Source organism: Chenopodium album, chromosome 12 (genome assembly GCF_948465745.1).
Source record: "Chenopodium album chromosome 12, dcCheAlbu1.1, whole genome shotgun sequence".
Classification (NCBI taxonomy): domain Eukaryota; kingdom Viridiplantae; phylum Streptophyta; class Magnoliopsida; order Caryophyllales; family Amaranthaceae; genus Chenopodium; species Chenopodium album.
Genome location: NC_137845.1, coordinates 51762635 through 51834723, shown reverse-complemented (window position 1 = coordinate 51834723; position 72089 = coordinate 51762635). Strand labels below are relative to the sequence as shown.

Below are 72089 nucleotides of genomic sequence, written 5' to 3'. Positions count from 1 at the left end.
TGTGTCTAGAACTAATGTATGTGGAATTTTGTATGAGGGAAGGTTTAGAAAAAGAAGAGAGAGAGAAAGCTTCTAGCTTTAGAGAAAGAATAGAGATGATGGTGAATTATTGATGATTGATGATGGAAAATGGGGAGATACGACCCCTATTTATAGAAAAATAGTTCGGAAACAAATCAAGTCCTATTCGGAATAAAACTGGCATTCGGAATAAAACTGGCATTCGGAATAAAACTGGCATTCGGAATAAAACTGGCATATGTTGCCAGGCGACAGGCATCAGCGCCAGGCGACAGGATTAGTGCCAGGCGACAAACTCTGTCGCTTGGCGCTAATTAAAAGACAAAACGCACTTTGTACACAGAATCCTCTTCTTAATATGATTAAGCAGCAAAATTCCGTGTTTATCAAATTAAAATCAAGTTTATCATAAAACACTTATTTTATTCCAAATAAAACTCTTTAAAGTAAAATTATCAATCCTAATACTATTAGAATTAAAAAGAACCTTCTAAATAGTCTAGAAGATTAAAATCAATCCTAATAACTTTAGGAATAATAATTAATAGGCCCTGCTCTAGATCATTGGGCCGCATATAAAAATCATTTCGAGCCCAATTTAGTATTTAGGCCATTACTTCCTCATTATTCATCGGAATTGGGCTTATAATATATCGTTGGAAAGCTCTTTTTGAGCCCAATCCAACTACACTATTATTGGACCCTAATCATGGACCAAACTAAATTGGACTGGCTACTTTCATAAATAGAGCATAAAAAGGAATATTTTCAAAAACAGAAAGAGATATATTTTAATAAAAACATCCACATCACTAGACTTTTCACACTTTCACTTCGTTCGATAATCAAGTGACGTGAAAGGTATTCATCACTGGGTTTGGTTTTGGGGAGATACATTTGGGTGTCTACAAATACTAAACCAAAATCAATTGTTGTTTCAGTTGGTGTAAAAGCTGCTATATATTCTGAACCTGGCACAGGACCATCAGAAACTGTGGTTGATTCAGTTGGTGGGGAAGGTGTTCTTGGTTCTAAAACTATTGTTGGTTCTGAACTTGTGACAGGACCATTAGAAACTTCAACATCACCTCCAAGAACACCAAAGAAAGCCAAAGGACTCAATGAATTTATTCTGCTGGTTTGAATAGGAATCAAGCTAGGGTTGTGCAAGAAGGGAGGAGTTTTAGTTAGAAATTAGATTACATTTATCAGGAATAAGAATATTTTAGTCAGGTATTAGATTATTTTAGGCAGGAATTAAGTTATTTTTGTCAGGAAATAAATTATCTCAATCAGGAATAAAATTGTTCTAGTCATAAATTAGACTAATTTTATCAGAAATAAGAATATTTTAGTCAGGAATTATAGGATTTTAGTCAGAAATTAACTTATTTTGTTAGTAAATACATTTTCAATTAGGAATAAGATTGTTTCATTCAGATATTAGATTACTTTTGTCAGGAAAAGAACTTTGCAATCAGGAATTAGAATATTTAATTCAGGATTCATATTATATTAGTATAGATTATTATTGTCAGAAATTAGATTACTTTTGTTTGATATTATATTTTTTTTTCTTGTAGGAAGTAGAAGCTCAGCCTAGAGATACAAGTGCAGTTTTAGATTTATTAAGGAATAAAGATGTTCCAAAGGAATCTGTTGCAAATGAATCTCCTACTGCTCCTAATGCTGACATAATTCTAATAGATAAAACTCCTACTGCTCCTATTGTTGCTGATTCGTCTCATGATGAGCTTATGGTATCAGGAAATCAGCCTCCTAAAACACACATTGAGTTAATTGATATAGATAAAAGTACTACTGCTCCAAATGTTCCTGCTGAAACTACTTTTATTTATGCTGATATATATTCTGAAAAAAGGGCTGAGAGATTGCAATATTTAAAACAAAGGCAGCAGTTAACATTGCAGGCTAATTTGGAAGCAACTGGTGATCCAGATTGGGTAGAACCCCCTATTAATAAGATTCCGATTCGAAATCGAGGAATTCTTGTCTCTAGGAGTTTGCAAGAAAATAAGCCCTTGTATCTGAAAAATTTGACTAAACAGCAAAGATATATGTGTGACTTCCTCTTTTATATGCAAATTGAAGAGGAGAAGGAGTTAGATCCTACGTCAGAAGATGAGGGAATTAAGACGCATAACAACAGTCTGTACGTACGAGATACTGGTTCCGTTGTCTGTCAGTTTCCTAGCGAAGATATTTCACAAAGTGATATTATTTTGTTAGAGAGGAGTTTTGTTCGCTGCGTCCCTCTGTTTGGATTAACAGTGCTATTCATGATGCTTGGACTTCTGTGCTGAATATTGAAGAGAGAAAAATAACCGATAGAGGCGTTTTTCAGTATAAAAGATTTGTTTTTCATACTGAAGTTGCTGTAAGTTTTTTCTTTTTCTTTACTTATCTTTTTTGGAATTTTTATTTATATAACATAATATACTTTTATTTATGTTTGTAGGAAGTTATAGAGAGATACTTAAGAAAGAGAAAAATCTATCGAGAAGAAGTTAAATTCATTAAAGAACAGGAGAAAATTTTGAAGACTTTGAAAGATAATCCAGAAGAATTTGAAAAGTTTAAGGAACAGTTGAAAAAAGGGAGCTTGCATTGCGGTTGAAAAAACATGATCCTGAGGATGTTTATAATATGATTGATAAGTGGGTTAAGAGTTTTCCATTGCTTATCATAGCTGAAGCAGAGTAGGTAAGTTTTTAACTTTATTTCTTCTTTTAGTCAGGTAATATATTTTTATAGTCAGGTATTAGCTTGTTATAGTCAAGTATTAACCTAATATAGTAAGATATTAACTTTTTTAAGTCAGGTATTAACTTCTTATTGTCCGGTAATAATTCATTTTATTCAGGTAATATATTTTTATAGTCAGGTATTAGCTTCTTTTAATGAGGTGTTAGGTTCTTTTAGTAGTTATTAGATTTATATTTAGTCAGGTATTAGTTTGTTATATTCAGGTATTAGCCTAATCTAGTCAGATATTAGCCACTTTTAGTCCCGTATCAGCTTCTTATAGTCAGCTAATAATTCATTATATTCAGATAATAGTTTATTTTAGTTAGATATTATTGTTTTATAGTCGAGTATTATTTTCTTTTAGTCACTCATTATATTAATTCACATATTTTTATTATTTTGTATTGTAATAGTTTTTAACTTATTATGTATTTTATTTTGCAGATTATCTTTCCTATTTGGTACAAAAATCATTATACTCTAATGGTTTTGAATTTCATTTATGGTAAAACTCCACGTACAGATTGGATAAATAACAAAATTGATATTTATCAAAAATTTGAATGGTACGACGAAATAGATAAATATTTGGTAAGATTTTTTAAACTAATTCTCTAAGTCTCTTTATTAAGAATTATACTTTTAGATGCTTATATATATTTATATTTACAGGTTAAAGCTGCTTATGTGTATTTACTCAAGTATGATCATCCAAAAGTTGATATTATTAGGGCTATGGATTGGCATGTTCCTTCTTTTTCATGGAAGACAAGCACAGAAAATTTTGATTGTGGTCTTTTTGCGTTAATTTGTATGCAAAAATACACTGGATTAGATGCAGGACTTGTTGACTTGAGACTTGTAAGTTTTTTTTCTCTTTTGTTTTTGGACTTATACTAATTATTTTTTAGTGTTCTTATTTTTGTATAAATTTGCAGAAGCAAAATTTGAAACTGTATAGATGCAAAATTGCTTTTGAATTGATGAATAGAGAAGAAATTTTTTTGCGCAAGCAACTGTGGAATGAATGCATTGCATTTTCTACTAAGAAGCATAAAATTTTAAGTGCTCAGCCTGCAAGGAGAAAGCTTGAGAGTAAATATAAGCAGGAAAAGGCTGCCATACAGAAAGAAAAAGAGAGGAAATTCTTGTTGGAGCAACAGAAAAACAAAAAAATTAAAGAATACATCCAGCAAAATAGAGGCAAATAGGATTTAGTTAAATTTTGAAAGTTAGATAATTTTATTTTTACGATTATTCATATGTATGTATATTTTCTTTTTGTAGTCAGATATTAGGTTTCTTTTGTTTGATAATATTTAAGTATAGTTACAAATAAATTTTGTTTCTGTTAGTTATTTTTACGATTATTTATATGTATATATTTTCTTTTTATAGTCAGATATTAAGTTTCTTTTGTTTGATAATATCAGTCAAGTATAAGATTGTTTATGTCAGAAATTAGATTACTTTCATTACGAATAAGAAAATGACAGTCAGGAATTAGATTATTTTGTCCAGGAAATAAGTCATTTTTGTCAGGAAATAAATTATATCAATCAGGAATAAGATTGTTTTATTCAAAAATTAGATTACTTTTGTCAGGAATAAGAAAAAAAATATCAAAAATTAATTTATATTAAAAAGTAAAAATATCAAAATCAAAACATCAGAACATAGTATTATTTACAATTATTTTGAATAAAAAAAATTATTTGATGAATGACCCTATATTAAATGTGTTGTGGATTTGGAGTTTTTGTACCAAACTCATTTGGATCTCTAGTTGTTGTTCTTCTTCTTTCAAAATGTCCTCTAATTCTTTTGTTCTTCTTTGGCCTTCCTTTTGTTTTTGGTCGTTTTGGATCTTTTAATGTATTCTTTCTCTCTTCTTCTTCATCAAGTTCACGAATTTTTTCTTCATTTGTTTGGAACACTTTTCTTATAGATTTGTACATTTGTTCCAAAGCATCATCACATATTTTTAATGCATCTTCGTTTCCTTGACATATTGTTACAAGGTTGTAGAAATTCTTTGTTATTGACTGCCTCCAAGGAGTGTTTATTAAAGAATGATCAGTTGTTGGATTTCCTAACAAAAAATAAATAAAATTACTATATTTTTGTCAGGAATAAGAATATATATATCAGGAATAAAATTATAATTATCAGTAATAACAATATAAATATCAAGAATAAGATTATGTTTGTTAGAAATAAGATAAACTGAAAATGGTATTAATGTATAAGTTTTATTATTAAGATTATGTTTATAAGAAATAAGTTTTTTTTATCAGAAATAATAATATTTGTATCAAGAATAAGTTTATATTAATCAGGTATAAGATTATGTTTGTCAGAAATAAGTTGTTTTATCAGAAATAACAATATTTTTATCAGGAAAAAGACTATATTTGTCAGGAATAAGAGTATGTTTGTCAGGAATACGTTCTTTTTAATCAGGAATAATAATATTTTTATTTTATATTTAATTAACAAATAATAAATAATAAATTTTAAAATAAAAAAAAGTATGTACGTACCTGATTCATTTTCATCCCATATCATTGATTTTGCAAGCTTTGTCCAACGTTTCAGAACGTATCTCTCCGGTATAGCATGTATGTTGTACATTTGCATTATCTTGAGGATGTGAAAGCACAGCAATCCGGTCTCTGTGAAGCACATACAAGAACACACAAACTCATGGTTTTGACTGTGATATATGACTTGATAGGTGTGCTTTTAATCTTCATCAAGAGAAACATTAAAGAATTTGACATATTGCATTGAAGTGACCTTTTCTCTTGCATATGCTCCTAGACTTGTATCAAATTCCAACTTAAAATCCTTGTATAAGTTTAGAGTATAAACTTCAGCTGCATGTTTTAATATTTTTGTTGTTGTTTTTGGTTTCTCAGTAGTACATCTGAAGTTGTCACTCTTTTCAGTGCTTCTCCCTCTTCTCACAATAGCTTCAAATATGTGAAAGAACTTCAAAAGCTTAGTGGTTCTGTTAGCCTTAAATGATATTGTTCTGTTTGTTACTTCTACTCTTTGAGATGAAAGAATTCTAGTTGAGAAAATGTCCTTGTTCAATGTTGTGCACCATTTTTCTCGTAGCCCGAATAACCTATCAAACCATTCTTTTTTTTTTTTTTTCTAATCCATGTTTTTGAACCATTTTGTTCCAGCATTCTTCAAATTCTGATTCTGAGTCATAACCACTTAAACATTTGTGAAACATATTCTTGAATTCAGGATTGCTTTTTAGAGTTCCAAAGTGTGACACAAAATTCTTTTGTAAATGCCATAGACACAGTCTATGTCTTGAATTTGGATAAACGTGCAACAATGATAAGAAGAATTAGATTATTTTACTCATGATTTAACAATTTTAAGTCAGAAATTTGTATAATATAATCAGGAATTAGATTATATTAGTCAGGAATTAGTTTATGTTTTAGTCAGGAATTTTTTTTAAAGTTATAAGTTTATTTTTCTCAGGAATTAGCATGTTTTAGTCAGGAATTAGATAATTTATGTCAGGTATTGGTGTATTTTTGACAGGCATTACAATATCTTAGTTAGGAATTAAACTTTTTTTGAAAGTTATAAGTTAATTTTTCTCAGAAATTTGCATGTTTTAGTCAGGAATTAGATAATTTATGTCAAGTATTGGCCTATTTTTATCAGGCATAACAATATTTTAGTCAAGAATTAAATAGTTTTTGGGTTTAGGGTTTTAGAATAAAGATATTTATCTAGAGTTTTTGGATAAAGACAATAAAAATGTAATAATAAAAAATAGAAAAATAATTAAAATAGTCTTTTTTATTATTTTTTATTTGCCTATAAAACCATTATTTTCTCACACATTTCACATGTTTGTTGTCTTCTATATTCTCTCTCCTAAAATAAACCTTTTTTCTTTATTTCTCAAATATGGAAAACAATTCGCAGTCTTCTACTTCATCAAACGATCCAGAAGAAAATGTTATTGACAACTTTGAAAAAAGATTAAATGATCTATTCGAAAGAAGAGATAGAGTGAAGGACAGACTGATGAAGTTCTATGAAAAAGTGGAAAAGAATGAAATCGAAGAACTGAGGAAGAGAAAGAGGGCACAGGAGAAATTCCAGGAAGCACAAAACAAGAAAAAGAAAGAAGAAGATCAACAAAAGAAGGAACCGAAAGAAGAAAAAGAAGATCAAAAGAAGAAACAAGTTTAAAATCTCAAAAAGAACAAGAAGAAGATTAAGATTCTAGGTTTTTTTTTTTTTTTTTTGCTGTTAAGTTCTATGTTTAATGAAAAAATTTCGTTATCTATGACATATCATTAGAAAAAAAGAATATTATGATATATAATAATTAAAATTTTCGAATATATGATATTTCTTGATATATTTCTTCATTTTGCTGATGTGTTTATCAAATATAGATGAAATATGTAAGCCTATATACTATTAATTTAGTATCATACTATAATTCTATTGGCTGATATGATTTTTTTTTATTTTGTTTTGTTGGTTTACATCTTTTTAAACTAGCTTATAAGATAATATTAGTCAGAAATTAGATAATATTAGTCAGCAATCGATATGTTTTATTCAGGAATTATTATTTTAGTCAGGTATTGGTTTATTTATTTCAGGAATTAGAGTATGTTAGTCAGACTTAAATAGTTTTTAGTCAGGAATTAATATATTTTAAAAGGAATTAGATTATATTTGTCAGATATTGGTTTATTTTTGTCAGAAATTAGATTATATAAATTACTTATACTAGATTATTTTAGATTAGGGGTAAGTTTAACACGTGGACAAATTAAAAGCAAGGAAATGATGAATTGATTGAGAATTAGATTACTTGGGGAAGCTTGCAAAAATGACTGATTTAAGTTTGGCGCCCTTTCATTTCCCAAAATCATTTTTCCCAAAAAATCTTAGCGCCCTTTCATTTCCCCTCCCCTGTACTTTAATAAAACCATCCATTTCTAGAGCATCAACAAAGGTGATTTCAGCAGTTCCTTATTCGTTTTCAACTCGAATTAAACTAATTTTCTTCTGTTTTTCCTTAAAATTAACAATGGCAAAAGCTTCTTCCTCTAATGACAAAGAAATTTGCGGAGATAATCATAAGCTAAGGGAGATAGTCAAATTTTTTGTTCATTTAATTCAAGTTGTTTATTGTTGGCTTCGATCAGAAGATGAGTATCGAAACATGGTGGAGAATTAAATAGACATTAAGAAGAGGATACAAGAAAGCAAGGATGATAAGGAAGCAAAGAAGAAATTGTTGGCGGAGTGTGAATGGTATGTACTATATCTTCAGCAAATTTGATATGGGATGCAGGACATGTTAAGTGATATTTTAAGCAAGAAGGATAAGCTTGATCAAATACTCAAAGAAGAAGACTTAAAGGAGAAGATGGCAGAAAGCGTGAAACAAAGGGAGTAGGAGGAAAGAAATAGAAAGAAGAGGGCAAAACAGAAGGAAATTTCACGGAGGATGAAGGAAAAAGCTAGGAGAATTGAGCAATGGTATGAGCCCGACTCTACTGTTCAATTGTCTGAAGAATCGAATTATGATTCTGATAATGATAAACATTCTATTGATCATTTGGAGAGGATCTGTGATGCAAATATATAAGTTTAATTATATTTAATTTTGTATATGATGGATGTTTGTTTTTTAATATGTATTAATTTAAATCCTTCTTTAGAATATATAAGTTTTTGAACACTTTTGCACTGCAATGTTTGTGATTGCATATGATAATGTGAGTGGAAGTTGTAACACATTGTTATATCAACCACAACACTTTTGTAAGCAATGAAACTGATTTTATATATGAATATTCATTTATATCCTTATTCTCTTTGATTATCTATGTTGTTCTCTGTAATTTGTGCTGTTTTTTAATTGTGTGCATTAATGTTATTAATCTCATATTGACTATGGAATTGAATGCTTGTTTGGTTGTACATTAAGTCGGAAATTTTTATGTTAGTGAGGATTAAATAGTTTTAAGTCAGGAATTAATATATTTTAGTCTGGAATTAGATAATATTTGTCAAGAATTAGTTTGTTTTTCTCAGGAATTAGATTATTTTAGTCAGGTATTGGTTTATATTTCTCAGGAATTAGATTCTGTTAGTTAGGATTAAATAGTTTTAGGTCAGGAATTAATATATTTTAGTCAGGTATAAGATAATAATAGTCAGGAATTAGATAATATTAGTAAGGAATTATTATGTTTTATTCAGGAATTATATTATTTTAGTCAGTTATTGGTTTATATTTCTCAGGAATTAGATTCTGTTATTCAGGATTAAATAGTTTTAAGTCAAGAATTAATATATTTTAGTCAGGTATAAGATAATATTAGTCCGGAATTAGATAATATTTGTTAGGATTTAGTTTGTTTTTTGGTATGTTTTAGTTAGGAATTAGATTATTTTAGTCAGGTATTGCATTATTTTTCTCAGGAATTAAATTATTTTTGTCAAGAATTAGACTATATTAAATTACTTATACTAATCAGATATTAAATTATAGAGAATATATATTATAAAGCTAAAACTGCTTAACTCTGGCAAGATCTTGATCAGTGAAGATTGATTTTTGTTCAATTCCACACATTGACTTTTTGAAAATTGAAAGCAACCAAACAAATGTTTCAGTCTTTTCATCAGTTATGAAGGCACATCCAAACATTGTTGTTCTCCAATGATTGTTTATACCAACAAATGGTGCACATATCAACCCATATTGGTTTATTCTATATGTTGTATCAAAGATTAAAACATCACCATAAGCTTTGAAATCTCCAAGCATTTGAGAGTCACGCCAAAAATAGCTCACCACATTATTTTCTTCTCCAAATTTCAGTCTATAAAAGAATGAAGGATCTTTATCTGCTCTTTCTTGAAGGGTATCTAATACATTCTACATGTCTCCACCTTCAACCATACTCATTTTCACCCTTGATACATAATTAAGGTGGTCTCTCTTAGTATAACCTACGCATTCTTCTCCTCCAGCTTCATTACTTATATAATTGTAAGCATCCATTGGTTTAATACCACTTTCAAACATGCTCTCAATTAGCTCACCCATTGGAGCTGATATTTGTCTTTCTGATCCTAGATGATGTCGTTGAACTGTTATTACCAATTCATGATTATGTTCCAACTCATGTGTAAGAACAACAAATTTACCTTTTGCATTTTTCTTGAAACGAATATGAGCTTTGCATCCAATTCTTGTGTCATTTACTTCCCTTTCTTTTCTCTTTCTTTCATCAGTTTTACCCAATGTTGGTATTTCAACTGAATTTTGTTCACCTGCAATCTTCATTTTACCCTTCGTCTGTCCTTCAATTCCTTAGAGCATCTAAAATAAAACTCATACACTATATCATTGTTATCTCTTCCTTTTGTTGATTTTCTAACGCTGAAACCAACAGATCTTGAATGAGCTTTGTATAAAAAATATCCATCATTGTAGTCTGATACTATATAACCTGCTAGACATCTACTTATGTTTTCATCCTTGTCATATTTGTAATAATCTGCAACAAAATTAAATATAAATCATACTGTCAAAATTATTTAAGGCAGCAATTAAATAATTTTTGGCAATATATCAATTCAGTCAGGAATTACGTATTTTGTCAACAACTCCATTATTTTTGTCAGGAATTAGATTTTTTATGTCAGGTATTACATTTTTTATGTCAGGAATTAGATTATTACATACAAGAATTAGATTATTTTAGCCAGTGAGGAATTAGATTAATACAGTCAAGAATTGAACTAGAAATTAATTGTCATCAATTACATCATTATAATTACAGAGCACCTAATTACAGTCAGGAATTAGATTTATACTGTCAGGAATTGGACTAGAAATTAATTGTCATCAATTACATCACTATAATTACAGAGCATTTAATTATCACTGTATTATACTTCTGATTTTTATAATTTTCAAACAAACATACCTATTACATTTGCATCATCTTCATCTCTTTCTTGATTGGTGTTCTCTTCTATAATTAGATTATCTGCTGTATTCATCATTAATATTAGTATATTTGAATTTCACAGCTTAAAATTATCAATAAATTGGAATCAAATTTAAATTAATTTACTGTGACACCTTATATATACAATCTGAAATTAAATTAGCTATGCATGCAAATTATAAGTCAAAATTAAGTCGAAATTAAATACGATCTGAAATTAAATTAGCCTTCCATTCAAATTTTAAGTCGAAATTGATTGCATGCAAATTCAAATCGCATGCAAAATTGAATTAATGCTTTTGCGAAAACTTATAAGCTCGATATTGATTGTACAAATTCAAATTATAACTCAAAAGTAAGTCGAAATTAAATACGATCTAAAATTAAATTAGCCTTCCATTCAAATTATAAGTCGAAATTGATTGCATGCAAATTCAAATCGCATGCAAAACTGAATTAATGATTTTGCGAAAACTTATAAACTCGAAATTGATTGTACAAATTTCATACGATCTGTAATTAAATAGGATCTGAAATTAAATACGATCTAAAATTATGAAACAAATTATAACTTTTTCAACAGTAATTGAACTCGAATTAATTCTATAGGTGAATCAGATTCTTCTTCAATTATCATCGTGTTATTTGATTTCTCCATTTTTGTGATTTGAATGCTGTGAAATTTGAAGATTTGAATGGTGTGAAATTTGAGGAAATGAAAGCGTTTGGAATTTGAGGAAATGAAGGCGTTCAAAATTTGAGGAAATGACGGCGCTCAAAATTTGAGGAAATGACGGCGCTCGAAATTTGAGGAAAATGATGAAAATGAAAAAATTCAGGCATTTTATAAAATGGCGCGCGGGCTTTGGTCGGGTTTATCAGGCCCGTGCCTTTTTTATTATGAGCCCGGTCTCACGTGAATCCAGTCTCACACAAAACGTTTTGTTAATAAAATAGCGAGTATCAACCAAGCTACTTAAAATGGTAATCAATCTCACAATGATATTTATTTTTATAAGGATGATTTTAACCATTTTATAAAATTAGCTTCGATTTTTAATTTATAAAAAAAATTGATGAGATTGGGCCGTCTTAAACATTTTTGAGGCCTCGTTCCAATCTTAAAAATAAGAACTTTATTTTTTTTTTTTAAAAAAAAAAAAAAGCAATTATAATTAATTAAAATAAACTCAATTGTTTTTCAACTTTTTATATTCTAGTTCCCGTACAAAAAAAATAAAAAATAAAAAACTATTTCTATTCTTTTTTTTTGGTGAAAAAAAACTTTTATATTCTAGGTAATTTTATTTTCTTTTGAGGGAATAATTCATACTCCGTATTTTTCGAATTCTCAAAGGTATATTTAAAAAAAATAAGAAATAAAAAATAAAAAAACTCACTCCATAAAGATCCATATTAACCTGGTTGTTGAAAATGGAAGATAGTTCATTTTTGTGCATGTGGAAATTGAGATAAAAAATAATTTTCATCCTTCATAACAATTAAACATTTAACCCAACTTTAAAAAAAGCTTAAAATTCTAACTTAAATTGTAAAACAACTACTGAAACTCTATAAAAATGAAAAAATAGAGCAAAAAATAAAAATAAAAATTACACATACAATTACTCGATTTAGCATACATTGTGAGCAATCCACAAGCAATGCAAGAGTTTAGTTAATCTTAATCTTTTACCTTTCAAGATCAAATTGTTGACTGATATTATTGTTTCTGTAGAAATATAGAGATTTGATGGAGATATGTTAGGCGCTAATAATTTTCCCAGTGATTAATTTGGGGGAACATTATTCATTTTTCTGGTAAGAAGTATTTTACTCCATAACATTTGGCAAAGAAGGGTAAAAGTTTTAAAGGGTTAAATGGTTTATGGAAATTTTGGGTTATTAGTAATAAATGACATATATAAGTTTTGACAATTTATGGAATTGCAATGCATTAATGATGGCAATTAAGAATTCAATAAATTTGGTATCATTGCATATTATATTTTATTTTATTTTTTTAATAATGGTATCATTGCTTTATTTAGCTCTCATGCGTGAGAATAATAAGAAAGGAAGTCAGAGAAAATGGATTTTTTTTTTTTTTTTTTAACAATTGGACTTCAAAAATGTTGGGCCGTTGATATTATGGGGCCCAATGCTAAGGGTCTGTTTGCACAGGCCCTTAGGCGGGATGAAATCAAGCTTTATTTTTTTATTTGATAGAAAATATAATTTGTTTATTATAAAAAGGCACATGATACAACATCTACAAAAGAAATTGAATTTAAAAAATACATAACCAATTGAATACAGTATCTTTCATCTAAACAACGATCATTTGCTAGTTCTTGTACTATGGAATATCTTTAAAAAAATATGGTCTTGCAATTTGTTATAGTCGTGACTCGTGAGGATAGATTTGTTAAGGATAAAAAAAAAAGTCATTAAAGTTGTACTACCTCCGTTTCATATTATTTGCAGCGATCATATCATATAACTAATATATAAAGCTAAACTTTTAGCCACGTCACGAGGCAGCGACACTTGGCGTTCCAACTTTTCGCCAAGTGTCACGCCACGTTGGGTAGATTTAATAAACTTCATAAGATGAAAAAATTAGTTTAGAACTCTATTTTGATAGAATTTCAGGATAAAATTGTTAGTTTATAGTTTTATTTTCGATAAAATACCAATATTTCAGATGTACAAATTGAATTATAATTTTATTCAAAAAATTATTAGATTATAATTCTAAAAAAATATCATACAAATTTATTTTTTATATCATAATATTTTTTGGAGCGAAGGAAGTAATTCAAAGCGTAAAACATCTATTTATATTATATACTAATCGGTTAAAATAATATACTTCACAATCTAATAGAATTTTATTACTTCATAAACCTGTAAATTAGGCTCGGGTCATGAGTCATCTCGGATTTGATCACTTAAGGTTACGAGTCAAGAAATATTACAACCCTTGCCCAAAATTTTGGGTTCAGATTAACCCATCGGGCTTTGAACATTTATTTTATTTAATTTATTTTTTTGCTAATTTTTTTTTATTTTTTTAATGTATTAAATCAAACATTTCCACCAACATTATTATTAGTCATTACATGATTACTATATAGTAAATCATCACAAAAGTACATCAATTCTTAACTAATTTTGTATCAATAATACATTTTAAAATTTGACATATGGATTAAAAATTTATCTTAAAATTCAATAAACAACCCGAGCATCGCACGGGACACAAAACTAGTAACTAATATATAAAGCTAAACTTTTAGTTAGGTCACAAGGCAGCGACACTTAGCGTTTCAACTTTTCGCCAAGTGTCGCGCCACGTTGGATAGATTTAAATAAACTTCATAAGATAAAAAAAAACTTAGTTTAGAATTCGATTTGGATAGAATTTTAGGATAAAATTGTTAGTTTAGATTTTTATTTTCAATAAAATACCAATATTTCAAATGTACAAATTGCAAATAAAATAGTTCAAAAAGCACAACATACATTTATAATATATCCTAATCGATTTAAATACAAAACTTCACAATCTAATATGATTTTATTACTTTATGTAGAACTATCAATCGGGTCGAATCACGGGTCATTTCGAGTCGAGTCACTTCAGGTCACATGTCAAAAAATGTTCATACTAGCACAAAGTTTCAGGTTCGAGTCAACTGAACAGGCTTTAAAAAATCTTTTGATTTGCTTTATTTTTGGCTAATTTTTAAAAATTTCTAATATTTCAAATTTACTTTGCTATTATATATATTTTTTTAATTTTTTAAATCAGGCATTTTTACCAATATTATCATTAGTCATTATATGCCTATTGCATAATTTAAATCGTCACAAAATTACATCAAATCCTAACTAATTTTGTATTAAAAATGATAAATTTTAAAACTTGGTATATAGATAAAAAGTTTATGTTATAAATTTATTAAACAATCCGGGTGTCGAACGGGGCACCAAACTAGTTTGACATAAAGTAGAAAGAAAAAATGTCTAATCGTTGCAAATAATATGAAACAGATGTAGTATTTTGGATAAATTTTTAAAATAAAATCCATTTATAATTTAACATTACAGATAAAACTTTTATCTAAAAATTCAATAAACAAAAAAAACTAGTTCAAACATAATTCCTAACAAAAAAATCAAATCAAAGGAATTTTTTTTTAACAAAGATGATCGTGTACAAAGGCATACTTAGGCAAAATTAGAAATCTAATACGAGTAATAAAAAAATAAAGAAAACAAGTTAATAGGTTGTTCGACAGTTCGAGTTTGGCTCGGTCAACGCTTGGTGAAAGCTTGGCTCATAAAGTTTTGAAGGGCTTGCCCGATTAGCAATGGATAAGTACTTTCACTATTATTCAAACATAATTCTTAAAAAAAATTAGATCAATTTTGTTTTTTTCTCAAGCAAGATAATCTAGTAAAGTATGTAACATAGCTAAAATTATTCACAATTCACCTCTTCATGGAGAAAGAAACCACCAACTTAGGCTGAAACCGGGGCGGTCCGACGAACAGAACAAAAGAAACACAGTTGATGAGTGTAAGCATGTCGAAAAATCGAAAGAGTAACAACATCACCAACTGTTAATTCATGATCTTTACAGAAATTGCACCATTGATAACCACTAAAAGCAGGTAAATTGTACTTTTTCCACGTTTTATAATACATCTCATATCCTTTTCCTCGACTGTCATAAACTGTTACCTTAATCTTACCAAGTTTTGCATAAATCAGTTCTTCTTCCTTTGAGAAAAACGACTCGAAATTCGATTTTGTCTTTTCTTTGTTTAAATACAAGCATTGAAGATCACTGTTTAAGTCTCTTTCTGTAAGATCTTTTTTTACTGATCCACTTTGTTGTCCTACTATGTCTTGCAGTTGCAGACTTTCCACCATTGAAGATGCAGGAAGATGGTGTTCTTGTTTTTGCTCTCGTTGTCGATTTCGTTGATGATGATTTGGAGCACGAAGAAACCGGTTTTGTCGAGGTGGGATTTGATGATCAGGGATGGATATTGGTGGATGAGGTCTTGGAGTATGGTGTGCAAGGGTGGATCTTTTCATTGATTCGAGTTGGAAGGCGATCTCGGGGTCGAGTTTTGTGTGCTTGAGAGATAGAAGAATCAATGCAGCATCAGTCATTTCTTTGAGTTCGTCTGTGTTTTTGGAAGTGGAGGCTGCGTTTTGATCCATTGTTGGTGAAAACAGGGGATTTTTTTTGGGAAGTGTATTTATAACAGAAAAAACGGTATTGTAAATTATGGAGAGAAAAATTCATCAAAATTATTTAGAAAGAAACTAACGTGGAATTATATCAATTGATAGTATTTTGGAAACCTTGGAAAAATCCGATCAAAAAGACATCCTGTTCTTTTAATGCTAAAAAGAATGTTTTTTGTCTTCAAAAGAGAAAAAAAAAAAAAAAAAAAATTTCCCTTTTTGTTTCTGGGATGTAAATTGGGAAACCTTACAATTTACATAGGTGATATCATCATATCAGTATTCATATGTGTCCGTTATACGTGATAGATACGAGACATGCCTATTTCGAAGACTTATGTAGTACATTACTTATGTCTAGGCTAGCTTGAGTCCTAGAGATTGATTCATACTGTATGAGTTTCATATTCAAGGAATTTAAGGGTCAAAACTGAATAAGATAGGACACATTGTCACATTAGTATAGAGTAGAAATATGACAAGAAATTTCACCTTCTGAATATATTTTAATTATGTATCAATCTTATAAACTGTGTTAAAAATAGACAAATTCATCAAACTCTGGCGATTTCAACAGATGTCTTGAGAGCTGCAAGAAGGCTCTTCATGATTCTGGGCTCACCAAGCGGCACCTTGTTTTTGAGGGCACCTTTTCTAGTAGCTCTGAAAGTTAAAGGGCCAGAGTCGTTGCTGCCTGTTATTACTTGACAATCAATGTACACTCGAACTTGTGTCTTCCCATCGTCGATTTCCACAAAGCCTAGCCTTACCCCTCCTTCAATCTTGTCAACCTGTTATAAACATACCATATTAGACAGACAAGAAATTTGAAGAACTAGCTCCTATATCATTCCCTCTGCCAGGACATTACACTCTATAGGATGAAATTTGCACGTGTTTCATGAATGTTTGTGGCTAGTGCATATATCTCACACTCACAGCAGGAGAATGGCACATGCCTGTGAATGCATAACACTCTGCATCAGGGTAAGGGCTTTCATTTTCTCCTACCAATGGCAAGTATTTCACCTTTGTGGAAACGATGCTTTATGGACTCAATTTGTTCATTCTCTACCAATACTGAAATGATGGCTAATAAAAAGAAGTCTGTGTTTATCCCTAGTGGTATGAACCAGCGTGTACTTGACTAAATTGCTGAGATGTCTAGTTTTGGGATTGGAGCACTTGCATTTAAGAATTCAGGTGTTCTGGTCAGTGTCTAAAAATTAACTGCTAATGATTGTGGTTGTATAAATGTATAATCAAGAAGATGATAGAAAGATTCAAGGTATGGAGTTCAAGGAATCTTCCCTTCGCTGGTCACTAGAGTTTTAGCGTATTTTGTGTTTCTGAGTTATGAGCATCAACTTCTATTGGGGGCGCCGGTCTTTATTCTCTCAAGGCTATCTTAAAGAGAATAAAAACCATTTGTAGATCCTTGTGGTCTGGACAAAATGACAGTAATAATCCGGGATCTATTGCCTGGAACAGTTTGTTTTGCTCTAAGTGTCATGGTTGGAGTATTGGAAACATATTAGTGCTAGGACATTGCTAGAAAGGCTGACAAATTGTGGGTGAGATGGGTACATGCCATCTATATAAAAGGGGATTGGAAGGAATACCAAGCTACAAGTAGTGCTAGTTGAGCCATACTAGGTAGATTGCAAGCAAGGCAAAGGGCTAAAGGCTATTCAAATTGAAGACATGTGGAACTGAAAAATGCGCCATAAGGTAATTGAATCCCACAATCACTTATTTATAATTGCGAGTTCAGTAACCAGTGCATACAGAGGTGCCAAAATTACTGATATGCACATGCTTCTAAGATGGATTGACAGAACTAAGAAATCTCAGTTAATCAGTTTAGAAAGAGGGTCAAGATAGCAGCAGTGGCAGCTGGTAGTGTACAAGAACAGGGTGGGAAAGAAGTGAAGTTCTCGTGAACATGAAAGTGCCTACCATTTCTTCGGTTATCAGGAAGAAAGCATCCCAGCTTAATAGAGATAGGCTGGAGGAGGAATAATTCTGTTTTCAAAGCCTATTTCCAAATCTTGTTGTGTGATTTACAAAAGGTGCATTTTTCAATTACATAGTTTCATACTCCAAAAGTTATGTATGCTGAACAATATGGGGGAGACAGGACAGGTACCCACCTAGAGGTTCTGGACTTGGGGGTAATGCAGTAATATGTTATACGAAGGTGAAGCAGTGAAAACTGCTCGTAACCAGTAAATCGTTTGTGCACTCCTACATTCGATTTTGGCAATCCACCTTGTGAGTGTGGTTCATAGATTTGGATGATTGGCCTCTCACAGGAAATGTTCAGACCACCCTTTGTATTATACTCCCTCCGTCCTTAAATTAAAAGTCTCTATCTCTTTATTATGTGAGTAATAAATGCTAGAAAGAGGCTTTGTATTAAGAAACGAAGGGAGTATAAACCAGACCACCACATTATGTATGACTTTATGTACACCGTAATAGTATTACACTATCACAACATGGCATAATATTTCTGTTATGCGCAACACCCTTAATATATTGTCGTGCCAAGTGATCATTACACCTCTATATCACTGTGATTTCAAACACTTCAAAGGTGAAAGAAGATTCAATTATAAAACTAACGAATAAATAATATAAGTGATAGAGTATATAATATATTCCTGGGCCTCAACTATCAGATTAAGTTTTTGGTTGAGTTGGTCCTCTAACATGGTATAGAGGTCACGATATATTCTTGGGCCTCAACCATCAGCTTAAGCTTTTGGTTGAGTTGGTCCTCTAACAATAAGTTTAAATTCAGGACACTAGGAATGGATAATTTTCCAACTATTCCAAAATAAATAATAATACAAGGAATAAAAAGAGGAACTAACATGACTAACCTTTAGCGGAACAGGAAGTGGCAATTGAGCTCCTTGGTTCAGACTGTTTGCCCACTGTTTATTAATCCAATAAATGCCCTCAATAAGTCCAAACTTCTACTTTTAACAAGATATATTGAACGAATTTAACAGGACCTCCAATATCTACATTTGTCCGAGAGAGAATGTGCGAATAATAGTGGATTAAGTCAAAACGTTGTAATTAAAAAAGAACGGAAAGAGGATTACCTGAAAGAGTAAAGTCTCAAACCTGGGAACATCAGTGTCTGAAGGCAACCTCATGGTTCCAAGAGAAACACCCTCTTCATCATCACCGCCGACACCGCCATTTTTCCCAGATGACGATTTCACCACAACCGGCATATGCCGGTGGCCGGAGAAAAACAAGGAAGAATTAGGAGAGAGAATGTGATTGGCATTAGAATTACAAGTGAAAGAAAGTGAAGTTGAAATGGGGTGATGACCTGAAAACAGACAGTTATTTGACTGTAAAATCTGTGGGTTGAGTACTTGTCTAGCAGTTGCTGAAGCCATTGGCCTCTTCACTGAATTCAATATTTTATTTCTTTTTATAAATTGGATGGAAACTTTTATGGGAGGATGAGAAGTTGATGGCTAAGAGGATAGGATTTTGGTGGACAGTTGGACAGTTACGAACAGAATTAGATTTTAAGGCCTTGCCTGGAAAAGGTATACTCCGTAATAACTAATACTATCTCCGCTTTATATTATTTGCAACGATTTGACATAAACTAGAGAGAAAAAGTATCTAATCATTGCAAATAATATGAAACAGAGGTAGTAATAATTATAATTATACAAGTAAATATTAGAGGTGATACAAAAATGATTTTTGTATATGGGTAACTAATACCATCCCAACTAATCCGGTTGCACACGGTCTACTGTGCACCAAAGCCACCAACTCCGATTGTCCCCACCACTAGCCTCTACCACCTTCACTGCTTGCAATAGTTGCAACCACGAATGGTGGTGAACGGATGGCTGATGAAGAGAAATTGTTACCTTCGAGGGCAGGGGGTGGAGGTTAACCCCATTCCAAGCATATGATATATGCACAACAATTGCCTCTTTAATTATTTAATTAAAATGTAAAAATGGTTGTGCAGATTCTTAATAGTTTTGCCTCAACAAATATTTAGAGAGATCCACTTATTGAAAAGTGTAAAGGTCAAAAACCTTTGGTTTTTGTACCTTTATAGTGTATAAGTTTATGTTATTAGACTCTCTCTAATGATGAAACTTGAGTGAGTTTTTTTTAGAAGAGTTTTTTGCAAAGGATATCAATAAGTTGGTATTTAAACTTAGCAATTCCAAAATAAAGTTGCTAAGTTTAGATACTCAACTTTGAGTCTTAATTGGCAAAAAGTATAGGCCCTTATCAATATTATAATATGTTTTGTAATTTATTTAAGTTTTAATTTTATTTTTTTAAAAAAAAATAAAAATAAAAAACTTAAAATATGATTTGGTGAGCCATAAAGTGACATTAGTATACTTTAGAAAGTCTCACCATTAGGAAATTAGACTTCACATGAGTTGCTAAATTGAGAAGTGGGTTGGGTATCACCATTGGAGGCAAAAAAACAACTCATTTTGTATTTCAATACTCAAAGTTGAGTGAGTCTCGCCATTGGAAATGGTCTTACTTTATGATCATTTTGGATAATTTCAGTTACCCAACCAGTCCATAAATAAAGGTCTTATTTGTCTTTTACACGTGTTTTTAATTAAAATAAACCGTCCAATCTTGATACAGTAGAATAATAAAGGTGAAACAGAGACACAAAGTACTAGAATATAATGTGCACATGTTGCAGAGGAGCATTTAATTTGAAGTGTATAGCCTGATGTTAACTTATAAACAAGGTTTCAGCTTATCACTGAAGCACCAATCGAACCACTACACAGTTTTCACAAATGTTCTTATAGATACAAATAAAAGTGAATTTATCCTCTTTATGTGCACAATATTACACATACTCCAATGTTCCCAACTTTCGCAACTCATCTGAGTGTTTTACAAGTTAAGACTTGAGATTTTCCAGATAATCTGTGATGTTGCTTCAACAGAGGAACAAAGTTTACCCCTAACAAAAATCAGAAAATCCTTTACAAGAGAAACAGATGCTCTTGGCATTCCTGCGGACCACCCACCCCATTCCTTTTGGGCTCTGTTCTTACCTTTTGCCTCGATAATCAAGAAGAACAAGCTTCAAGCTTTGGAAGCAAGCCTCTCCAGGCTCCAGCAATGCTGTTGGCCAAGTGTGCTTGTCCTTTGGCAAATTCATGAAATGCTACCCCCATATCTGCTGTTTTCTGTTCTTGAAAGCGAACCATCTCTTCATTCATTAATCGAACAATAGTCTCAAACCTTCTGGTTGCTTCCTCACTTTCTGCTTTTAGCTGCAGTGACAAAAAGCACTCTGGAGATACTGGGGATGTTACAGAGAAATTCAATCAACACCAAATTTACGCAAAATTTACCTCCCGATATTCAGCCTCAGCATCTCCATACTTGTCTGACCTTGTGAGCATGAGCTTATCTCTGGAGGTTAATCAAAACATTAGTGGGATTTAAGCAATGGCTCCATTATCAAACAGCAACTCCAGTTAAGACATAGTAATATGTGATTCAATAAGTAAGACAGAAATTTGCATTGCAAGCAATATGCAAGGATCCCAAGTCTGGACTTCAAAAGTAAAAGTAACATATTTCTTATAGTAAACAAAATAAAGGGTGACTGGTGTATGATGCTTATAATCTTAAAAAAAAGGATTCAAGAATCATACAGATTTATTTCCTTCAGTTTCACTGTTTCAGACAGCTCACAATGTTGCTTAAAGGAGGTAGCTCTCTCTGCTATAGTGGCCTGTTCAGTAAGTGCCAGAAGTTATTTGCAATGTTTCCAACAAATAAATGCGAACATTCAAGAATCAAGATGATATTTCATGTTTTTTATAAGAAATATAAAATTTTTCAAAAAAAAAAAAAATAGCGTTTTATGATTTAAATGAGCCAAAAGAAACCTTGATAGACTGCACAGCACGAACATAATCTTTCAGAGGTTCTTCAAAATTCATTAGTAGATGGTGGGCCTGCAAATGAATGAATAGCTTACTCAGATCCCCAACTAGTTAGCCACCGGAAAATAAATTAGCTTATGACTAAAAGCCCCATATAGTGGGTACATTAATTAATGTTGTAATGAGAAAACCCTGCCTCTGCTTGTAGCTTGATTGATAACTCTTCTGATTTTGTGCCAAGCTCAGCAAATGCCTTTCCAAGAGAGTCTCCCTCACAGGTACCTAAGAGCTTGACTGCCTTTCCAAAATCTGACAGTGATTGTCCCAGCTCTGGAATTGAACATCAGATATGGTTTATAATGTCACTGATTGCTATAGACTAACAGGTGTAGTAAAAGATACAGTGAGATTATAAAAAGGCCTCCTCTCACCTCTGTGCCTCTTAACAAGGCGAAAGGCATGCTTCTGTGCTTCCCCCAAGTGTTCTTCAAGCTCAAAGATATAACGTTTCATCTTCTCATACTCGGGAGTTGATTCTTCAACAGGCTTCTCCTTCCCTAAAACTACATCACTTACTTTGGATTGCATGTCCTGTAGAAATCAATCAATCAATCAATCAATCAATCAAAGCCTTAATCCCAAAAGTGGGGTCGGCTAACATGAACCAAATTTGATTATTCCGTGTAGTCATCAACATAAATCTTTCTCCTCCATCCCTTACGATCCAAAACTTCATCCTCACGTAAATCCATGCACTTCATATCCTTCCTCACTCCTTCCAACCAAGTCATCTTTGGTCTCCCTCTTCCTCGTTTAATCCCTCCATGGTCCCACTCTTCCACTCTTCGCACCGGTGCCCCCTCGGGTCTCCGTCTTACATGTCCAAACCAACGCAGACGATTTTCCCTTAATTTATCTACAATGCCCGCCACACCTACTTTCTTGCGAATAACCTCATTTCTGATTCTATCTCTTAAAGTGTTTCCACACATCCACCTTAACATGCGCATTTCCGTAACCTCCATCTTTTTAATATGCTCTTTCTTAGAAGCCCAACATTCTGTACCATAGAGCAACACTGGTCTTATGGCAGTCCTGTAGAATTTTCCCTTCAACTTTAAGGGAATGCTGCGGTCGCATAGCACTCCCGTGGCCGCTCTCCATTTAAGCCACCCTGACTTAATCCTGTGGGTCACGTCTTGATCAATGTCACCATTCTTCTGGATGATCGACCCTAGGTACTTAAAACATTCACTCATGGTCAAATCCTTTCCATCCAAACTCACCACTTCATTGCTTGTCCCCCTCTGAGTGCCAAAACGACATACCAAATATTCAGTCTTACTCCGACTTAGCTTAAACCCTCTAGATTCCAACCTTTGCCTCCATTGCTCCAACTTGACATTAACCCCATCCTTAGTCTCATCCACCAAAACGATATCATCTGCGAACAGCATACACCATGGAACCTCATCTTGAATTGGTCTAGTTAATTCGTCTAGAACCGTTGCAAAAAGAAAAGGGCTTAATGCAGACCCTTGATGCAATCCGATTGTAATAGGGAAATCTTTTGTCAACCCTCCGCATGTCCTCACATTTGTTGACACATCCCGATACATATCCTTAACTAGGTCTACATACCTTCGTGGGATACCTTTCTTCAACATTGCCCACCAAAGTATCTCTCTTGGCACCTTGTCATATGCCTTCTCTAAATCAATAAAGACCATATGAAGATCTTTCTTCTTTACCCTATAAAACTCCATCATTTGTCTTATCAAATGGATTGCCTCCATAGTAGATCTCCCAGGCATAAAACCAAATTGGTTATCTGAAATGCTTGTGCATGCCCTCAACCTTTGTTCAATCACCCTTTCCCACAACTTCATAGTATGGCTCATAAGCTTAATTCCTCGATAGTTAGAACAATCTTGAGCGTCTCCTTTGTTTTTATAAACCGGGACCAAGGTGCTCTTCCTCCAATCTTGTGGGATCCTTGTAGCCGTCCATATCTTGTTGAAAAGGTTTGTTAACCAATCAATACCAATCTTACCCAAACACCTCCACACCTCTATCGGTACCCCATCAGGGCCAACCGCCTTCTTAGGTTTCATCTTCCTCAGTGCAATCTCCACCTCTACTCTCCTAATCCTTCGCACATACTCCATGTTGATTTCTTCATCACTCATAGAGGATTGTACATAGCAGTTACAGGATTAAAGGTATACAAAATTTGACCAATATCTTTCTCTCAATCAAATAATATTCAGCCAATAAGCATTATATGGACTTGATTTAAACATTGGATTTCCATATTACCAAGGCCATAAATGCATTCATTTAATTAAGCTGTTTTTGACAAGGAGGCTTTGTTATGTTGATTGACCATACCTTGAAGATTTGCATTAGATCAGAAGGCTTCTTGAAAATACCAAGGTCTTGAGCCCTCACTCTCTCCATTGTCTGACAAATAGGAAACCCAACAGGATCATATATCAGTTTTCAGGATTACATGTAGCACAGTTGTCAGATTATAGTAGCGGTATACAATCCCAGACAGCAGTTGCAGGTCTTTACAGGCATAGCATAGTTCAAAGAAACAAGAATCTGCCATCAGTACATATTATAAACAACTTATTTCTTAACCAATCCTCTGAATATCTGAAGTCTTAACAATCAGCCTTGAAACATAAGAATGATAAATCCGCACAAGGACGAAAAGGCAATATAACATGTTACTATACATATGAAGCCTCATTCAGCAGCAATAATGTCAATAACTACAATCTCCAACCAGTGTACTCCCTAATTGGCCATGCAAAGGATACTACTCTTTCTAGTGAATGTTAACGACCCAGGCATAAGGCATTTGGTAATCACCCATGAAGCATGGAAACCATCTACACCCTTTATTTTGATATCCTAGAAACAAGAATCAATTCAAAACGCTGAGAAACGAGTACAAGTCCAGAAACGGGCAAGAATAACAAAAGTATCCTGCCCCAAACATATATAATCCAAATAAAGGGAAAATAACTGAATGACTTATCATTCAAACTTCTAACTGCAGTAAACTAAGGTCTGTTATATCTCTTTCACTCTGCTCTTGACAGGTGACTCTGATCTCACATTCTCAATCTCTTAGAACTCTCACTTAGTCACTCAGACCCACATCAACCTTCACAGGGTTGGTCTGCAGTCAACTCAAGTTTACTAGCCAGTGCATTTTGTAAGATCCTATCTCTCAGTTTTCACACGCTCAGCCTCCCACAAAATCAATGGAGGCTCACCAAAGAGACCACATGAAGCTAACTGCTTTCCCCCAACCCTTGAAGCTTTACCACCATTTTTCTTTCACTGTCTGGGTCAAACCTCTCAGCCAAATTAGAAGAGAAGCTCTCCGGCTCTAGCTCTATCTCCTGCATTAAATTTAGAATGGAGGCCCAAAAATTTGATCATTGAAACTATCGCAAATCTCCCAACTAAATTGATGACTAACTTGATCTTCACAGCCTCTCTCTTTGCTTCCCTCCCTACAACCCACTCTGCCCTCTTGTTAGATCATTTTGCAGATTTGGAATTCAACGGCTAAGTGATAATTTTTTGATATATTTCACATTACTGTTGCTTACTACTGTATTTACTATTTGGTACATTGACGATTTTCAATTTTTCTTCTTTTATTCTACTAAAATGTCCTCATATTGAACTTCTGGAAAAGTGAGGTTTTTCCATCTATGTTCTGTGCTAAATAGACAACCTCCTATAAGATGTCTGAACAGGTGACATGGCTGATTGCTCTTGCCAAAAAGGATATACTTTGTTTGCACTTTCTCTGATAACAACCCAGATAAAGGAGAGGATAGTGACTTTATTATCTCGTCAACTAATAGCATTTTCAGTGCCTTCAAATATCAAACCTTATCCTGCTACGTATAGCTAAAAGAATCCCATCCTATAGCTCAGATACGCTATGTGTTACATATGGACTCCACCTATAGCAGATCAAGGTCTTGCAGGAAATCAACAAACATATTTCTACAGGTAAAAATTTATGTGAGACCTTGGGCTTGCCTGTGTAGATTTACCAACTCTATAGCTTGGATGCTACTCATTGATCCATACATTAGCCACCCAAAAGAAAATTAAATAAATACTCACTCTGTTTTTTAATTAATTTACTCCCTTCTCTTTTCACGGAAACCAAGATTTGCATTTAGATGTACGGAAGAGGGAAATAAAATAAAAAAATTGTGAAGTGACATTTAAAAAATTTTATTTGTGAGAGGAAAAGTGGTGGGTCTCATTTCCAAAAACAATAAGTTGTAGGTGTGTAAATTGAATATTCAAAAAAAAAAAAAAAAAAAGGAAATTGAGTGAATTAAAATAAAACGGAGGGTGTAAATTAAATAAAATAAAAACATGAGTAGTTCTGCAGATTTTCAACTGATTAGCTAAGCTTTGACATAAGGATGTATTACAGGAGGCATTTAATGGAGGAGAAGGTGTTCATAGACTAGCCCTACAAAAATTAATCAGAGCTTTAACAGAGCCTTTGGCTAGCCTGTAGCCTGTTGACAAAGGGGCATGATCAGAAGAAAAATAATGAGAGATTTAGAGTACGGCATGAAGGCCATGAACAATGAACGCACTGTGTTAAACATATTAAACACACAATGAATCAACGCAGTAATCATAAAGATCAACAGAAATGACACCAAGTGAAATATATAACACCATTTCAACAGCTATGAAAGCACAATTTTAGACAGATACAGTAATAAGTTTCTCGTAATTATTTGCCCGATTATAATCCAGCCATACTACTCTTTCAAGAAGATTAACTAATGCAATAATATATGGCATTTATGTGACAAAATCAAGCAACTGACCTCTTCATCTGCCTGCAAAAATAACCTCAGATCATCACTCAGGCGAAGTTCAGGATGTGAAGCTATCCGGTTAACAAATAAATCCAAACCTTGACGCCTCATTTCAATGAATTCGGCACTAAAGCGAAATTTCTCTACAAAAGATAAACAAAATCATATAAAGCTTTGAAACCAATATGTAAGCTAATCAGTCCAACACTCCAAGTATTAGCATTTAGCAGCTCTGTCAAAAAGTCCAACAGGTTTTTAAATAGGTTAAAGAATTAACGAATTCAAAGAAAGTTTTTTTTTTTAAAAAAAAAAAAATAAAATGAAAAATCTACCAACAAGTCAAGCATTGCGGATAAATTCCTCTATAAAGAAAATATTTTAGCTTATGTAGCTTTATAAAGCCCTAACATTTCATTTATTAGCTACAAGTAACTTGAAAGGTTTAATAATCTCCATTACACAATAGCCTTTGAAATTTAAATCCTCAATTTGATTCCATGTATGGAGCCTATCCTTTAAATCTTTTTCCCTATTCTTTTCCCCTAAGACATGATAGTAAGCCATAATTTGAGTGCTAAATAGCTGAAAGAAGTTTCTATCACAATTCCTCAAAAAGCTCATGACTAAGTTTCGCTGCCAAACAGCAAAAAATAAATCCGCATTTACCCAAAGGCAGTCAAAGCATGCATTATGTCTTCGTAAACTAAGGATTGAAATCACCACTTTTATGAGATTGCTTCAGCATCCCTTTCCAAAAAACAAAAATGTCTTGAGGGAAAGCCCTTTAACACAGAAACAATGCCCTAATTTTACACGAGACCCATACACTCCATCAACAGAGATACTAACTATGGTTTTCAATTTATTGTGATTATAGTTGTATAAAATTTCTATATACACTTCCTAAACACAGAATCGTATTAACAATGCAGTAACGAAGTTTTTACCAGTCAAAGAAAAGATAAAGCTTCTTTGACTACTTTAGTCACCTATGCTACATGGACTCGAGTACCCATATCCGACACGGGTATGTGTCTAAGTGCCCGACTTGGCTATTTTGTGAAGTGAAAGAATTCCTTGATTTTGAACTAAAAGTGAATTGTCCAAGTGTCATACCCATGTCCGAGTGTCGAGGGTCTGACATGGGTTTTAAGGTGAAATGAAGAGTCCATGTAACATAGTTAGTCACCATAACCAAATTTTTTATGCACAGGTGTAGCAAAGCACACATCATGGTGGATACAAAGAACATTAGCATCAGCATCAACATCATTAGTTTTTCACAATCAAGTAAAAGTGTAAAACCATACATAATAAATAAAATCCTCACCAACAGCACTTTTCTCTGGAAGAGGTGGTATAAAGATGCCTTTGTATCTCTCAAAAAGGCGATCACGTAGCCAAACAAAATCATTGTATCGTCGAATGACGATCTTTTCGGGCCCTTGATAATCTGGTAGATTTGTCTGCCAAACATGAAGATGAAAAACTAGCATATTAAGCTATCTTCAGGTTACATAACTTAAGCAAATAATATCTAGAAACTGCATAATCTTTAATCGTCCAATATCAGCAAAGGATCGAATAGATAATATGCGGTGGATTTTGCATCCCTCATAAGTTTTTTTTCTGTATGTCTGAGCTCATCCTCTCATAATGTTTAGAACTTCAAATCACCAAGAAAACAAATCAAAATTCCAGATAACAAACAACAGTAAGATCAATAAAACTAGAAGGATCCGATTTGTAATTTTTATCAGCAGACATACAAAAAGTATAAGCAGCAAAAGTAACCAATATACGCCCAAACCAATTGTGGGAAAAAATCATTTGATTACTAAAACTATGATGTCATAAAGCTAGCAAGGATAATTTTAATCAGAAACACATTCTTGTCATGTCCAAGAACATTACACATGTAACCACTAAGATATCAATAGTATAGAATCAACAACTTTTCATGTGTATGATTCATGTTCTCTTTGGTACAAACTAACTTTGCACATCTCACCATTGTATCATAAGGTTGCAATTTAATTAACCTTTATCCTACAATTTGTTACATATTCAAAACACAACTAGGAAATTAGAGAAAAAAAAACACAGATGTCAAGAGGACCCTTATCAACATCTAAATAGTTCATTTAATTGTGTCTACATTTCTACAACCTTGACAAAAATCTACAACTTTTCTATATAATTTTTAACACTTTCAAATTCCCCAAGGCAACATTAATATAAGCTTCTAATGCAGGTAAACCCAAATTACACTTACACATGTGTACTCATGTAGATCTCTAACACCCAACAGTCCAACACATTCAAAGACCCAATAGGGGAGAAGACGGTATAAGAGTAGCCCCCGAATTTTTAAAAACGTTCAGCACCATAAAGATTATTTAAAAGTGAAAAAAAAAAAAATATATATATATATATATAAGGGAAGGAGGTAAATACGCCCATTTATTATAAAAAAGTTAAAATAAAAGGTATAGTCTATTACAAATTCAATTCCTTCAACAGAAGGAGAACTTAGTGAAAACAGATTCTTACGCAAGGTTTTGGCTTGCAATTTACTAATAATAGTGTTTGTTATTAGAGTACGGCGGTTAATCAAATAAAAAGAGAGTGGCTTTACATCTCCTACTTGAGTGGAGTTCTAGTTATGGTATGATAAAACTTCCCAATGATACATGAAAATTGTGAAGAATCTGGCTAAGCCTCCTATACACTTCACCTACATGAGGAGCAACAGCCAAAAGGGCATATCAGACTATGCAACTTAGGTTGGTTATACAAGCAGAATGAATTGGGAAGGTAATTAGTTGAGGAAAAAAAGCATCTAGCAAGGGAAACGAAATCTAGGAATAACTTGCCATGCAACCTAAAACACTATACAAACCTTGCTTGCACCTCTCACAACACTAAACTCATCCACAATCTCACAATATGTGACTCAACTCAGCAGGTCTAAATAAAACATTTGACTTGTTGGGCTTGCCATCCTAACATATCCCTATGGCAATAAACTTTCACTGCAGATATGGTGCGCTAAAAGTCTCCATTTCTTGCAAATACGAGATTGGAGCTAATTCTGTGTAGTGAAAGCATTTAGACACAACAACTAACTTCGAAACTTATTTCAAAGTCCTTCGTCCAAATGACTGGGATTACCATATATAACAGCTCAAAAAATCTCCTCAGATCCCATAATAATAGCTCAAATCTAATAATCTACTCATCATAATGCACGAGGGCTCGAGATCTTTACTGTACCAACATCCTGGATTTCGACATAAGGCACAACAGACCAAACAATCACTGCTAACCAATCTTATCAATTCAACTCTACATCTCATCATACATACCTATTATGCAAATATACACATATATACCCAAAATTCAACATTATTCCAAACCATCACTCGGTAGTCCTTCATCAATCCACCAAAACCGAAACCCCAGCCTACATCTATTTCCACAACAAGACCTCAAATTGAATAAAAACAATTCTGAAATTGGTCAAAATGACTCACTTCAACGCAACAACATTGCCCCAATTCACAACAAATCTTCAGAAAGTCATCAAAAATTGAAACTAATCCAAATTATGATATTGACAACAACAAAACTATATTGAAGAATTACGAAATCAAAGCAGTAAAACAAAAAACCCTAATTGAGAAAAAATTGAAAACTTATACCTTAGTGAAGACTCTGTAAGAGATGTAAGCTTGGACGCCATTGCCTAATTTGACAGGATCAGAGACTGAAACTGATAGAAATGGTTGAGATTGAGGAGATCTAGGGCTTTGCGATGAACCTGATGATGAACTTCTCTGATTTTGCTGCATTTTTTATTTTATTTTTTGGGAATTTAATGAGAGTTTGATTATTTTTTCGCAACAAAATTGAAGTTTTTTTTTTGTGGATTACCAGTAATTGGAAAAGGAGAGTAGAAAAGTGGAAAATCAGTCGTTCGTTTTTCTGTTGGGGAAAGAAATTGAGTGACCCGATTTGCTAATCCATTATCTATTTGACTTCATTTGGGTCTTGGGTCGGATAATAAACACGTAAAAAAAATATTTAATACGGAGTACAAAAAAGTGAAAATGTTTACAAAAAAATGATCATTTAATGTATAAAATTGAATATAATTATCATATAATTAAGTGGAAAGCTAAACGTCGCCCTCGAATATCTAACTAACGCCCGTAAAATAAACTAAAATTACAAATTTATCCTTTTCTAATAAAAAAAATTACCCCCTCAATTTACCCCCCTCTTCATACTACCCACCACTACCACCTCTTCATACTAACCACCACCACCACCACCTCCTCCTCCTCTTTTAACAACCAACTCCTTACCTCCGGTTTCACGATCTACACAGCCGCGGTAATGACGAGTAAGGACAAAGGGAAGTCGGTCGCCGGCGGAGAAAATGTTTGTTTTTTTTATTTTCTGAATTCGCGGCAAACGCCTAGATTTTTCGTACGTCCTAGGCTCAAACGCCTAATTCGTGCGAACAACCGTGTGATTGTATGAAAAATCTGGGCGTTTGAGGTGAAACGCCTAGTTTTTTAGAATACCCTAGGCTGAAACGCCTAGTTTTTTCGAATAACCTAGGATGTTTCGAAAAAACTAGGGCGTTTCAACCTAGGGTATTCGAAAAATCAAGGCGTTTCTTGAGTTTCGAATTTTTTAAAAAAAATTATCACGACGTACTGATTCCGTACGGATCGACGAGCCTTTGGCGAGCGTCTAAGGTTGTATTTCTGGTATTTCGTCGTTATCCATAAGATCTAACGAATTTGATTTTGAAACTCACGGTGGTTGGGGTGGTTGTTCGATGAGCATTAGTGGCCGTTGACCACTAGAGAGAACGGTAAAAAGTTTTGTGTATAGTAAAAGTGTGAAATTGAGGTAAAATTATTTATTTTTATATCGTTATTATAAGGATAAATACGTAATTTTATTTTATTTTACGGGCGTTAGTTAGATATTCAAGGACGATATTTAACAACCCCCATAATTAATCATATATTGGACCACGGCCTTAAAAATGAACATTTAGTAAATGAAATTATGAATGTAGGAGTTGTATTGGTGGTAATGCAAATCGGAAAGTGCTTGAGAGAGTTATCGGCTTGATGCTCGATAGCATGTGAGCTGCGTCAAGGCCGAGCAAGCGAGCGATAACTCGATGCTCATATTGCTTAGCAAGCGGGCGATAGCTCGATGCTCGTATTGCTTGCGGAAAGGCCGAGCTATAGCTATAGCTTGCTAGCGAGTGAGCAATAGCTCGGTGATCGCACAACTTGCGGCTGAACCGAGCTATAGCTCGCTGGCGAGGGAGCAATAGCTCGGCTTCTCGTTAGTACAACGTGGAAGGCAAGTTTATCTTGTTTATTTTATTCCTTTTCTTAACTACTCCTATATACACTCTCTTAAGTCCCCATATGCTAGACATGGAAAAAATTGAAACCCTAACCACATAAACACAAAACAATCCTTTGAGATCTGAGTAGTTCTTTAGTAATTTCACTCTTCAGGTTCAGGTACACGAATTACATGGAGAGTTGTTTTAACATTGGGGGGCGTGCGTCATCTGGAAACTTGTACTCGCGGTAGCATATTTTGCTTCTAATGCAGTAGATTATGTTATACGGCACAACTGTATTATTGAGATCTTCAATTATTATTTTCCTTTTCATCTTCTTTATTTTGTTATTGGAATCGATAGGTTTTTTTTTCCCAACAATGAACACGTAAAAAAGTGAACATTTATCTATAATATTATAAAAACTCAAAGGGACAATATGGTACCGCCAACATGACTAGTCGCCACATGTGTCTTATGTATCACAGCTTTCCCTCAATATTAAATGCCTCCACATTAAAAAAAAAAATTTAAAAAATGAAAACCTACACTTTGCATTATAAAAAGAATATCCAACAAGTAGAAACTAGAATTGGGTGAAAATTACAACATTACATAAAAAATAAATAAATAAATAAATAAATAAATAAAAATAAATAAATAAGACACGAGCAAATAAACGACTAAAGTAACGACTAAAGTAGAAAAAGAAATAAAATAATTAGAACCTCAAAACCCAACAATTAAAAATAACTTTTGTTTGGGTACTATAATGGGTAGGCCCCATTATAGCCTCGTAAGACCAAAGGGCCTAAAAGGTCCAAATAAGTCTTACATTACTTGGGTCCAAAAGCCCACTCATAACCTCTGTATATACCCTACTTAGGGCAAAGGTAAAGGGGGTTGGTCACTCTTACATTAAGAGGACCATGAAACACCTCTCTCTCCTAAAAACCTCTCAAAAATATCCATTGTTTGGCACTAACTTGAGCGTCGGAGGCTCCGCCCCGGGGTCCACCCCCGGGGCTCGGAGTTCATTTTGCAGGTCCGACGAAGGCCCACATCCGAGGCACATCAGCAGCCCGCTGGGGCCCGGTTAGCCATTTTTTGCCGAAACAACTTTGAATAAAAAAAATAATTAAAAATAACTAAATAAAAATAATTTACAAATCTGATAAAACCAAAACCTCAAACTAACTAAATGAAAGTTGTAACTTGTATTCTTTATTGTCAAAAGAAAATATAGTTTCACCATTTTTTAGTGTCCTTAAAATTTGCTTCCTCTATACAACCTTAGGGTCTGTTCTGATTTAATGACCTAAACTGAACTGAACTAATTGGAGCTGAACTGGACAAAACTGAATAAAGCTGAAATAAATTATTTACGAGAGAAGGATATTAGAAATTGAACTAAACTAAAATTAAGCTAAATAGAATGGACCCTTAAACAATGACACCGACACCACCCGATTCTAAACCTCACCGCTTCACTCCATGTCACCATCACACTGGCTGTTGGATATCCGAAATTTTCGGATCGGATAGGTCGGATATCCAATATCCGAAAGTTTTTTATTTGGTAATAAAATTGTTGAAATGCGTTTCTAACACTAAAAAAAATATATATTTAAAGGCAATGTAGTATATGCACTTGAAATATCTAGAAGAAAAAAATCTTTGTTTGAAAATATTGAAACAAGATTGCTATTTAGCTCCAGTTTCTCATATACTCGTAAACCCAAGAAAAAAAAATCAATAGAAAAACTTAAGTACAGTTTAACATTATGAAAACTAAATCTAAGAAAATATGAATTATAAATTTATAATAAAAGCATAAAATTTACAATTTAAACATCACCAAAATAAACAACATAAATATCAACAATTATTCCTAAAAGTTTAAAAAAAAAAAAAAAAAAAATTCTCAAATGAAAAACTTGATCTTTTTTTAGTTAGATCTAAACGATTATGTACTATATACTAAAAGAAATACTTCATAATACATATAGTAGTTAAAAAATGAAATTAAAGACGAAAAATGGGAGTCGTTGATGTGGTGAGTGAGTAGAGAAAGTGAGGCGTTGCTGGTGCCGGTGACGGTGGTGAGGACTGAGGAGGTGTCAGGAACGCCGGACGATGTGCATTGCTTTGAGAAAGAAGAGAGAGAGATGGGAAGGAAATTAAAAGTGAAAGAAAGTGGCTGAGGGAGTGAATGGTTTTGTTTATATTTTAGGGTGTGGGTGGGTACTGGGCCTATTGGGCTGTTGGGTATTAGGTATGTGTTTACGAAGTAATTAATAAAATTGTTGTATGTTTCGGATTTCGGATCGGATATCCGATATCCGACTTTTTTCGGATATTCGAAATCCGAAATTTCGATATCCGATATCCTCCGGATCGGATATCTGACAGACTAAAGTCGTATCACCTAATCAAAAGTAATTCCTAAATCCACTAACTAAAATAGATAGGGAAGTAGGGTTGAATCCACAGGGAAACAATGTTCTTTTATTTCTAATAAATTATTATAATCTAAATTATTAAGAAACCAAGATATTATTGGGGGAATGAAACTAAGGAGAATTAAAGTAGGGAGAAATCAATAAATAAAAGCCTAGGGCAAAGGTTAACCAATAAATAATATTCCAAGGTAAAACACAATAATCAATCATCAATGCATCAATTAATCAGATCATAAAGGACTTTCGCTACGTATTACAATTACAGAATTAATTTACCTGTATTAAATCGCATCTCTTGAATCTTGACCTAAACATTTATAAATTAACCTGCCTATTGAAACTAAGCCTAAACATGATGAACCAAGGCAAATAAATTACTGAAATAAAAAGGGAAGAAATTGTTACCAAAGTTAACGGAAATAATGAGTTGAATTAAACCAAGAGTTGTAGAGAGAGAAAACAAGAGAGAAGTTTAAGCTTAAGAGAGATTAAAATAATGAAAAAGAGATCCCCCTCTCAAAAGCAACTGAAACGTATTTATACAAAACATAAAAATCCTCATTAAAATCTAAGTAAACATCGCCGAAAAATAGCTCCATGACACGCGCCCGGTCAGGCGCTAGCTCACCCGGTCGGGCCCGCCTTTTCGATCCCCAATGCATCTCTCGCGCCCGGTCAGGCGCGAGAGCCTTCCGCCCCGCCTGGCTAGGCGCGCCTTCGGGCAGGCCTCATCCGAACGGGCGAAACCTTGGGCTCTTCTTTGGACTTCTGTTTGGGCTATTATCTTGGCCCAAATGCTAGTTTCCTCCTTGGGGCTTAAATCACTCGGTCAATAGCCTCAGCTTCTCATATGTCGAGCCCTTAATCACCGGTTTGATGACTCCAACCGGCCTTGGGCTACGAAAGACGGTCGTGCTCCCCCAATGCTCGTAGTTGCTCCAAATAAACCCGGGAAAAAGCTCCAAATACGCAATTTCCTATATAACCAAGACTACGAAAACACTAGAAAGCACAAATTAGTAATAAAAGTGGCTCTAAAGAGCCAAAAATACTCCTAATTATGACCAAGGGACGGGGGTAAACCACTATATAAAATAGACATATCAATATCCGATTCGAAAATGTTTTCGGATCGGTTATCCTAAATTTTCGGATCGGATGCGGATCAGATTATCGGATTTTCGGATCCTCAACATATCTTACTACTCCGTACTGTGTTAGACCTTGTAGTAATTCTATAATTGAAACCCTTGAGGTAAAATATTTTTGATGCGTAAGTCTCATGCTCTAATCTATTTTATGTTGAGTATTTGTTGCTGGTTCTAATTACTTTTGCCTGCCTATATGCTGTAAAAAAAATTGTTGAAGATCAAATTGCATATTGGTGGTTTTTCCCTCCTTTGGAAAGTAAGTCCTTTCTGGTTGCTTATTTCTGAATTTTATAACTAATGACTATTGTATTTCTCTTTCCACCCCTTGTATTTTTTCCAAATAAAATTTAATTGTTTAAACTTAATTAAAGTAATGTTTACAAAATATTATTCTCACTATAGAAAAATCCGAGACATCGCCCAGACCACAAACTAGTTTAGTAATAAAAAAAGTGAACATGTAAAAAAATGAGCATTTAGTAATAAAAAGTGAACAAGTTAAAAAAATATGAATATTTAGTATATTAAAATGAACATTTATCACACACTCATAGAATAACTGGATCATACAATGAAATGAACATTTCATAAAAATATTCTAACACAATAGGTTCAACTTCATTTAATATATATAAAATGAACATGATTTTCATATATTCATATAGGTTCAACTTCATTGTATATAATTAATAGCGAAAAATAATAATAAAATAAATCGTTAAAAATATGTTCATTTTTAGTGTTTAAATGTTCATTCTGTACTAAATGTTCAATTTTAAAGTACTACGTGTTCATTTTTTTTAACATAAATTATACTCAGATCAAGTTCAATTGTAATTATTTTAGCTCTAAAAGTTTGGATATTTACCTTAAATCTAATCTCGGTTCATCATAAAGACAATAATTATCGATCTATAACTTGATATATTAGAAATTACAAAAGCAAAATTAATAGAAATCAATAATTTTTTAACATTCACATTATCACACTATTTCAAATATTTTTTCTAAAAAATTACCTATCGCTTCATATCACGACGAAGATGATGACGATGAATATTGCTACTATGGTGATAACGAATTGAAGATTGCCCAAAGTAGGACAAAGAAGTTTAATGATTGAAGGAAAATGAGGTAAGAAAGAAAAATAACTTAGGAAAAGAAAAAACAGGGTAGAGAAAATTTCAAAATCAGATGATAACAGAGGAGAGAGAGATAGTTAAGATATAACGAAAAGAAAAAAAATGTATGTTCATTTTGAAGCATTGTATGTTCATATATATGACTGGTGCAGCTAGCTTAACTGCACCAATATGTAGCTAAGAATTTGCAGGTTGGATGCATTGAGACTTTAGAGTTGAGACTAAGATGTCAAATTTTAAATTGATCGAACAAAATCTGGCTCGTTACAAAACCCAACTAACTACTCCCTCCGTGTTTTAATAAGTGTTACAGTTTGACTAAACACGCATGCCGAGACACGACTTTAACCATTAATTTATCTAATTATATGCTAGTAAAATTATAGGAAAATTGATATTATGAAAGTATACATTATAACGAATCCAACAATGTATTATACAATAACATTTGTTTTTTATAAAGTAGTATATTAATCAAGTTAAAAACATTATGTGAATAGTGAAAAAAGTCAGACCGTAACACTTATTAAAACACGGAGGGAGTAGATAGTAATATACAACTTTATTACTTTCTCCATTCTTTTAATATTGCACCATTTCTATGTTACGACAAAAAATATCTCTATTCACACTACAAATACCCAACATACTCTTACTTTTTCACACTTATTTTTTACTTTATGTATACATCACATGGACAATTTTGTATTTTTACCTTTCTCCCTCTTCTTTTTCTCCCACTACCAAAATTATTTTGCTCAACCAATATGGTGCAACAATAATTAAAACAAATGAAGTATGTGTACTGTTTATCTAAAGGGTAAATTTGGCAATTACATCATTTGGTGAAGCATCACATTATTTTGTCAATAAGAAAAATTTAATCTACGGGCTTCATCTCTTTCTTTGTTAACTCTATCACAATTAACATCTCCTTCATCCTTCATCACTCAAATTTGAAACCATTAATGGAAACGTGGTTAGTTGCAATCAGGGTCGAACCTCACCCTGTGCAAACAGACCTATTGCACAGCGCCCCCAACTTTATGGGGCCCATGTATTTTCATTTAAAGCCCAACCATAGTTAAAAAAAATAAAAAAATAAAAAGAAAAAAAAGTCAGCCATCATCGTTATGCCCGCAAGACACAATCAATCTACTAGTATACAGTATACTACCTTCCATTTTCAATATCAAACTTTCCAAATTCAATTTCTTATTTAATTTCATTACTTTGAATATGAAATTTCCATCACTTTTTCTTTTCCATATCTCATTCAATGCTAAATTCTCATTAACCTTCTTATTTTAACCAAAAAAAATTAGTAATTATCTCACCTTCCTCTTCCAATTTTCAATGGAAGAATTAATTTTTCAGCTTTACCATTACTTCTCTTGATTTTTGTTTATTATCAAGCTCTTTTTAAATGACTTGAAGGTTTAGATAAGCATGAAGTTATATATGATACTATTAATTATTCAAATAATAGTCTGAGTACATAAGATTTCTTTGTCAAGTATATATATATCCTTGTAATATGACATTATTTTTGAAATAATATTTAAGTATTATAATTTTTTTCCGTTAAGGCCCCATTTTATAGTTTAGAACAGGGCCCCGAAATTTAATGGGACGGCCCTGGTTGCAATGCACAAAAGGAAAATAATGACAAATCTTTACCCTTTGAGTTAACCATGACCTTTATTTCTCCATTGTTCTAAAGGTTTTGGTTTTTTATCGGCGATTGAAAATGGTAGTGTAGACACGGAAATTTTATAAGTGTCATACATTAAATTAAATAAATTAATTTGAGTTAAATCATGTTAATAATCCATTTTAATTATTTTTGGCCCACCCAAATAAATAATCCGAATTATTCAAATACAATTCGGGTTATAAAATAAATCAAACGGACCAGATTAAAAGACTTCTAAGTCATAAAATGGGCCAGGCCTAAACCTACTAAGTCCACTCAAGGGGTTTCATCTCTTATAAATACACCATTCCTCCATCAGTTGAAGGGATCCAGAAATCATTATTCCAAGAGCTCATAAAACTCTAACGGAATTCTCTCTAAAGTAAGTCAACAAGCACATCAAACTCGTGCCGACTTTGTTCAGATACATTCAAACACATTTGAACGGGATTAAGCTTCATAAGCCCTCGTTCAGGTGTATTTAAACAAAACCCTTGAATAGAGGTTGTCATCATCAAACGTCACCCTGCGTTCAAACTCAAGTCGACGTCATCAAACGTCACCCTACAGGTGTCACACACGTGTCATCGTCAAGCTGCGGAACAGAATCAGAGGACTTAGTTTATTTTATTATAAACTTTTATACAGAGATTGTACCCAGAATTCATATATTAATATAAATTCATTTGTTACTTTATTTCCTGTCTTTATCTATTTAGACTCGAAATTTGTGTAAACAGGTAGTTCAAGAACTCTGTCAATAGGGGAGGAAAGCATGAGGTCCTTTAGGAACTTAACTAGGGGAAAAGCCCCAACTTTCCCCATTTAATTTAATATTGCACCACTTGTTATTTAAGAAAGTTTTACCATTTTTTTTTTTTTTTTGTTTTTGAGAAAAGGAAATTTTGCCATGTCTATTTTAGAAAATTAAATATTTTATTATTTTCCAAATGACATCTGTTATCAAAGAATTTGATGTATTTTATAAACAATAATACTTGTATTTGTCTTCCATTCTGACAATCATATACTTAATTGTATGAAGTATTTTCATATAAAAATTGAAGTATTTCTACATATCTTCCGTCTTCCATTCAATTTATCTCTATAACAAGTTTTATTTATTTATTTATTTTTACAAAATAAATGAAGATAAAGTAATAGATTAAAACAACACTATTATCTAAGATTCCTATATTCTATTTCAAAAATAAATAAATAAATAAAAATAAAATAAAAAAAAATCTTTTGCTTGAACTTTCTAATAAAATTTATTGCAATTGAAAAAAGGGCAACATACAAATAAATATATACTTCCTCTATTCTAAACACATTGCACCACTTGTCTTTTACAAAAAATTCACAAATATTGTAGTATTGCACTATACCTATATTATCTTTGTTTACATTGTAAATACATTAGTGAAAAATTTGTTATCCATAACGAACAAAAACAGTCTATCCATAAACAGGCAGCGGGCGCTACGTGTGCAACCGTTACAAATAGAAAAAGTTATTTGTAACTAATAGTGCCCAGTGCCCATTACAAATAAGTAGTTATTTGTAACTGGCACTTTTTCTGCATTTTATAAATAGTCGATATTTTTTTTTGTTAAATTTTGGCAACATTTATTTATAATTTGGATAATTTAGAACCTGTTATTATAAACATGTGCCTGTGCAACCCTGTACATACACTATTGTAATGAACGAAAATTACTAGAAATTAATAGGAAATAATATAAAAATATAATACATTACAAATAAAACTTGTATAAGTTTAATAAACATACAACCCTAATATTACATTATTCTACCTAATAGTTACGGTTTTAATAAACATTTAGATATAAAGTATTGCACCCATTGTTCTTGAACCACATTTAACCTGGCATCATCATAAGCGGCTTTTCTTGGACAAATAAAAAAAACGAATAAGTGGGGTTAGAAAATAAAACAATCACTAAAATAAATCAACAATTATCATTAGAACTAATCAACCAATACAACACACGCCCTTTGCCAAAAGTGTCAATGATGTTATCTTCAAGTGGTTAGAAGCCTCTAGCTTTGATGGCAGATTGCCTTGATTTAATGCCACAACTATCGTCCTTTTCTTTGCTTTGCCTAGATTTAGGCTTTTTATTTGACGGTGGTGAAACCTTTTTAAAAGCTGAATATTAGTCTAAATAAAATATATATAATGATGTAAGTTAATGTTTTATAGTAGGTAAATATACCTCTTCTTCAAAAAAAACCATGTCAATAGGCCATTGCACAAAGCTAAACTCGGCTTTAACCAACTTAGTCACACCATCGGGAGATGGTACTAGTATTTCGAGGAGGGCATAGTCAAGGTAAGGTTTGTCCACACTAACCCTATAATGATCGAATTTCATCTTCAGGTTGTGAGTAACTTCACCCGTATAAGGATATATCGTTCCATCTGCCACAATCACTAAATTTTGATTGTACTCATCTTTCAATGCAAGGCGACATTTAGTTGGTACCTACATTTTACAATAAAAAATATCAATATTATACACGTTAACCATGTTAAGTCACATCTTAAGTTAAGGAAAAACAATTCAGAAGACATATACCTCTATTACACGAGCAATTTGTGTTGCCTTCGTGGTCGTCAGTTGGATTCCTTCAAATTCCTCTACGTTACCGGTCATCTGTGGCAGCAATTTGGCAAGATAAGCTTTCACCTCCATTGCCACACGTTGTTCCAACATCTCTTCCAGCTTCTCTTCAACCTTTTTTTCTAGCCTCGCCTCAAATTCTTGAGTTAAGGTAGCTTTCATCGATTCTAACTCCTTAAATGAGCATCGATCTTGGCTTAACGATTTACCCTTTCTGTATTCCTTCCCTAATGCTTGTGTGTGACTAACTCCAATCCCAGACCTTCCTAGTCCTTTCACATGCCCGATTTGATCCTTTTTTCCTAAGGCCTTGTTAAGGGCATCTTTACCACAATCTTCACTTGAACCGTTTCCTTCGGCATTCTTTTGCAAGTTCTTCAACTATTCCCAAAGAAAATAATATATAATTAGAATACATATATAGATATTTATATGAAAATAGCATATGATTGGTTACTCTAAACAACACTTACAATAGCATTGACTATTTGCAAGGTTTTCACATCCTTCGGGTCTATAGCCCACAATCCATCTGCAAGACAATCCACATGATCACTTAACCCGTCCATCATCTCATCTTTCTTGTTTTCCTCAATGTCATCTTTATCACCCACTTCATTATTATCAAAACCATTCGGCTCTCTCTCCTCGACTTCATTGTCATTAATAGAAGATTAATTGTCAGTACCAAATGTTGTAGTCTAGCATAAACCCATGGATAATCAAATGCTCCTCTATTTTCTTAATATCTTCCCACCTCTTCACATTCATACAATCACGACAAGGGCAGAAAATAGGTCTTGCTTTGGTTAGTCTTTGTTCAACGAGAGTACTCCGTTGGTGTTGCACTGCTATTCTGCTGAACACTTTGACCCCATTCAAATATCTGGTGTGATTCAAGAACCATACATCCAACGACGATCCATTTCTAACAATGTAACATTACAACCCAAGAAACATATTATATTCAACAACTTAACTGGTAAATATTTTTTTATTATTTTTTTATATTCATTTTAGAATTTTATTAACTCCTAATTAAAGCTTAAGTATAGTTAATTAACAATTAAAAAAAAACACCCTTCCTTCACCACCAACCACTCTCTCTTTCCCCACCAACAGCTCCTCTCCCTCATCCCCAGTGGTACCAGCCAGCTAGCCCAATCCTACCTAATGTCGCCGTCACCGTCACCGTCGCCCTCCCTCTCCCTCGAACCACCATCACTGCAACCCAATTCTCCTCCCCCCAAACCACCAATGAAACTCCCCTCCCTCCACACAAAAAACCCACGAAACTCCCTCTTCCACCTCGATCCGCTGCCTTATTACTCGCCGGAGCTCCATCCCACCACCAATTTCAGTTTTTCTTACCTCCACTTTCTTCAAAGAGATGTTTTCACCCCATTAATTTCGGCAACTTTGCAAGTTTTTTCATCGAAAATTAGGGTTTTATCATCCTCATTTGATTAAATCTTTAAAAACCCACAATAATTTATGCTCGTTTGATTAAAACCTTAAAAACTAGTTAATTTGATGCATATTCGCCTCATAATCTTGCCCAGGATATCTATTTGATCATGTGTTTGCCTCGATTCAACTTTGCTCAATTCCAACCAATTTTCTCTCTCCTCCATGGAATATGCAAGTCTGCAACAATGGCGGTCATACTCATATTCAACTTTCTTCTCTTTCTATAACTAGCAAACCCCCCCCATTTTCAATTATCCCTTTTTGAAAACACATGTTGGTGTCGTAGGCACAAGGGAGGGGGCTAGATCGTCGGCAGGTGGTCGCCGGAGGGTCGAATTTCGGGGAAAGGGGATGTTGGCAAGGAGGGGAAGGGGTGGTTGGTAGCTAGGGGAAGGTTTTTTTTTTATTATATTAATAATAAATATTAAAACATTAAATAAAATGTAAAAGAAATAAATTAAATTGTCAAACCAATGGAAAAATGACATGTGTCTCATTTACCTACTAATCAAGTTACCAACAGGTTATAACCTGTTTATAGTAGATACTCCCTAAAGTTTGCATTATTCATAAATAATCAAAAGAATGACTTGTTTTTGACGGATCGTTCAAAGTTTGTATTATTTTTGACAATTTTTCCTTCATAAAATGTTGTACCAAACTAGCAATACATGAGATGTGGCATTCAATCTGGCAATTACCTTGTCAACCAGCTAACAAGTTCTTCCTCTGGCAAGTTGCTTGGGAGAGGCTTCCCATAGCTTTGTGTTGAATTCCAAACATATCCCAATCTCTCCTAACTGTCCGTTCTGCCCTTCCCAACCTGAGACTATTATCCATGTCTTAAAAGACTGCCCCAGAGCTAAGGAAGCCTGGAATTGCTTCTCACCACCTCCAGCTTATTTCTCACATTCTTCACTTTTCTCCTGGCTGTCCTCAAATATCTATTCCAGTGATGTGTGCCAAGTGTGTAATCAACCATGGAAACTTATCTTTGCCATCTGCACTTGGAAAATCTGGCATAGAAGGAGCAAGTGGGTTTTCCAACAAAAATCAATCTCAATCCTTTCCTGGGTAAATTCTCTGAAATGTCTAGCTGCTGAACTCTCTTTTCTTGCCCCCCCTTCTTCTCAACCTTACTTGCATACTCTTCCCCCCTCCCCTCAGCTTGGGATCTAGTTATGTCATTCAAGTGGATGCCTCTTTCTCTGAATCTTCCACCTCTTCTGGGATTGCTTGTTTATGCAAAAGTGCATTGGGGGAATGGATCGAAGGAATTGCAAGCCATACTCCAACTCCGAATGCTTTACAGGCTGAAAATTTAGCTATTCTAGCTGGCCTTTACCTTGTGAAAGCAAAAAACTGGACTAATACCACTATCATGTCTGACTGTCAAAGGACAGTGTTAGGGATAAACAATTCTAATACTGCTACTGATGAAGCTACATTCCTATATATGGTATGCAGGGACCTCCTTCACACAATTCAAGCAACTCAAGGTTGGTGAATGTTCCAAGACAAAGACTGAACCAAGTGGACAATCTGGCCAGGAGAGCAAGGCGGACTCTAACTCTATCTAGCTACAATCAGCCCCTTAACTCAGCTTGGCTAGAGAAATTCCATTCTATGATGTACTCCCCTGAATCTGATTGTACTGAAGACTTTGATAGGAACCTCTGTGTTAATTTTGGGCCTTTATGGCACCCTACCTAATGGTGGCATGTCACCTGTGACCAAACTTGATAATGTTTTGCACTATTATGAGTGTAAATTCTTAATCTAATCCAGTTCCTTTTCCACCAAAAAAAAAACTAGCTATACATCAAAGTGAAACAGAATAAAATTAAAAAGGAGGCACGAATATTAGAATATTAAACGTTTAATGCATCAACAACCTTAACGTTGGTATAAAATTTAAGTTAATCTATTTCATTAAAAAAATGGTATATTATTGTTGTATTGGCATCATAATTCGTCATAAAAACAATGTATTGCACAAGACTTAGGCTAGTAATTAAAAAAAAAACGTGCACGAGAAGGACGAAATAAAAAATAGTGACACTTGACATTGATCTAATATTGATCATAGCATAAATTATCATTATAAATACCGCATTACGCTCATGTCAAAATTTAAAATTTCTACCGGCCGCATTAAAAGTTGAAAAACAAATCACCAACTTCTATCACATCTATTTTTTCAATGAAATAATGAGTAATTGTCAAATTAATAGCTAAACAATCACTGATTTTATACCATCACCTAAAATTGTATGCAAACATAATGTAAACAACTCTCTAGGGCATAGGGAGTATATTGTATAACATTTGTAGATGTCAACTACTCCCTCAATCCCTCTTTATTGGTCTAAGTTGGCCAATTTTTTTTTTTTTTTTTTTTTTTTTAACATTGCTTGGGGTCTGATACGACAAATAATGTAGAATTTGTTATATACACCCAAGTGTACCGTACACCCAACTAAGTTAAGGTTAGTTTTTGTGTTTCATTTAATGATCAAATGAAAAACAATCATCAAAATGAGAATAAATACACATGGGTGTACGGTACACCCGGGTGTATATAACAACTTCTCCAAAAATGAGATACAGAGAATTACGAGTAGCTTAATTGGTTTAATTATGATACTAAAGATTTGAGATAAAATATAATCTATATTATTTATCCTTTATGATTCTATATATACCATTTTTTTTTTCTATATATACCAAATATGTATATGTACATATAACTTCTTTTTTTCCTTAATAACAATACCATATGTAAAAATAAATGTACTTTTCATATAAAAAATGTACATCAAAATTAACATTTTTTTTTCATTTAGAATCAAAGGATGATGCAAATGTTACAATAGTTGTAATATAGGTAGTGAATGATGGTGATTTATGGACGTGCACGTCATCAACTATTGTTTCGTGTTGTTAACGAAAATGAAATAAGAGGTATTACGTCATACATGCTCATTGTTATTAATTCGGAAATAGAGTTGGGGTTGGTATCCGAATAAAAGTCTACAAGCTACTTAGATAATCAAGGATCAAGATCGTCCTTTAGTTTTCACAATCATTTTAGACCGAAAAAATAATAGACCTAACTTTATAACATTCAAAATAATAATAAATAATTTTTAAAAATTAAAGTGCTGTAAACCTGTAATGTATAATTAATTATGACAACATTTGATTCAAACCATGATGAAAAAATGTGATTATAATAACTCCATAGGAAGACCATAGTATATAATTTTCAAAGTGTTAAACCATGATCCACTTCAGGATATTCCTTTCTTGTACTATACCAAACACGGGCCTATATTTCAAAATAGATGACGATTTCCTTTTCCTTCTCACGTACACTGCGTCTTTCCGCCACGTCTTTCTCCCTCACCATTTTCTATATAACTCCTTCCTCTCTCTCACTTTCCCTTCTCACTTCTCCTCCTCTTTCTCTCTCCTCTCTCCTCAAATATGGAAATCAATGGCGTCTCCTACTACCGTCACCGGAAAACACCTTCCTCCGACCACTTCCTCGGCGTCTTCTCCGGCACCTCCGACTCCTCCGCCGACATCTCCGGCGATGAGCTCACCGAAGCCGACCTTTTCTGGACCGGCGACTCCTCGGTTTCAACTCACTCCTCTTCATCTCCCGACTCTCGCCGTCGTACCCTAGGGTTCCGCCGTGAATCCGGAATCCTCGCCGCTCTCCCCGACGACTGCGATAATCGGAAGATTCCGATGATTCCGAGTCAGTTTCGGTCGATTCCGAAGGCGCCGAACCGAGTCTTCGGCGGGGAGATGACTCAGTCGGCGCCGTATAGGAAGTTTCAGCACTCTGCTCCGGTGAATGTGCCGGCGATGATGAGAAAACCGAAGAGGTTCGGTCAATTGGACGGGTTTTCGGAGGAGAGAGAAAATGAAGAAGATGAGGAGATGCTTCCGCCGCATGAGATCGTTGCGATGAAGCTGAAATCGACGTCGTCGGTGCTCGAAGGCGTAGGAAGGACGCTTAAAGGTAGAGATCTGAGGCAGGTTCGCAATGCCGTGTGGCGCCAAACTGGTTTTCTCGACTAATTTCTGAAGAAAATGTTGGCAAAAATTTTCACGTTTTTAATTTTTTTTTTTTTTTTTTTTTTTGAGGGGGGTTGGGGTAGGTGAATGTGAATGGAAGTTGTTTGTTTTTGGTTACTTCTTTCATTATCACTGTAAAATTAAAAAGAGAAAAAAAAAAGGTGGAAAAAAGGGGGTAAATATAGGTAGATACTAGGAATTCTGGTGGAAGTTGGCGTATGAATTGGTAACTTGCCAAGGTTGGAATTTTTTTTGGTTGTTTTTTGATAAAGAAAAAAGGCAAGGGTATTTTAGTCTTTTCAGTTGTGTAACAGTACTCTTATTAGTTTATAAGATCAAGGTTTTGCGTGTTACACTATGCACGTCTCGTGTGCTTGTATGGATGTCTATTATATATTCGGATATATCTATATAAGTCTATAAGAGTATGGATGTTTATTATATATTCGGATATATTTATATAAGTCTATAAGATCAGGGATTTGTGTGTTACACTTTGCACGTCTCATGTGTTTGTATGGATGTTAATTATATATCCGGATGTATCTGTATAAGGCTATAAGATCAAGGTTTTGCGTGTTACACTATGCACATCTCATGTGCTTGTATGGATGTTTATTATATATCCGGATGTATCTAAATAAAGGTATAAGATTGTATGGATGTTATGTATCTAAATAAAGGTATAAGATTGTATGGATGTTTATTATACATCCCGGATGTATATGAGATCAAGGTTTTGCGTGTTACAATATGTGCGTCTCACGTGCTCGCATGGAATGTATACACCTGGGTGTATAAATAGATGCAATTGACTCGGGTGTAATACTAAGAATATTTGAATTTTATTTTGTGGACTAGAGTATGGGTATGAGGGTATCAATAAAATGAAAAATGTGGTGTTGGTGGTTGATTCACCGAATATAAGTTGTGTTGCAAAAGTGAACAACAATCTAGGATACAAATGGAAATGTTGATTTGCATGGTGTAAACTTTGCAAGATCCTTTTTTGTGTGAAATTTTGAGAATAGTTACTTGGTAGTGGACAAAATATCATTGAATTTGGTGGGGATCATGGGTTTTGGAAGTATGTGACTTCAAACTTTCTCAATTCACTTTCTTTCTTCACATACAAATTGTTGTGTACTCATACTCACATACACATATTCAAAATTCAATCTCTTGATTTCGAATTAATACTTGTACTTCCTTCAATCCCTTTTGTATGTACATCAAAAAAAAATTTACTACACAGTAAGATTATTCCCTTCAACCCTTTTGTATGTACGTTGAAATTTTGATATGACAATTTGATGGATTCTCATGAATTTTTATAAAAATATAATAATCCATACATATATATCTACATAATACCGAACAAACTAAAAGCGACAACTCAAAAAGAAAGTTGGAAAACTTAAAGGGACGAAAGGAATACCATGTACTATAACACTAAAGCCAATAGAGGGATTAAGGTTTACTAAATTCTACCATGCATTGAAGCAATTTAGAAATCTTTGCATTGATGAAATTAATAATGGTAAATGACATTGTTTACCAGCTTTCCTCAATAGAAAGGCACTAACTGTAACGGTTGATGAAGATGTGGACTTTGGCATTGAGCATTCAAAGCTCTTGGCAGTCTGTTGCCATGAGATTTCTCAATGAATGTCAATTTCAAAGTTCAAATACAATTGCAATATCAATTGTAACTAATATGAGTGAAATTTAATATAGTCACACATTTGTTGTTTGAATCTATTTTGGAGTGATTATATCATTTTTTCTATATATGGTAACGATTTGTAATTGAATTTTACAAAATATTTTTGTTTTTTTGAGACAGAATTTTACAAAATATTTAGCTTAAATGTTTGATAGAATAATTTTAGGCATATTATTATTATAGAGTCATATAGTAAAATTGTTTAATAATAAGCTCAGTCAAATTCATTCAAAGTTCCTTCTTTTTTTTTTTTATTTATTTATTTTATTCTTTTGACATCATGTAAAAGTTTAAATGATATCATGCATAAGAATAAATAACATGTAATTGACATTAACTACTAACAATTCTAACACTATAATTTACTAATTACTAATATCTTTTTGGTTCATATAACCACTACTTGTTCACTATAAAGGTTGTTAAATTTGAGGTCAGCTAATTATTAATAATAGCAATATTTCTCATTTTCTCCCCTAGTACATCAATTGTTTTAATAATACCCTAGAATCTCTTATCTTCTCTAGTACCTTAATTGTTTTAATTTTTAATAATACCTAGAATAATCTATTGTACCATTTTGACTTTATCTTTATCCTTGTATTTTTAAAAGAGCCTATTTAGGGACTTAAGGTGGTTGGAAGGATAAACTTGTAACTAAAATGGCTTAAAGTCAAATCCATGGCCTCATGTATTTTTAGGTCTCAAGCAATGCAATTTTTGCTTAACACGCAGAGTATAATTTTCTACTCCATATTAGTATTATGTTATCGACTTATTTTTAGAACCTATAATAAATTAATAATTAAGAGTTATATTATTTGTAGGGAGTATTATTATATTTTCAATGACATGGCTTTTTTTATGTATTTAATTTGTTTATTGCAATTGATAAGGGTGATTAGGACTTGAAAACGTGAACGTTTAATAGAGATTGTGATAGCTACAATTACATTGTTATAAATTAGAGAATTAAATCAAGATTGGATAAAAGATTTCTACAAGCACACTAATAATTATTACCATTAATTCATTAAATTAGATTTTTCACAGGAGTATAAAACAAAGCAGTCAAGACAGAAAGATCAAGGAAGTTGCTTCCAATTTTCCAAGTAATGTACTAATTGTCAAATTTAAAAATTCAACGTATATGCTTTCATGATCCAGGTCTCCAAGATAACTTTTCTTTTTTAATGCTCCAAGTACTGATCTAGAATTCAAAGTGTTTTTTTTTTTTTTTTTTTTTTTTTTTTTTTTTTTGGGTTTTGCTACACAGTACCCTTAAGGTATTCACTTTTCTAAGTTGTGCCTACCCATTTTAAAAATTCCACACTGTAACCCCAAGGTACCTTTAGTGTGTACGATGTAACCCCCCACTAATCCTAAAATTAACACCGTTAACTTTGTTAAAAAATCTGTTTAAAAAATAAAAACAAACCCCTCCCTCTTGCAAAACCACCCACGCACCACCAACCCTTTCCTCCTCCAAACCCAACCACCCAGCGAACCACCCACCGGACTTCACCCCAGCCACCAGACTTCACCCAAGCCACCACACCCACCCTATGAACCGCACCCACCCTGCGAACCGCACCCAGCACAACACAATGCCGAAACAACAACAGCAATTCTCCACCGATTCGACCACCAAAAATCTGATGCTTGAACCTTAAAGGCCGAAAACCTCCAATCCTTTACCCTTTCACCCTCAAAATAGTCGGAATCGACCATTGAAACCCCAAATGGTCGATTTGGCCGTTTAAAGGGTGCGGGAAAGGGGGGTGGTTTTGCGAGGTGGTGGTTAGGGCTGAGGTGTTTTGGATTGGGCTAGGGTGGTGCGTCAGCTGCGGAGTTTGGGGTCAGGCTAAGGTGGTGCATCGACACGGGTAGGTGGGGATGGGAGTGCTGGTAGTTGCTGCCGGCAGTGGCAGTGGTGGTGGGGCTGGTTCAGGGTTAGAGGTTGGGTTAAATTTTTTTCATGGTTGTTGGTGTGTGGCGGTTGCCGGGTGTGGCGGTAGCTAGGTGCGTTAGTTAGGGTGGTTAGGGCTGGGTGCATTAGTTAGGGTGGTTAGGGATGTGAGGGCTGGGTTTTGGTGGTGAGGCAATATAAAACTAACGACAATAGCTAACGGCAACTTAACGACAGGGTTACATCGTACACACTAAAGGTAGCTTGGGGTTACATCGTGGAATTTTGAAATGGATGGGCACAACTTAGAAAAGTGAATACCTTAGGGCTACTACGTAGAAAAATCTTTTTTTTTTTTTTTTTTAAGAAATAGAATTCAAAATTAATAAGTTTAATTTCAATCTTCAATAAATACAACCCATAATTTATAAATATTATTTCATGGCTTATATTGTCAAAACTAGTCCTTACAAAAAGTGACATGACTATCTAATGATTTTATAGGTTAGTTGTTTGTTACTCGTTCATTGTTATAACTAACTATCGTATTATACAACAACAAAATCAAAACTAACCTTTGTACTTTTGTAGTCATGGTTATGACACAAATCTAATATCATATAACTAATATATAAAGCTAAACTTTTAGCCAGGTCACAAGATTGCGACATTTGGCATTCCAATTTTTCGCCAAGTGTCGTGCCACGTTGGATAGATTTAAATAGACTTCCTAAGTTAAAAAAGTTAGTTTAAAATTTTATTATCGATAAAATACCAATATTTCAGATGTACAAATAAAATTATAATTTTATTCAAAAAAATTATTAGATTATAATCTTAAAAAATTATCATATAAATTTATTTTTTATAACATAATATATTTTGGAGTGAAGGAAGTAGTTCAAAGCGTAAAACATCCATTTATAATATATACTAATCGGTTAAAATTATATACTTCACAATCTAATAGAATTGAGGCCTGTCAATTAGGGTTGGGTCATGAATCATCTCGGATTGGATCACTTCAGGTTACAAGTCAAGAAATATTCAACCCTTGCCCAAAGTTTTGGGTTTAGGTCAATCCAACGTGCGAACATTTATTTTATTTAGTTATTTTTTGCTATTTTTTTTTTATTTTTTAATGTATTAAATCGAACATTTTCACCAACATTATTATTAGTCATTACATGCCTACTAGATAACAAATCGTCAAAAAAGCACATCAATTCCTAACTAATTTTTTATCAATGATATATTTTAAAATTTGACATATAGATTATAAATTTATCTTAAAATTCAATAAATAACCTGTGCAGCGCACGGGGCACAAAACTAATATATATATATAAAGGGGAGTTTTTTCCCGAATTTTTAGAGAGCCACGTAGGATTTAATTTTTTCAGCGCGCCATGTAGGACAATAAATTTTAGTGGTAGCCAATTAAATACGAGATTATTAATTTCTTTTAGAATTAAATAATTTAAATGACATGTAAGCAAAATTGACGAATGAGATTTCCCAGTTTATTAATTAAATATAAAATATTATCTTTTGATATCAGAAATTTATCTAAATATATAACAAATTTTAGCACATAAATATATGTATAAAAAAATTATTTTAAAAAATTCAAACAAACCGTGCATCGCACGGAGTTCATCTAGTTTAAATTATTACGGAGTAAAATAAATGATATTCACTGCCCAAATTGACATATAAGAAGCCAAATCGAAAATAGTAAGTGAAATAAAATAATACATTTGTTAGATCTTGTTTCCTTCTTCCCTAAAAAAAAAAAAAAAAGAAAGAAAAGAAAAAGGTCTTGTTAACTTCTTAAAAAAATTGTATTAATTAAAAAAAGGTAAAGTTTATACAAAAAAATCAATAAAATTAAGATATGAACTTATTAGACCTGAAATAAGTAAAAATAAGGTAAACTAAATATGCCTTTAATAATGCACATATACTAAAATTCAGTTTAACATTCTTACTCTTAATAAATCCGCTATTGAATTAGTAGTTTCAATGTGAACTTTTAAAATAGGAAAAATTGGCCGCAACAACACCAACTATGACAAAGGTGCGTGTAGCAGCACAACCTTTCAAGGGTGCACTCAACATCACAAACTATGCACTTGGGTGCACATAACAACATAAATGACATTGGCAAAATGTAGATTTCTTCTAAAAGTGAAATCTTAAATATTTTTAATGCCTTTTTGTTTAAAAATATTTTTGATTAATTTCATTCTACTTAATTTTCCATTTTCCATCACATGTAATTAAATAACCATTAAATTGAATTATTTCAAAAAGTTTTCGCCATTATTTTCTATCGTTTGTTTCTTCAATTACTTTTTTTACATCTCATGTGATGATTGACTTAGTTTCCTCTTCCATTATAATTAATTTTTTCCCTTTAAATTAATTCTCTCTTAACCTCCACAATGCAAGTGTTGTACATCAAAAACAAAAAAAAATCAATTTGACATATCCTAAAATCCAACTCTAAAATTATTTTTTGAATTAAGTATTTGAAATCACTTTGTGGGTTTTGATATTAGTATTTAGAAAGTTACCTATGTATCCTGAAATCTTGTAGAATAAAGGTATTTAAATGATTTTATTTTTTATTTTTTATTTTATTTATCAATTTAGTATTTAACTAGGTGGAAAGGGATAGGAAACTAAGTCAATCATGTGAGATCGATATTAGAAATAGTAATTGGAGAAGCGAACAAAGGAAAATAATAGCACAATTTTTTTTTTTAAGGAATCCGCTTAATATAATGGTGGAGGTCAAGAAATGCTTAAATGAAAAAAAATAAAATAAAAGGTAAGGCAAATTTATTTACGCATGATGGAAAATCATATATGTTTAAATAATGTTTAAACAATTATATAAAATAATAAAGATTCCACTTTTTTCCATGCAACCTTAGTTTATTAGTGTCATTTATGCTAATATGTGCACCCAATTACATAGTTTGTGCTGTAAACCGCACCCTTAAAAGGTTGTGCTGCTACACGCACCTTTATCATAGTTGGTGTTGTTGCGGCCAATTTATCCTTTAAAATATGAGTTGTGGTAATTTCAGTTGTTGATATGGATGATATGTCCGAAATATTAATAAAATGTGGTGTAATTATGAAATTTAGTCATTTTAGAGTATTTTATATGGAAATCGCTCCTAATGACCCCATTATGTCTTCTTCTTTTTTTTTTTTTTTTTTTTTTATTTTTATTTTTTTATTTTTTATTTATAAAGAATGAAAGATACCCTATTATTTTTTAGTGAAAATGTGAAATTCAAATGAGTAAATGACCCCATTCTTTAAAGTTGTTTTCTTCACGGGATTTTTTTTGTTTATGTACCACCTAACTACTTAAATCCAAGAAAGTGGCCACATAATGTCATGAATTTGATTGTACCATAATATAGACTAGTCACTAGTAGTAGTGTCACACCAAAGTGACCAAACAGACGAGTAACTATAGCCCACTATCAGGTATGATCCATATTAAGTACTTTTTTGTTTTTGTTTATACTGTTATTATTGATAAATATACTGTTATTGTTGATTTTATACTGTTATTTTTTATTCTATACTGTTATTATTCCAGCGAGATTTTCAATGAAGAAAGAGGGAAAAAGAAAAGAGCATATTTTTGTATTATATTGTTATTATTAATTTTATACTGTTACTAGTTTTATGCCCCGTGTGATGCCCGGGTTATTTATTGAATTTTAAGATAAATTTATAATTATATGTCCAATTTTAAAATATATCATTGATACAAAATTAGTTTGATGTGCTTTTCTAACAATTTTCTATCTAGTAGGCATATAATGACTAATAATAATGTTGGTGAAAATGTTTGATTTAAATTAACAAAAAAATAGCAAAAAATAAACTAAATAAAATAAATGTTTAAAGCACGTTACATTGACCCGAACTCAAAACTTTGGGCAAGGGTTGAACTATATCATTTCTTGACTCGTAACCTGAAGTGTGATTCAATCCGAGATGACTCATGACTCAACCCTAATTGACAGGTCTCAATTCTATTAGATGGTGAAATATATAATTTTAACCGATTAGTATATATTATAATTTGATGTTTTACGCTTTGAACTACTTCCTTCGCTCCAAAAAATATTATGACATAATAAATAAATTTATATGTGTTATGAAAATATTGTATGGATATCCATTATCCTCTTTGTATGTTTTCGAAATATTCTAAATCTAGGGTTTATTGTTATCTAAACAAACCCTACTTATAACATTCTATGTATATATACCCCTATTATATGGAATAACATGTACAGTTCAATTTTCTCTCGATCTCTGATGTTTTCCCTTATTTTCACAACAATAATAATTTTTTTGAGAATTATAATGATATAAATTTTTTGAATAAAATTATAATTTTATTTATACGTCTGAAATATTGGTATTTTATCGATAATAAAACTCTAAATTAACAATTTTATCCTAAAATTCTATCCAAATAAAATTTTAAACTAACTTTTTATCCTATAAAGTCTATTTAAATCTATCCAACGTGGCGCGACATTTGGCTAAAAGTTGGAACGCCTTGTATCGCAATCTCGTGACCTGACTAAAAGTTTAGATTTATATATTAGTTATATGATTATTGATTTTTATACTGTTTTCGTCCCTTGGTATGGACCATAATGGGTAGCAATCCATCACACCTCCCAAAGAGACCTTTCAGTCATATTAGCCACGCTTTTCATAATTCTAAATTTCCAAGTTCATAAACTCTACATTATCTAAAACAATTTACCTGGTGACTCAAGGTGGGCATCGTGCCATGCTGGACCGCCGTGGGCCGTCCGTGCCAATTTTTGGCACACCCCAACCCACGGCACGGCACGACCCACGTGCTTGGTGGGTCGTGCCGTGCCGGGCAGCGGGCCACCCCGGTTTTTTAATTTTTTTAAATATATATATATATATATATATATATATATATATATATATATATATATATATATATATATATATATATATATATATATATATATATATATATATATATATATATATATATATATATGTGTGTGTGTGTGTGTGTGTGAATACTATACTTATGTGACAACACTTTAATCATACTTAAATTTTTGTAGCATAACTTTTAGAACAAAATGCCTAAAAATTTAGAGCCTAGACTCAAAGATTCTTAACATATGTAATATTTCTTAGAAGAATAAACTTAGCTTTAGTGAATATAGTTTTAATTGAAACACGGTACTCAAATTTTAAGACCTTGAACTCAAAAACAAATATAAACATATGCAATATTTTTTAGAACATATGCAACATATTTTAGAACATATGTAACCGTTTTTATAACATACTTAAATTTTCTTGAACATAATTCGTTAATATTGAAGACGAAATGAAATTCGATTTTTACAACGAATTGATTCAAAATCAATTTATTCTTGGTTTTTAATGTAACATAAAATTGCTAAATTGTTGTTTTGTTTCTTAAATTCAATTAAAATTCCTTGAAATTTCAAACTCTATATAATTTGCCCAATTTGATTGATTTGAATGAAAAAAAAAATAATAATAATTTGATTTCACATATTAAACTGTCAATTAAGCTTGGTTTACCTTTGATTAAGCTTCACAACTTGAATTCTCGATTGTATTTGTTCAGAAGTTGATACAAAACACACGAAATTCTTGAGCATGTGGTGATGGTGGTTGTCGTGGGAGAGGAGAGAGAGTGGTGGCCATGATGGCGGGAAGAAGAGAAAGAGTGCTGGTGGTGGAGGTGGCGGCGTAAAGGCTGTATAACATGCGGTGGTGGTGATGGAGGAGCTAGAGATTGGATAGTGTTGGTGGGGAGAAGAGAGAGAATGTTTGAGGTTGAAGATGGTAGGTTGGGTTTAAAATTGAAACCGCAACATTAACATTTTTTATCACAAATGTGCGGGGGAAGAGGAGATAGAGTGGTGGCGAAGTTGTGACGTCGTGAGACATGCGATGGTGGCAGTGATGGTGTTGGGGAGAGGAGAGAGAATGTTGAGGTTGATGATGATGGATATAGTTTATTTTCAGAACATCTACCTTAACATATTAGAACATATATGTGTACTCACATATAAAGTGTTCTCATATAAGAGAGGTGTTCTCACATGAGCCTCTCCTTATATATATATATATATATATATATATATATATATATATATATATATATATATATATATATATATATATATATATATATATATATATATATACCGTGATGGCGTGCCGGCGGGCCGTGCCACGGGCCGACTGACTATGCCGCCCGCCGTGCTCGTGCTCGTGCCCATGCCTATTTTAAAAAAGTTTGTTCACGGTACGGCCCACGACCTACACCTGTGCCGGGCCGTGCCGCTGGCGGGCTCGTGCCGGCATGGCCCATGCCCACCTTTACTCGTGACATTGTGAGTGATCAATTTTCAAACCAATGCAATATCAAATTCTCAACCACATACGACTACAAAATATCATGACCTCTGTTTTTTTTTCGTTGATACCTTTCTATTATCACGCTTGCCAACGTATGTTTTTAACGATAAATATCTCTAATTATCAACATTGTAAAATTATAAAAAATGGATATTAATAAAATATACATTGAAACGATTCAAACAAGATCCCACATGAATATGTTTTATCGTATCTATACACCACAAAAGTGAGTCAAAACGTGTTGTGTAAATAGTGTAAAAGTCAAACAGTGTTAACTAAAAAAACGGAGGAAGTATTAGATTCTTGAGGTAAAATAATACAAATTGAATTTGCAATACCATTCCAGAACCTTTGCTTATCAAGTAACAAAATTTAACACAAGTTCATTACGTTGATAAACTACCTTTGCTTATCAAGTGACAAAATTTTATTTAATGAGATAATTTTGCAAGTACCATTTGCAATTTTATCTATTTTTACAGAAAAATATTACAATTTTTACCCCTTATTAACTAGAAAAACCGAGACAACTGCATTTACTTTATTATAAGATAAAGAGTAAGAAACAAAAATACACTCGTAACTGAGAGTATTTTGCATACAACATCAAACTTCTTGTTATTGTTTAAAACTCTTAAATTAATTAATTAATTAATTAATGTCCTTCCGTTATCAAACTTCTCCAAAAATATAAATACTTTGTATTAGATATTGTTATTTTCTTTGAACGTTTAATGTTACTACTAATCAACCAAAAATCAGAAACTTGAGATGATTTTTGTCACTAGAATCCTCCGGTGAATGGCAGCTTGTCGAAGCTGTAAATCCAAGGCACTTGAACTATTGTACATTTGTACTGTTTTTGCCAATAGCTCTTATAATTCTTGTTTTCTCACCATCCTTTTTTCCAGGTAGATTCAAGTATTGTACATTTGTACTGCATTTGCCTATTTAGTGTTTAATTTTCGTAAATAAATCAACAAAAAAATCTGAGCCCATGTGATTTTCCACGAGTTTCTCAGAGCAAACACAATGGTTGTCAAACACAATGGTTGCCCACAACCATTGTGGTTATTGCTTATTTTATTAATTTCTACATCTTCCACCTCACTTATAATCACTCTTATACCCATTTAATAACCAATGTCTCCCAATAGTTAACCACAACTTTTTTGTTATACATTTTCTCTCTCCTACTTTTACCCAACCCCACCACACAATATCTCTCTTAAATCCTATCATATATAACTAATGCACTTGGTAATTATCAATTAAAACTAATAATTATTATTAGCATACTTTAATTAAATAAAATGACTTACGTTTAAAATTAATGCATTATATTATTTAATTAGTAAGTAATTAGTCGTTAATTAAGAAATACACAATAATTGCAACTTTACTAAATTCGATAATAATAAAAAAATAATACATATTCTATCAAATGACAACAATCTTTAAAAGATAACAACGAACCGTGCTTGAGTACAAATACAATAATTTAATATTACGATTATACAACTATTAATGCAAATTAGTTTGCCTACTGTTAACACCGAATTTGAGCCACATATGTTCAACTTAGTCTTTCTTCAAGGTTTTATGCATAGCTTCATCACGAACACGAGCTCTATTAGACATATAAATTTCCAAACTTGCAATTCGGTTGTTGCTATTTTCGAACTGAAAAGGCTCTTCAGTATTTCTATTACTTGAAGACGCATTTGTAACTTGATCATATTCATTTGGATCGTAATACGTTTTATACGTATCTCTTTCGTCCTCAACGATCATATTGTGGATAATGATACAAGCTATCATTATTTTTCCTAACATTGATGCGTCACGAGCTAGCGCAGGATTTCGTATTATTGCAAAACGAGCTTGTAATGCTCCAAAAGCACGCTCAACATCCTTTCGTCTAGCTTCTTGTAATTTGGCAAAAAGACCTTCTTTTTCATTTTGTGGTAGTGATATTGTAGGAATGAATGCTGCCCATTTAGGATATTGACAGGTTTTAGTCGTATCACCTAATCAAAAATAATTCCTAAGTCCACTAACTATGCAGATAGGGGAAGGGTCGAACCATAGAGAAACAAGTCAATTTATTCCTAATTAATTAAGAGTAATCTAAATTATCAAGTAACCAAAATTGTTGTTAATTAAAGGAACTATACTACGAAAAATAAAAGTAGGGAGAAATAAAAGTAGGAGGAAATCAATGAATAAAAAACCTAGGGCATAGGTTCACCAATAAACAATATTCCAGGGTAAAACATAACAATCGATCATCAATGCATCAATTAATCAGATCATAAAGGGCTTTCGCTACGTATTACAATCACAGAGTTAATTTACCGGTATTAAATCTCATCTCTCGAATCTCGACTTAACCATTTATAAATTAGTCTGCCTATTGAAACTAAGCCTAAACATCAATTCTCATCTCTTGAATCTCGAATTAATATTGCATAACTCATACAATTAAACCAGGCCTAATCTAATTGCATAGCATTAAATCAATCAATAGGAAATTAATCAAGCATTGACAATCAACAATAACAAATTACCCCTTCATATTATTTATGGATCCCCACAAACCCTAGAAAGAAAACTATTCACGCATAATTAAATCTAAACTAATCAAAGCAATCAAACAAGTCATGATTTAATAAAGAAATAAAATTACTGCAATTAATAGAGAAGAAATCGTTACCAAAGTTAACGGAAATAATGAGTTGAATCAAGAACAAAGTGTGAAGTTGTAGAGAGAGAAAATAAGAGAGGAAATAAAACTAAGTAGAGAGAGAAAGTCTAAGAGAAGAGGTCCTTTTTTCCAAAAACACTAAATCGTACTTATACAAAGCTCCTAACAAATCCTAATTAGAAACTAAGTAAATCGCCGAAAACGGTCTCACAGAAACACGCGCCCGATCGGGCCCGCCTTTTTCCTCGCCTTCTGATTCTGGGCAGCCGCTCGATTGAGCCAAAGGTTGCCCGATCGGGCCCAAATTTGCTTGGACTTGGATTGGGCTTCACTTCTTAGCCCACTCCGGATTTCCACTTTGGGGCTTAAATACTCGGTGTCCAATGCTCGGTATTTCATAAGTCGAGCCCTTAATCACCGGCTCGATGACTCTAACCGGCCTTGGGCTATGAAAAGTGGTCGTGCTCCTCCAATGCTCGTAGTCACTTCATAAAATCCGGGGAAAATGCTCCAAAAGTGCAATTCCCTACAAAACTCAACCAAAACTACGAAAATACTAGAAAACACCAATTAGTACTAAAAGTGGCTCTAAAGAGCCAAAAACACTACCAATTATGACCAAGGGACGGGGGTAAAATACTATATAAAATAGACATATTAAACTCCCCCAAGCCAAACCCTTGCTTGTCCCTAAGCAAAGAGCTCATCAATAAATAAATAAATAAAACATGCCTTACCCCAATTAATCAAAATCAAGAACAACCAATTCAAGGCAAATCTAACAAACATGCTTCAACCAATCTCATCCATCCACTCACTCATCCTCCCTAACAATTGACAAATAGAGCAAATCACAAGAGCATATAGAATTCAAGACTAGTGCTCACACACTCAACTCTCATTTATGTGGCGAGTAAAAGATGTACTCGATCGCTCTCCATCCCAACCCCTTTATATGTGAACAATGCCCTCCCAACTTACACTCTCATGTGTTTAAGAAAACATGCACTCAACCTAATAGTCGACTCGGAATATGTCAAGTCATTCTTCGCATTGATAAACAACTAATTTCACATTCACACAACTCTATGCACAAAGGTCGAAAGGTCTTTAAAGCTTATAATATAAGGCTAGGGTAAAAGGTAAAATAAATTTGGGAAAATGTGAGAGTAAATTCATGCATAAGGGAGCCAAATCCTAATAAAACCCAAGGTCAAAAATAAGTAATGACCAAATCATCTTCCAACACAACTAAACTCAACAAAAGTTCACCAAACAACCAAATTGATATCTCACATAACCACCATTACTTACAAATTCACTCATAAAAATATGATATTAAAGAATTAGAGTGAATAAACAAACTTTGAACTCATTCTCCTTTTTCTTCTTTCAAACTTGAACTTTTTTTTTTTTAATTCTTGAATTTTTTTTTTCTTTTTTTCTTTTTCTTTTGAGCAACCTTCACATAGAACATTTGAACATTGAAACAATTTTTTTCTTTTGCTCTTTTTTTTTTCTTTTTATCTCACATTGGAATTTTTTCAACTTTGAAACATAAATTGTCAACATTTTTTCCAATCACAATATCAAAAGAACAATCACTCTTCTTCTTTTTTTCTTCACATTGTGCAAATTATGTGCACACCACAACTCCCTCACCTCACTAACTATTAGCTCCCCCAAGCCAAGCTTGGGACTAGTAACCAATGGGGCTTAATTAGGCTTGTAATGTGGCTAAATAAACAATGAAAGGGCACAAGCAACAACATGGGTAGCAAGAAGGGAACAAATGTATCTAAATCGCCTGAAGGCTACCTAAAAGAATGAACGCCTTCGTCCTCCACATTGTGCATAATATTGAGTCATACAAACATTACTCAAAGTTGCAAATCAATACTCAAATTCATTGACATACCAGGAACTAACACACAATTCCAAACCAAATCAACTAGTCAAGCACTATATTCACAAGTAGTTGGACAAAATTGACGCATGTTAAGGTATCCAAGCAATCAAATATCAAATCATGGCTAACCTATCCACAATGTTCATCATCATATACCAAGAATCAAAACAATTTTTTTTAAGTATGGGGCACAAGGAAGCATGGTTTACAATTCATTGGAACGTATTTTTGTATTTTTATTATTATTATTTTTTTTTATAATTTTTTTTCATTTTTTTCCCAGAGCAGTAAAACTATACTAGAAAGCAATAAAAATAAAGAAACCATACCTCAATCCAAAAAGTCCCCCAAAACAAAATCGGACAATGTCCTCATTGGCTCAGGAATTAGCCTAGAATGGTTAAGCGTCCTCTGGTTTTAAGAAAGAGACAAGGTAAAGAGGGAAAAAGATAAAAAGATAAAAAAGAAAAAGGAAAAGGAAAAGGAAAGAAGAAAAGCAGAACAGGGGAAAGGGGGTGGCGCGCCCGGTCGGGCGAATTAGGGGGACTGTAACTCGCTAACCTCACGCCCGATCGGGCGATTTTGTGTACTCGATGAAGCTCTTTTACGCGCCCAGTTGGGCGCCATTTTGCCCGTTCGGGCGAAATTTGTCGTATACGAACCTCTTCTCGCGCCCGATCAGGCGGATGTTCGCCCGGTCGGGCGAAATTAAGGCCACAATCTTCCTTCCTTTCGCGCCCGGTCGAGCGCGACTTCGCCCGGTCAGGCGGACCCTCCGCGGTTTGAATTGGGGATTCTTCAATACTACTCGCACGGGACACCTCTTTGGCCTTAATTTGCTTTGGTACTTCACTTGACTGAGTTATTGGCATTTGATCAGGTGGGACTCTCATTACGGGCTCAATTGTCGTAACCTGCTCACTTTTCTCCACTTTCTCATCTTCAAAACCAAACCCTTCACAGTACAAGGCTCTTTATATTGCATCAACTTCCTCTTTCCATGTAATTGATTTTGCTGTAGAAGATGCAACACAAGAAACCGCCTCCAAGGGATCTTTATCAAGAGCTTGGGGCTTATTAGAACAATTATCAACCACATCAATACTAAAACATTTCTCCTCTGTCATGGGGATTTTAGGGGCATTATTCAAATTTAAATTAATTTTATCTTCCTCCACTGATAGCGTCAGTTTACCACGTTTCACATTTATAATTGCTCCTGCAGTATTAAGGAATGGTCTACCCAAAATAATTGGGGTTTGCAAATCCTCAGCCATATCAAGAACAACAAAATCAACAGGTATATAAAATTTACCTAATCTAACAGGAACATCCTCTAAAACGCCTAGGGGGTATTTAAAAGAACGGTCGGCCATTTGTAGAGTAATATTGGTAGCTTTTAGTTTACCGATATTTAGCTTAAAACACACAGACAATGGCATAACACTGACGCTAGCACCCAAATCGCATAATGCATTATCAATCATCAGATTTCCAATATGACAAGGGATAGAAAAACTACCCGGATATTTTAGTTTAGGTGGAGATTTATTTTGTAGTACGGCACTGCATTCTGCAGTAAAAGCGACTGTCTCTACCTCACTAATAGCCCTTTTCCTAGTCAATATTTCTTTCATGAATTTAGCATATGCAGGAATTTGTGTAATTAGTTATGTGAAAGGAACTATTACCTGTAAATCCTTCACCATCTCCAGGAACTTACCAAACTGCTTATCCAACTTGGTCTTCAAATGTCTATTGGGGAAAGGAAGTTTGATAACTAGCTTTTGAACGTCGCTATTCTTATCTTGAGTTGCCACCTTCCCTAGAGTTGTACCCCGCAATGTATTATCAGAAATATTTGTACTACCTTGGAGCCCTGTAGGGCTATTAGCAACATTGTTTGGTTTAACAGAATCAAGATTAACATTTTTCATTAAAACAGGTTCATCATCTCTGGACATAAGGGGCCCATCATAGTGTGAACCACTCCTCAGGGTAATTGCAAAAGCTTGATCTGTAGGTCTGGTTGGCTGCGATGGTAGGGCTCTGTGTTGACGGGCTTGTAGATTAGAGGAAATCTGTGCAATTTGATATCCATGATTTTATTATGAGCTATGATCGAATCAATTTGAGCATCCCTACTCTCCATGTGCTTTTGCATACTAGAAAGCATTGCTCTAATTTCTGACATAGCAGGGTCAGAAGATGAGGAGGGTTGTGACTGGATTTTCTGGCCAGAATTAGGATGGTAATATTTTTGCTGTGGTGGTGGTTTCTGTTGTGTTTGTTGTGGAGGTGGAGGCTTTTGTACATTGGTACTCCGGTAGGAAAGATATGGGCGGTTCCGGAGGCCAGGATTATAAGAGTTGGAGTATGGGTTATTTTGCCTATAAGATTGAAAGACACTAACTTGCTCTATGGAACTCCTACAATCTTGCTCCCAATGTCCTACAATTCCACAATTTTCACAAAAAGCTTCATTGTCAGCAGCAGCAGAAACATTAGCTACAGAGTTAGGAACAGCAGTAAAATTATCTAGTTTCTGACAAATAGATGTTAACTGAGCTTGCAAAAAGGATACATAATCGACATTATGTTTTCCTTTGTTAGCAAACCCTCTCGGATTCTCATATTGGGAATTGTGAATTGCCATGTCTTCGATAACCTAACCTGCATTTTCAACATTAAGATTCATGAATCTCCCACTAGCTGTAGAATCTAGAATTGATCTAGATGAGTTTCCAAGTCCATTGTAAAAGGCTTGGATCAACTGCCATTGTGCCAGATTATGGTGGGGGCATTCTCTCTGTAGATCCTTAAACCTTTCCCAAGCCTCATATAGAGTTTCATCTGGCTCTTGGGAAAAGTTCTGAATTTCGCTCCTTAGCAAAGCTGTCCTCTCTGCAGGATATTTATTATAGAAATTCAAAACAAGAGTTTCCCAGTTAGTTATACCAAGTGCAGTTCTATTCAATCCATTATACCATAATTTAGCTTTTCCACATAAAGAAAAAGGAAAAAGAATCTCCTTGATTTGGTCCTGTGTAACCCTAGCTTTCCTGATGGTATTACAATATTGACAGTAGTCTGCAATATGAAGATTTGGGTCTTCACCCTTAGCTACACTGAATTGCTTCCTTTCTATCATCGTGATAAATTGGGGTTTAATCTCGAATTGTACTCCATCAAGAGCCAGAGTGGAAGTGAGATGTGGAAAATCGGTCAGCGACGGCTGCGAATAATCGCTGAGCTTCTTAGGTGCTTGTAGGGAATATTTCAAGCATTACGATAACCCCAAACTTGAACCCCACTGCGATCATACACTAAAGTACGGTGGCGTTCCAAAGGGAAAGACAAAGAGCAAAAAGAGTCGCCAACAAGTTTTAGGAACTTGTAAACCCAAAAGACAATCCAAAAGGACCATCAACTACTCCATAAGGTCTTGAACCAAACAGGGTCCGGGGATGAGGGTACGAATCCAATCTACAAAAGAAAGGACCCGCCCTATAAAATAGGCCTCTACTTTGTTCTGCTCGTATTCATGTGCGCTTTTCGAATAACATACAAACATTATATTGAACCTACCCTGTTTATCTATGTTGGTTGAATATTAATGCACAAATAAACTATTATTGGCGATCACTTGAATTAAAATCACATTAGCCTAAACCAAATTAATAATTATCTTATTAAGCGTGATTTCAAGTACAAATTCCCTTTAACAATCATAAAAGGTGTGATCAAGCAATAACAATATAATATAAAATAAATATCAAGCAACATAATAATAAACAATAAATAATAATAATGATAATAGCATGATAAGGCATAATAAAGCTCAATAATAATAGCAAGATCTTAGGCATGACACTAACAAGATTAATAACAAATCCTAGCATGTCACTAAACAATAAAGATCAAAGCTTTAAACCTAACATGGTACTAACATGATATTAGAAAGAGTAAAGGCACCCTAAACATGATACTAGAAAGCATTAAAAACATCCTAACATGATACTAGGAATTAATCAATAATAAACATGCTTTCTACATTGAAAGAAATAGGAAGTAACCTAATCTACTTACTTTGAAGCCTGGTATCTCTTTCTAATAACAAAATACACAAGTTAGTAAACTTCAATGAAAATAATAAACAATAGATAAAGAATTAAATTGAAATCAAATTAAATAAAGTTTTGACTAGTTTTGGACCAAACCCTCAGAAAATATCAAACCTTTCACGTCTAGGGCGAAGGCAACTTCGAACTTGGCTAGGAGACTCTAAGCCTTGTGAATGCGGAATATTGTTTGTAAAAAGCTAGTTTAGAAATAGAGAGAGAAAGAAAGCATAAGCTATATTGCTTAGAGAGAGAATAGAGAGAATTGAGTAAGAATTGATGATTGTGAATTGATTCCCTGAAAACAGGGATTCAGACGCTATTTATAAGGAAAAATAGTCAAGAAAAATCATAGAATTTGATAAGGAATAAAACTCCACGCTGTCGCCAGGAATCAACTCTGTCGCGACGCGACAATGTCTGTCGCGCGGCGACAGAGTTTGTCGCGTGGCGACAGATTTGTCGTTTGGCGACAACCTGTATTAGCGCGTTTTCCTTCACGCGGAATCCGATCTTTAATCAACTTGATCTACGGAATCCGTACAGAAGATAAAATATATATTTTTAAGATAACAAAACAATATTTTATTCCAAATAAAAATCTATTAAAGATAATTAATTATTAAATCTAATAATATTAGAATTAAAAAGAACCTTCTAGAAACTTCTAGAAAACTATAATTAATCCTAATAATTTTAGGAATAATAATTAATATTGGGCCCTCCTCTAGATCATTGGGCCATATTTAAATAATTAACCAGGCCAAGTTTAGTATTTTGGCCATAACTTCCTCAATATTCATCGGAATTGATCTTATAATATATCATTGGAAAGGTCTCTTCGAGCCCCATCCAACTACACCATTATTGGACCCTTATCATGGACCAAAATTAAACTGGTTCGGCTATTTTCAAATAAATAAAGTCATTTTCAAAGACAGAGAGAAAAGAATTTAATTAAAACTAAACCGCAACACTTGACTTTCAAACCACTTTCACCTAATTCGATAATAACACAACGTGAAAGGCGTTCATCACTGGGTTTGGTTTTGGGGAGACACAAATGGGTGTCTACAGTGCTGTCATCTCTGATTCTGAATCTGAAGGAACTTCTGAATCACTAGAATCAGTTGGAGGGTCTCTGTGATTATCGTTATCCCCAGAACCCGCCAGGATTTGTCTGTAAAGATTCTTTTGTCTATGAAAAGAGCGCTCGATCTCAGGATCAAATGAGATATAACCTGATCTGGAACACCTGGGCATAAACAAAGAACTAAAAAGCAAATATGAGACTTGCCTCAAAGAAGGATCGAACCACAGGGAAACAAATCAATTTATTACTAATTAATTAAGAGTAATCTAAATTATCAAGTAACCAAAATTGTTGTTAATTAAAGGAACTATACTACGAAGGATAAAAGTAGGGAGAAATAAAAGTAGGAGGAAATCAATGAATAAAAGACCTAGGGCATAGGTTCACCAATAAACAATATTCCAGGGTAAAACATAACAATCAATCATCAATGCATCAATTAATCAGATCATAAAGGGCTTTCGCTACGTATTACAATCACAGAGTTAATTTACCGGTATTAAATCTCATCTCTCGAATCTCGACTTAACCATATATAAATTAGTCCGCCTATTGAAACTAAGCCTAAACATCAATTCTCATCTCTCGAATCTCGAATTAATATTGCATAACTCATACAATTAAACCAGGCTTAATCTAATTGCATAGCTAACAGGCTAAAGTCGTATCACCCAATTAAAAGTAATTCCTAAATCCTCTAACTAATGAAGATAGGGAAGTAGGGTCGAATCCACAGGGAAACTAGTCTTTCTATTCCTAATTAATTAGAGCAATCCAAATTATTAAGTAACAAATTATTATTGTGGTGAAAGGAATCTAAACTACGGAGAGTAAAAGTAGGGAAGAATAAGAACAGAGAAAATCAATGAATAAAATACCTAGGGCATAGGTTCACCAATAAATAACATTCCAGGATAAAACATAATAATCAATCTTCAATTCATCAATTAATCAGATCATAAAGGGCTTTCGCTATGTATTACAATCACAGAATTAATCTACCGGTATTAGATCTCATCTCTCGAATCTCGACCTAACCATTTATAAATTAACTTGCCTATTGAAACTAAGCCTAAATATCAATTCTCATCTCTCGAATCTCGAATTAATATTGCTAAACTCACACATAAAAGATCTGCACAAATCTAGTTGCATAGCATTAAATCAATCAATAGGAAATTAATCAAGCATTGATAATCAACAACAATAAATTACCCCTTCATATTATTTATGGATCCCCATAAACCCTAGAAAGAAAACAACTCACGCATAATTAAATCTAAACAAAACAAAGCAATTAAAGGAGACATGATGAATAAAAGAAATAAAATTACTGAAATTAATGAAGAAGAAATCGTTACCGAAATTAACGTAAATAAAGAGTTGAATCAAGACCAAAGTATAGAGTTGTAGAGAGAGAAAATCAAGCTAAGTTGAGAGAGAAAGTCTAAGAGAAGAGGTAAAAAGAGATAAAAGAGATAAAAAGAGATAAAAAGAGATGCTAAACTTGCTTAACGAAATCGTATTTATATTAAGCAAGTTAATCCTAAACTAAAACAAACTAAACAACGCTCTAAATCTCCATCAGGGACACGCGCCCGGTCGGGCGCCACACCGCCCGATCGGGCCCGCCTTTTTGCTATCATGAGACATCTCTCGCGCCCGGTCGGGCACGAAATCGGGCGAAGCAATGCTTCGTTCTTCTTCCGCCCCGCCCGGCCGGGCGCGCCTTCGAGCGGGACCATACTTGGCCGGGCAAGGCCACTTGGGCTATCTAGGACTTCGATTGAGCTCCGATTCTTCGGCCCAATCCGGATTTCCTCTTCGGGTCTTGAATACTCGGTCCAAATGCCTCGGTATCTCATATGTCAAGCCTTTAATCACCGGTTTGATGACTCTAACCGGCCCTGGGCTACGAAAACTGTTCATGCTCCTCCAATGCTCGTAGTCGCTCCATAAAATCCCGGGAAAATGCTCCAAAAGTGCAAATCCCTACAAAACTCAACCAAAACTACGAAAACACTAGAAAACACAAATTAGTAATAAAAGTGGCTCTAAATAGCCAAAAACACTACCAATTATGACCAAGGGACGGGGGGTAAAATACTATATAAAATAGACATATCAATAGCATTAAATCAATCAATAGGAAATTAATCAAGCATTGATAATCAACAATAACAAATTATCCCTTCATATTATTTATGGATCCCCATAAACCCTAGAAAGAAAACTACTTACTCATAATTAAATCTAAACTAATCAAAGCAATTAAACAAGTCATGATGAAATAAAGAAATAAAATTACTGAAATTAATAGAGAAGAAATCGTTACCAAAGTTAACGGAAATAATGAGTTGAAATCAAGAACAAAGTGTGAAGTTATAGAGAGAGAAAATAAGAGAGGAAATAAAACTAAGTAGAGAGAGAAAGTCTAAGAGAAGAGGTCCCTTTTTCCAAAAACACTAAATCGTACTTATACAAAGCTCCTAACAAATCCTAATTAGAAACTAAGTAAATCGCCGAAAACGGCCTCTTAGAAACACACGCCTGATCGGGCAAAGGGCCGCCCGATTGGGCCCGCCTTTTTCCTCGCCTTTTGACTCTGGGCAGCCGCTCGATCGAGCCAAAGGTTGCCCGATCGGGCCCGGCTTTGCTTGGACTTCGATTGGGCTTCACTTCTTAGCCCACTCCGGATTTCCACTTTGGGGCTTGAATACTCGGTGTCCAATGCTCGTTATTTCATAAGTCGAGCCCTTAATCACCGGCTCGATGACTCTAACCGGCCTTGGGCTATGAAAAGTGGTCATGCTCCTCCAATGCTCGTAGTCGCTCCATAAAATCCCGGGAAAATGCTCCAAAAGTGCAATTCCCTAAAAAACTCAACCAAAACTACGAAAACACTAGAAAACACCAATTAGTAATAAAAGTGGCTTTAAAGAGCCAAAAACACTACCAATTATGACCAAGGGACGGGGGTAAAATACTATATAAAATAGACATATCAGATATATACCGTCAGTGAGATAATACCCCATATTGTATTGATGGTCATTCACAACATAGTTAATAGAAGGTGCACGACCTTCAAAAACATCGTTAAACAAAGGGGATCTATCAAGAACGTTAATATCATTACGACTACCTGGTGTTCCAAAAAAAGCATGCCAGATCCAAAGATCATATGATGCCACAGCTTCTAAGATTAATGTGGGCTTACCTAGTCTTCCAGAAAACATACCTTTTAATCGAAGTGGACAATTTTTCCACCGCCAATGCATGCAATCAATAGAACCTAGCATGCCTGGAAATCCTCGACGTTCACCAATTCTTAGTAGTCTTACCAGACCTTCTTCATTGGGCTTTCTAAGGTATTTATCACTAAAGTAAGAGACAATTCCTTCCACAAAATGTTGTAGTGAATCTCTTGCAAGAGATGCACTAATTCAAATGTAGTCATCCACAGAATCAGCAGAGGTGCCATAAGCTATTAGCCTCATAGCAGCTGTGCATTTTTGCAATCCGGAGGCACCAATTCTTCCTGTAGCATCTTGTCTTTGCTGAAACAAGGGATGACGTTCTTCTAAAGTTTGCTTTATTCGGAGAAATATATGTTTGTTCATGCGAAATCTCCGACGAAATAACTGTGGGGGAAACACAGGATAGTCAGCAAAGTAGTCATTCCATAAACGATTGTGTCCATCCTCACGATCCCTTGGAACGGGGATTCTTGGTGCCCTTGGAACTTGATTTAACATTTGATATACTTCAATTGGATTGGACATAAAAAATTCATCCATCATTCGGTTAACAAGACGATTGGCTTGCCTTCGTCTTTCATATCGTTGTGTTTGGCTATTTTCCGAATTGGATGAAGAATTAAAAGAGTTGGAGCTTTCGTCGGATGACATGTTATTAAAACCAAGTTGATATGAGAATGGAAGGTAGAAGTTTTTTAGGGGAAAAGATGGATGGTTAATCAAGTGAATTGTATCTCATCCATTTTATAGAACAAATGTGTTTGGTATGTAGTCATCTTTATCATCGTATATGATAAATTTGAAGTCTTGCATGCATGCATTGATTCAAAAAAAATTAATAATTTTTCGGTAATGTAGATGCATGCATTTGTATTGTCAATATCACCTCAGCATTGTTATGTACGTAAAAGCAATGTAATGTTATTATTACCTTTTAAGTGTTAAGTACATCAGTGTACAGTGTTTATCACTATTACCTTTTCAGTGTTAAGTACATCAGTGTCTAGTATCTAATATTTTCTTTTCAATGTTGGGTACATCAATTCTTTTTCAGTGTAATGTAAATCAATGTACATCTTTTGCAGTGAAATATCAAAGTGAATTAATGGGTTTAGTCAGATCAATAATAATTATATGTACATATAAAGCGTATAATACGATTTTAATACTAGAGATGTAATTAAATTTTTTTTTTTATTAATAATAACATTACAATATAACATTCATTCATATCCTAAATCAACAACACATTAAAAATTGCCAAAATAAAAATCGAACCTTAGCACATAAAACAGAAAACTAAAAAACAAATTATTTGAAATTAAGCAACATTTAAACTATGATTAACCATACACCTAGTACATCAGTCTGAGGGGAACAACTTCTTCAATAAATTGTTCCTTAGTTCTTGATCTTCCGAAGATAGGTTTGGCTTTGAATCGAGGTGTTTAAATAACTCCATATTAATCTTTCTTTGCTTCCTTGCTTCTTTCTCCCTTTCTAGTTGCAACCTTGTAAGTTCCACTTGATTTTCTAATTGCCTTATAAGGTTCATGTTCTGGGCCGTGTCCAACCATTGTTGCCATGCTCTAAGTGGCATATTTGCCATCTTGCTCTTTCCTTTATTTTTACAGATTCGTTGCTGGAAGGCAAGCCTGAAAACCTGATATCACCACTGGTTGGTGTTTCTGGGTTTGATGAAGATGAGTAGTTGCCAGCTTCATTGATATGTGATCTCTTTGAGTCACTTTCTTGAGTAGATGTTTTTTGCTTGCATTTTTGAACAATATCTTCACTTGGTTTCCATGCATCATGTTATATCAAAATGTCCCAAATATGCTTGTCTTGAAAGGTTTTAGACATCAATGATGTCTTTGTTTTGTCAGCAACATATATACTATATGCTGCCTT

General features: G+C 33.5%; 3 protein-coding genes and 1 pseudogene across 3 annotated transcripts; 2 read left to right on the top strand and 2 right to left on the bottom strand.

Moving 5' to 3' along the window:
* Positions 1-16570: 16570 nt before the first annotated feature.
* On the bottom strand, positions 16571-19621 carry LOC145572569 (uncharacterized). The gene is made up of 3 exons (XM_081631535.1): positions 19209-19621; positions 18981-19034; positions 16571-16883 (listed from the first exon to the last, which is right to left on the bottom strand). Exons 1-3 carry the CDS (start codon positions 19512-19514, stop codon positions 16647-16649), a joined length of 597 nt encoding a protein of 198 aa, XP_081487661.1. The 5' UTR covers positions 19515-19621; the 3' UTR covers positions 16571-16646.
* Positions 19622-20795: 1174 nt separating this feature from the next.
* LOC145570605 (sorting nexin 1-like) lies at positions 20796-30872 on the bottom strand. Its single transcript, XM_081629730.1, has 10 exons — positions 30616-30872; positions 28242-28377; positions 26921-27054; positions 24420-24491; positions 22460-22619; positions 22225-22358; positions 22032-22100; positions 21795-21874; positions 21489-21549; positions 20796-21407 (listed from the first exon to the last, which is right to left on the bottom strand). Exons 1-10 carry the CDS (start codon positions 30763-30765, stop codon positions 21201-21203), a joined length of 1203 nt encoding a protein of 400 aa, XP_081485856.1. The 5' UTR covers positions 30766-30872; the 3' UTR covers positions 20796-21200.
* A 15462-nt stretch (positions 30873-46334) lies between these two features.
* LOC145572568 (protein S40-7-like) lies at positions 46335-47406 on the top strand. The gene has a single exon (XM_081631534.1). It carries the CDS (start codon positions 46353-46355, stop codon positions 46953-46955), a length of 603 nt encoding a protein of 200 aa, XP_081487660.1. The 5' UTR covers positions 46335-46352; the 3' UTR covers positions 46956-47406.
* Positions 47407-64490: 17084 nt separating this feature from the next.
* On the top strand, positions 64491-64584 carry LOC145573512 (small nucleolar RNA R71; annotated as a pseudogene).
* The last annotated feature ends 7505 nt before the right edge of the window (positions 64585-72089 follow it).

Coding starts and splice junctions, on each gene's coding strand:
- LOC145572568 (XM_081631534.1), top strand. CDS start 46,353: ATGGAAATCAATGGCGTCTCCTACTACCGTCACCGGAAAACACCTTCC.
- LOC145570605 (XM_081629730.1), bottom strand. CDS start 30,765: ATGCAGCAAAATCAGAGAAGTTCATCATCAGGTTCATCGCAAAGCCCT. Junction 28,378..30,615: donor CTTACAGAGTCTTCACTAAG/GTATAAGTTTTC, acceptor CATGTTTGGCAG/ACAAATCTACCAGATTATCA. Junction 24,492..26,920: donor TTTTGCAGGCAGATGAAGAG/GTCAGTTGCTTG, acceptor CCTATTTGTCAG/ACAATGGAGAGAGTGAGGGC.
- LOC145572569 (XM_081631535.1), bottom strand. CDS start 19,514: ATGGCTTCAGCAACTGCTAGACAAGTACTCAACCCACAGATTTTACAG. Junction 19,035..19,208: donor TTGAGACTTTACTCTTTCAG/GTAATCCTCTTT, acceptor ATTAATAAACAG/TGGGCAAACAGTCTGAACCA. Junction 16,884..18,980: donor CACTTCCTGTTCCGCTAAAG/GTTAGTCATGTT, acceptor TGTTTATAACAG/GTTGACAAGATTGAAGGAGG.